Here is a 71,673-nt window from a genome sequence, read left to right on the forward strand (position 1 = left end):
CCATGAACGGGGCGTAGCTTCCTCGTTCACTCCATTTCTAGGGCTTTTCCTGCTCCGTCCTCACACTCCCCAGGTCTGCTTCTCACCTGTTTTTTTCCTCCTCACCCACTCCTTTGCACTTGCCTGTGTGCTGCTTTGTAAGCAGTTCTGTCACTGGGTCACTCCCAATATAGCTTATGAACCAGGCGAGGTTGGGTCTATTCAACACTGCTTGCTTCGGAAGCCCCTTGCAATGCCTGATACAGTGGCCAGCCCACAGCTTGGACTCCATGCACTGCCCCTTGTCCCCAGCAAACCCTGCTGGTCCCTCCTCACTTTGCTGTAGGCCAGCCCCATCTCTCCTGCTCTCCTCCAGGGCTCTTTGAAGGACCTTGGCTCTACTCTTGACAGGTGTGTATCTCACTGTGATTAATAGAGGCTCCTTTCGAGTCCAGAAACCCGACACCTGCGAGGGCCAAACATTTATTGGGCAGAAGGCATTGGAAATTCAGTATCTAGAGATAGCGGACCTTGGGCCAGGTGGAGAAGGAGAGAGAGGACAAAGCGAGGGGGTGGAGAGGGCAAGGCTGGACTGACCATATAGTGAGCTCTGAGAGCAGCATTTGCTAAGGGGATGCTACCGGGAGCTCCCCTGGAGCAGAGCAAGCACAGGTGCTCTCAGAACTAGTCACAAAGACGTGCTTGTGCTCTGCCTCTCTCCAGTGAGTCCCAGGCCAGCAGTCACAGGATCGCGCCTCTCACTTTCCTCCAGTTCTTTCACAGAGTCTCCCTCATCAGAGCCTGGCAGCGCAGGCATTAGCACCCTCCGTGCCCAGACAGAGAAACAGGCTGTTTAGTGCTGCAAAAAGGTAGAAAAGGGCTGGGGCTGGGGCTCAGTGGAGAGCGCTTGCCCAGCATGTGTGAGGCACTGGGTTCGATCTCAGCACCGCAGACAAAAATAAACAAATAAAATAAAGGCATGCTGTCCATCTACAGCTACAAAAAAAGCCCCCCGCCCTTTAATGGTAGTAAAGACCACATGTCCAGTGCCTTTTGCCTCCTCCAGCCACATCAGCTTAGAGCACTGGTCCCCAACCTGGGCAGACGTAGGTAATTTTGACGCCTGGTCTCCCACCCTTGCCCCCAGACGTTCTGCTTTCATTGATTTAGGTGAGACACGGGCACCAGCTCTCTGAGGGTAAAAACCACTCATGCACAGCCGTGGCTAAGAGTGAACTGATTTAGATGCCATCTAGAGGGGTCTCTGTGTGTTTAAAAGCACCTTCCAGGCTGACACCAGCAGAGGCAGAGGAAGGAGGACCTCAGCGGGAGAGGATGGTGCCGGGGACCCCTGTGCTACTGTAGGGAGTTACGCAGAGAAACTGGAAAACCCCACATACACAGCATCATAAGAACATGTGACCTCTCTCGGGTACCCACTGAGTCATAGGGCCACAACCCATGTGGAATCGACATTGAGCGCATTAGGTTGCATCCTTATTAGCATCTCGGCACCCTGCTTCCAGGAGACTCATAGAGAGGGAAAGCACAGAGAGGTCAGAGAGTCTGTCTTGGTCACCCTCCTCCTTGTGAGTCTGGCACGTGGCAGTGGCCCTCAGGCACCACTGGAACACCCAGTGCCAAAGAGCCTGCTTAGCCCATCTTCACAGACAGCGAGACAGATCTGGAGAGCAGTGAATTATTATTTATTAACAATTATTATGATAGTTATCATTTGTAGTTATTTTTTATAAAGCCGTCATTCACATGGACCAGAACTTTCACAAGAAACTATGCCTACATCTGAGGATGCTCCCATTTTGCAGATGAGGAAACCAAGGCTCAGAGAAGTGAAAATGTTGCTAAAGTTTACACAGCAAGGAAGTGATCAGCCTACACCGTGCCATCCTGCCTCAGAGGCACAGCGAGCTGGAAGCCCAGAGTGTTCCTGCTGTCCTCCTCCCATCTGCTCAGGCATGCTGGCTAAGAGATGGTTTTACATCTTCCACTCTCCTCTCCACCGGCTTTTGGATGATTAATAAATTTCAAAGCAAATCATGTAGGGATCGGCATGGACCTCTCATTTCTATAAACAATGTCTTCTCTGAGAAACTGCGGATCGTGGTCTTCAGGGAGTCAGCTGCCTGGACTGGAAGAACAAGAGAAGTCTATTACCGGGAAGAACCTGCATGCGGGCCCTGGGGATGGCTGCCTCTGACCTCAGCATCCTTTTTTATCTCTCATTTCTATGATTCTGGGATTCAAAGTAAACCTCATTCCTCATGTGGTGCCCTGAGTGGTGGTTGAGCTGAACTTTCATTACAGAATGTCAAGGTGTTCAATCACGCCCCCAGGTGATTAGGAAGGAGGTGTGAACAGCTGGTCTCTGAGCCGCTGCTCTCCTGGTGCAGGGCTAAGAGTGACTCCTGGTTGGCTCTTGTCCATGGTCCTGGCCTCTCAAAGCCACAGGCCAGGGCAGCCCTCCCTTGATCCCTCACAGCCCCAGCTGACCTGTCCCAGCTGCCTGAGGAGGTGCTGACCATCAGGCAGCTGGCCCCTGCCCTTGGAAGCCACTGTCTTTCACTCTCCGTGTACTCTCTGGATACCTGCTTTCTCTTAGGCCCTGTCTCATTTCTCATGGGTCAAAGGTGAGCGCATCCAGACTCCAGTGGGATTCAAATGTATTTCAGAAGCCGAAAGGGATGAGAGAAGGGAGTTTAGGTTGGGTTCAAGGGCTGAGTAGAGGGACTCATAAGCCTGGCATTTTCTACCAGTGGGGACCCCCATGGTGCTGACTGTCCAAGCCTCAAAGGTGGGCCCAGGTGGTGGGGGCTGCCCCTGCTGGCTTAGCAGCTTCCTAGACTTGAGCTGAGGCCCTGTGTTCGAGGCTAGTCGTGACTTGTGTTACCTTGGGGAACGGCTTAGCATCTCTGAACCCCGGTTTAATTATCTATAAAGTGGACATAAAATTAATAACTACCTTGTTTAATTAATATGGGAACCACACAGCACTGAGTCTCTGACAGCACTTGGCCAAGTGAAAAATACTGTACAAATGTTAGTTAGACCTCCCTGGTCTAAAATATATCCTTTCTCCTGGTGCCTGGGTCAGGACCCTCTCCCACACATGGCTCCTTACCCCGTTTTGCCATGACCTTTGTCCCTATGAGTGCCCAGGCAGGGACTAGCCACAACAGGGACTGGCCTAGGGTCCTGGATTTTCCAGCTCTCCCTGCAACCTTGAGTCACCACATCCCTGCTGGTGGAGGAGACTCAAGTGCTCCAAGAGGCCCAGGGTTCCAGAGCCGGGGTTGTGGGGTCCCAGCCAGGGCTTAGCACACTGCCTGCCTCGGACCTGGAGAGTAGACCCTCCCCGGCACATGGTGCCTGGACCCTGGGCATCTCTTCTGATTAAATACGTACCACAAGGTTAAACGTGGACCTCTGGCTTTTGGGAGTCCCAGGGCATCTGACAGATGGTGCTGGGCCAGTGACCAAGGACATGTGGTCGGGGGGGGGACTCCTGGAACTTGCTCTTGCCTTTCGTTCCTAGGTGCCAGCCACCAACCAGCAACCAGGCTGGGCCCTGGGGACAGAAGGATATGAGAACCGTAGGCCTATTTCTGGGCCCTTCGGATGGGTTTCCACCTTCGGTGGCCTCCTTCATAGCTGCTGCTGAGGAATGCGGGTAGGCAAGCAGGGATGATGGGAAGCGCCAAGTTATGAATGACTCCAGAGGCTGTAATTAGCTGGATCTCAGCTGCCATATTTTTAGACACAAATATTGTCACCAGACATTTCACAGCCGCCCCAGAAGCCTGCTCCTCTCAGGAGCCCCGCTCTTCCTTGGCAGGCAGGAACTTCCCCTCCTCAGGTAGGGGTGGGATTCCCAGGCCACCTGGGTTGGAGGCTGAGGAGGGGGCATGGGGTTGGGGACCTTGTGACATCTTGTCTGGCCCTCCCGGGGGTTCACAAGGCAATTTGACTCTCTCTCTTCTTTTTTTTTATGTTTTTAGTTATAGATGAATACCTTTATTTATTTTTACGTGGTGCTGAGGATCAAACCTGTCACCTCACACATGCTAGGCAAGTGCTCTACTACTGAGCCACAACCCCAGCCCCTGCGATTGGATTCTTGAAACCCAGAAATAATCTGGATGGGCTACTTTCTCCTGGAGTCTTTATGCACATTCCAAGAACAAGCCAAAAGAGGCCACCTCCATCTGTTAGATTCTGGGTGTTGTCTCTTTTCTCAAGCACACAGTGATGATATTTCACCTGTCAGGGAAGGAGAGCCTATCCTCCTCTACATAACTTGTAGGTGGGTGGAAAAAAATAAGACTTAGAGAGAATATTGACAGGTCTAAGGCTATGCAGCTAGTTGTGGAGGGACCAGGTAACAAGCAAGGGCTTCTTACCAATGGATGCTTCTCATGGCATTGCAGATGGCTTCCAGCGGAGGAAAATAGTGTTGCCATGTGGAGCCTGGAGCTTCTCCAGGTCTATAAAAATATCCCAATTTATGGAGGTTTATGGCAAGCCTTCTGGGGTTCCTATTGCTGCAAATACCATACTCCCCACCCCCCAAAAATCATTTTAGTGTTTTGGGTTTTTTTTATTGGCATCTTTCACAGTTCTAGGCAGATAGAGGCCAGGCTAGAGTCATCGGAAGGCGGTCTGGGCTGTGCATCCCAGATGTTTCTTCATTCACACATGGGGTGTCTCAGGGAGGAGGGCTGGAACAGCTGGGACTGTCTGAACTTCTCTTGCTGAATGCAGCTTCTTCACATAGGTACCTTGGGCTTCCTCACAGCATGGCGGTCTCAGGTTGTCAGACTACTTACATCATGACTGGCTTCTGCCAGAGTGAGCTACCCAAGAAGCTCAGCAGGCAGCTGCAAGACTGTTTGTAACTTAGCTTCAGATGATTCACAGCATCACTTCTGCCACAATCCACCAGTCACAAGCCAACTATGGAGCTACTCAGCTCATGGGAAGGGCATGGATGCTGGGAGGTATCTTTGGAGACTGGTTCCCACTATAAGAAGCACACAGAGGTCAGTGGGCCTTTGTCTCACCATGTCAATATTCTCTATATACCCTAGCTCTCCAGATGAATGCTTTGTTCCCCTTGTTCTTCTCCTTCTTTTGTTTCTCTCTGTAACCACTTTTGGCTTTAGGGAAAGAGAATGGACTTAGAGGTGAGATAGTTAGTATTTGAATCCTGCTGTCATTACTTACTAGCTGTGTGAACTTCAACACTCCAAGCCTCAGTGTATCTATCTTAAAAATGGGAGTAATCATAACACTAACTTCTTCTCTCCTCATGATGCCATTGAGAAAATAGGAGATGCTCACACAGGGCCCCTCATGGCACAGAGAACTCCCCAGTGAGTGCTCTTTGCCCTTCCTTCTATGGTGCACCTCTGGAGGTAGCAAATTCATAGAGGTCTATCCCAGACACACCCACAGTTCTTCCTGATCAGCATCAAGCTGAGCCTGCCTCTTCCTGTCACCCGCCTTCCAGCCACACACAGCAGCCTGGGGAAAAGGGAAGAATCTGTCAACTGGGTGTTTGCTGTACTTGATGTTGAATGTGCAGTTTGACTGATTTCTTCCCCTCTGAAGGGACAGGCGATCTGAGAGCTATGTGAGACCCAGCCTGAGCAAGTGTGTTCATCGTGGAAATGCTACCTGTCTTCCTTAAACTCAGAGGATGTGGACTTGGTTTGAGACCCAGCTCTCCTAATTATAAGCTATGTGACCCTGGCCATTTCTTTGAATTCAGATTCCTCATCTGAAAGATGGGGTGCTAATTCTTCCTTATTTTGATACAATGACATAATGTATTTTTAAAATTTTAAATCTTATTTTTAATTGACAAATAATAATTGCCCCTGTTTATGAGATGATGTATGAGAGAGAGCCTTGTGTACCACAGAATGCTTGGAGGAACAACAGAAGTGATTTTTACTACTAAAACGACTATTTGGGCCCAACATGGAGGGGTAGGGAAAGGGAAAGTGGGGAAATGTAGAAACTTTCATTTTAACTCCACATGATAGGGTTACTAAGATTATTCCCATTTTGCAGATGAGAAAACTGAGCCCCAAAGGCATGAAATAACTTCCCCCAAATTTACACAGCCAGTGGTAGAGTTAAGATTTGAGCCCAGTCAGAAAACCAGATGCATTCTGCAGTCTCTGAATGTCCAGCCTGTCTGTGGCAGACACTGTTCAGGGCCCCTGAGGGAAAGTATGAGGACCCCGGTCCTTGTTCCCAGGCAGCATCTTCCCATCTGGAAAGGAGAGGATTTGGTCTGGAATGGATGTTTTACTGTTGAGACAATCTGGCCTCCAGGTGAGTTTTCTTGGCAGTGACCCACTGAAATGAGAAGTTATCAATAGAGAAACAGTCATTACAGGTTTGACCAGAACACAACATTTTTAAGTGTATCCATCAACAAAATTACATTTTTTTTTGGAAGATATTTTGTGTTCCCTAAACATCTGAGAATCGGGGGCGGGGGGGAGGAGACACCATAGCTTGGAAGAAAAGTGATACAAATATGTTTGCAGTGCTTCATGTTTTTAAAAATGACTTCATCAATTCCCACAGCGTTTCATGGTAAACAGGGAGGCAGCGCGGCCGGCTCTGCAGAACCCCCCTGCGTGCTGAGAGCACGGGGTGGGGGGGCTTCCTCTCTGCCGTCTCTTATGGATGGAAAATAACCACTCTGCTCCAAGGAAAAAAGAAAAAGGTTTAGTCTGAGCCAAATATGAGTGACCAGGACCCAGGAACACATATTCATGTCACCAGAACGACAGGCTTCTTCTATGAAAAGAGGTTACTTGAGCTTTTAAGTCACCGAAGAAAGTGGGTAGTGTCCTTCAGTTGGGGAGCCACAAAGAGGCAGGGGAGTTTTTTCTATAGGAGTCAGAGGTCATCTAACAAGGCAAGAGAATCTTTGCCAAGATTCAGATGTTGTCACATTCTTGGCTTTGGGTTTGGTGGAAGCTAGAGGTCAGCCAAGCTTGGTGCGTAGCCCAAGAGGGTTTTTTTTTTTTTTTTTTTTGGTACCATGAATTGAACCTAGGGATGCTTATCCACTGAGCCACATCCCCAGCCCTTTTTATTTTGTATTTAGAGACAGGGTCTTGCTAACTTCCTTATGGAACTCGCAATCCTCCTGCCTCAGCTTCCCAAGTCACTGGAATTAAAGGGGTGTGCCAATGTGCCCTGATCAGCCCAAGAGCTTTAATCATGAAAGTGCTAGGTCAGGCACAGAGGTTGACAGTAAATGGATGCTAAAGGGACTAAAGATAGCCCAAGATGGCTTTAACCCTGGACCCGTAACATTCCATCTCTCCACAGTTAGATGCTCTAGCCAGGGTGGCTCTGTCAGCTCTTCAATACCAATAAGGCTGCTGCTTCTTCAGTTTACATTCTTGATCCACTGTCCTGGACAGTGCGGGGGTCCCTGCTTCCTAGGGCCCCTCTCTGCACCTGGAGCTCACCTCTCTCTTTCTCTTCAATCCTTAGTGCCCATCACACCCACGGTCTTTGCCAACAGAGAAAAAAATTGCGTTTTGCCCATTTCACTCTTCCTTAGACCATACACGGGAGCAGTGAGAGCAAGGGACGGCCCCCACAGGAAAGATGGCGTGTTGAGCCCTTGCTGTGTTCCAAGTGCTGGGCCAGAGGCTCGTGGCTTCTCCACCCATAATAAGTGCTGTTGTCTTTCTTAGGTTCAGAAGTGGAAAGAGGGAGCAGCACTTCAATAACTTACCCAAACCCACACCACCTGTGAACGGTGGCTTCAGGATTGGAACCCAGGTCTATCTGACTCCAGAGCTTACAACCTAAATAGGCATTATCTTAGCTCTACTTAAAAGGCAGAATAAAACTTTTCTAGAAGACACCAGTATTTTTGTCCTGTGACCTGTCATGTAGAGTCACCACATTCATCCACTCATTTGGTTTTTATGGTTTATTAATTGGTTCATGAGTGCAATGCTGATTCATAGAACATATAGAAACCGCACTTCTAGGGATATCGTTCTGCATGGTGGCTCAAAGTGTGAGTTCTGGGCTCGGACCACAAAAGTTCAAACCCAGCTCTTCCATTTCCCATCTGTGGAATTTTGGGGCAGTTCCTTGATCATTTCACACCTTAGTTTCCTCATTGGTAAAATGTTGCAATAGTAGCTGCCTCCTAAGGTTGAGGAATGGATTAAGTGAGATAATACATAGAAAACACCTAAATCAGCAATTGGCACAAAGTGCTTATATCAGCTATTGTTATTATCACCTGCAGTAAGCACTGGGCTTGATGCCTCCTCCATCAAAATGATGGCACAAGAGTGAGAAGTGACTTTATTCTATGGGTAGAGGAGGTATTGAAAGTACTGGTGGAATTGTTTAAGGATTTTTTTTTTTTTTGCATTTCTGGGAATTGAACCCCAGGCCTCACACATGCCAAGCAAGTGCTCTACCACTGAACTACACCCCCAGGATTCTTATTATTTTGAGACAAGGTCTCACTAAATTGCCAAGACTGGCCTTGAACTTGGAATCTTCCTGCCTCAGCAGCCTCTGGAATCACTAGGATGACAAGTGACACCACCACGCCCAGCTTTATTTTAGAAATTTTAACCTGGCACCAGAATGAGTTGGATCAAAACCAGGAGACTGGTCAAGAGGCTGCAGCAATAGCTCTGGCAAGAAGTGGTTCCAGCCTTGACTCCTACAGCCGCATAACGGTGCTGGATGGGGCCGCAGAGCACTGAACCGGGGGAAGTGCCATAGGAGGGGAAGCAGTGATACCGAAGACTGAGGTTTCTAGCTTGAAAGAAGAGAGGACCTAGGGGCCAACAAAAACAGGGAAGAGAGGAGGAAAGGCCCCCAGGGGGGACAGATGTTCACAAGCCTCTACTTCTGTAGAACTGGAAAAAGGGGAACCCACTCTGCCCTCCAAAGCCTCTGAGCTATTGTCAGGAGCCTGTTGGCCTCTTGGGAATTGGCCAAAAGCATCTCCTTCTCAGAGAGGCTGGATCACGAGGCCGGAGCCCCCAACAACCCCCAGACAGGGCCCGGCTAACCTCGTGCCTCTCTCCATCACCACCTGTCAGTCTTTCCTCCATCCTGCCCTGTCTATCCATCATCTTGGTGAAGAAGCCAAGAAAGGAAAACCACTATTGAGACCCCAACTGCCACCAGAGAAACCCTTTCCGTCCCCAAGGAAGTCCAGGGGCCAGGCTCCTTTAGGTGTGCTTCACATCTACACCTTGACTGCCCCAAACAGGAAGGGCTCTCACCCTGACGGGAGAGGTCCAGGGTGCCACGGACAGTGGGTGGACTGGAGTTGCTTGGCAGACAGGGGTGGGTGATGGCACTGAGGCTGGAGCCACTGGGGGGCCAAGGGCTGAGAGGTTCAGGTACAGTGTGGGGGATGGTAAAGTGAGGATGTGGGAAGGACCCTGTCTACGTTATTGAACCCCCAGGTCTGGGGAGCAGCAACTGAGCTGCTCGTGTTAGGACCCCCCCCACACACCTTCTTTGTACCCCCAGTGCCCGTCATACCACCTGACCCTTAGTAAGTGCTCAATAAAGCTACTCATCAGCTGAATAAACACATGCCAGATTCCCAAGCCCTCTTTACTTAGAGTGTGACAGAGGGTGGGAGAGGACTAACTGTCCACCCTGCCCCAGGTAGGGAGAAGTAGCTTCTGTCACCTGGCTGCTATACATGAGTAAGGATAGAGCTTTCGTTCAAGGGGCCATCAAAGGGTGGGTTGCAGCTGCAGTGTTTGCCATGGCAAGGACAGCCAGGGGTGGGGATTGCCGGCTGCCTGCCAAGGAAAACCAGCCTGCTGGCCAGCTTGGCTCCCTGGGCAGAGGTTGCGGACCCTGGGATAGGCAGCAGCATAGAATATGCTGATATATGCAAATGATGGCACAACAGCTTTCAGGGTTCCCAGAAAAGGACATTAATGTGCACCTTATTAATGGACAGCTGGCCTCGGGCAGCAAGGATTCTGGTCATTGCACCACCATCCTGTGGCAAACACCCCCAAATTTCCCTAAAATCATTCTAGATTTGCATGTCTTTTTTGTAGGCTGGAGTCCTAAGGATGAGCAGCAATTGAATTGCAAATGTGCTGTATTGTGTTGATTCATGTCAGCGTTGTCCTGATGAAACTGTGACCCCAGATGGGGTGCGGAGAGCTGGCTGATGGGCAGTGACGCTCTGGGCATTTCCTTGCGTGTAGGTGGAAGCTGGGGCAGGGAGGTCATGGAGCTGCCCAGGGAAAAGGAGGTGGAGCCGGGCAGGCGTCTCCATCAAGTGTCCTCGCTGGCTGGGAAAAGGCCAGGTGCTGCGGTTCCTTAGTCTTAGGATGGATCCTTTCACCCTAGAGCAGAGGGGAGGTGGGCTCAAGGTCAGAGCAAGTAATCTTCAGGGACCAGAAAAGACTAGAGGAGGTGGCTAGAGCTAAGGGGCTCAGCAGAGGACAGAGATCTCTGATGGTGCAGGAAGAAGCAGAGGTTGGAGGTGGCGAAGCGATGCCCTGTGTAGATGATGTGCGGCCTGAGGCTTCCCCTGCATGCTCTCTCCTCATCCTTCATGCAGGGTGGAGGAGAGAGAGCAGCCCCTCCTGCAGCCTCTCTACTCGGTGCTGGGGAAACAGCAGCAAGCAGGACTCGGATCTGTGCCTTATGCATGCAAAGGCTGGTAGGGAGCATCGGTGTGAAGCCAGTGATTTCAAGTTCATTGAGAGACTAAAGGAGCAGGTGGGGAGGACATAGTGTGTCTATCTAGTCTGGAGCAGCAAGTAGACTTCTTCCAGCAAGTCCACATCCAGGACTCGGGACCTGAGTCTGAAGACAATGGGAAGCCATTCAAGCCATTTTAATCAGGGAGGTCATAATCAGGTTTATGATTGAAGATGTCCCTACTGCTGCCGCAGAATGGATGAAGACGGGAAGAGCTATAAAAACTGCCCTTGAGTGGCCTGTGCAATGCTGTCACAGTCACTGTGGGATGAGGTGCTTCTATGTGAGAAACAGGAAAAGAACTTAGATCTGAAGAAGGAAGCCTCTCTTTTTCCTGGTCCCCTGGTGGTGCATTAAAAAAAAATAAATGAGCCTTGGTCCCTAACAGGCTAAGCTAGAATCTGCTGTCCTCTTCTTTCCATTGCCAAGGATGGGAAGGTAGGGGACTTCCCTGCCTGGCTGGCCTCCTGCCCTGGTCCTTGACACTCAAAGAACCTTGTGCCCTCCCCTGGTTCCTGCCAGATCTCACTCCCTATTATGGTTTGGATATGAGGTGTCCCATAAAAGTTCCTGTGTTCATGCAGGAATATTCAGAGGTTAAATGACTATATTGTGAGAGCTGTAACCTAATCAGTCCATCTTGGTTTGAATGGACTGACTGGGTGGTTCTGTGGGCAAAGGGGTGAGGCTAGAAGACCTAGGTCACTGGGTGCATGTCCTGGAAGGGTGCATCTTCCCCGTGGCCCCTTCCCCTCTCTCTTTGATTCCTGCCCACCATAAGAGGAGCAGTGCCTCCCTGTCACACCCTTCTGCCATGATGTTGTTCTGTCTCACCTGGGGCCCAAGAGCAATGGAGTTGGCCAACCATGGACTGAGCCTCTGACACTGTGAGCCAAAATAAACTTTTTCCAAAGTCATCATTGTCAGGTATTTTTGTCACAGGAACACAAAGCTGACCAACACATCAGGGGAACCTCTCTGGAACTGCACCTCGACACATACCTATGGCAAAAACCCAGCACCACCCAGTGCCCAGCCTGGTCACACATATACCTCCTGCCAAGGAAGGCCCTGGGGTAGCAGGACGAACTCAGATCTACGGTCCTAATTTTGTGACCTCAATGTTCATCCTTTTCAGGGTCATCTCTGATGTTCCAGGTTCCCCCACGCTACTGTCAGGGGACCAGTTTTATACTCCAACAAACAGAAACTGCACAGAGACAAGACTGGCTTTCAGAGAAGTAGTCCCCCGCCAGTAATATCTTATTCTGTAGTTACAGACAACACAGACAGAGGTGTATATGGGCCATAAAGGAAAGAGGCAACATGTGACATTTAATTCAAGATTAAAAGAAATCATCAATTGGAGCTGATTGTGCTCATCCAGATGACACCGGAAACAGCTGTATGCCATCTGTCAGGGGGGTACCACCAGCTGGAACAACCGTCCTGAAGAACCAGCTTTGCCTTGCTCCACAGCAGGAAGGAGGGCTGAGGTTGGAGGCCAACCCACAGGACCGAGGAATGATGGGGCAGGGCTGGGGGGAGGAACAGGAAGCCTCACCCCCAGCCCACTTCCTTGGTCTTGTTTATGCTAACAAAAGCGAGTAATGAATTACTGATAAGTGGCCTCTTTTAGAAGGAAATTATTCAAGGGAGCAGGTGAGAGCCTGCAGACATTCATCTTCTCAGCTCTACAAAGCTGGCCGGGAGATGGGGAAAGGTAAGGGAGATGATTCATGGCCCGGGCGCTTCATCCGTCACTCGGGGTGTCCTCGGCAATGGGGAAGCAGGATTGATGGTCCCTGGTCTCAGGTTGGCAGTGTGGTGGGGATCCACAGCCTCCATCTCATTAGCCAGACCAACGAGGCTGAGAATCATTGGGACCTGAGTACCAGGCCCCAGCGTGAAGCTAAGAGCCAGTAGGGCAAGGGGTGGGACAGGGGACAGAGTGACTTTGCCAGAAAATGTCCCCTCCACCACTCCCATACTCCAGGGACAGTTAGATCTTGGCAAGGGGCAGTTCCTGCCTCTGGATAGGTGAAGGATCTTGTTAGAAGACACACCTTCTAAAAGTAGGGGAAAGAGCACTGGTCCCAGTACCAGGCCCAACTCTTTCCCTCCCCTCTCCTGGCTCAGGTTCATGAGATGGGTAGATCAGAAGTTGAAAACCAGTGGAACCAGACCTATTGTCTTTGACCAGCACAGTGTCAATTTTTTAATAAAAACACAAGTAACTAGCTTCCTTGAAAAAACGTCAGAAGATCTCACGATCAGATGGAATTGAGAGCAGCTGCTGCCCCGAGGGGGCACACATTCTCCACTGTGGATCACACCCATCCCCTCGTCTCTCTGTTTTAGTCAGCTTTTTTGCTGCTGTGACCAAAAGACCTGACAAGAACAGTTTTAAAGGAGGAAAAGTTTATTTGGGGCCTCATAGTTTCAGAGAGTCTCAGTCCATAGATGGCTGACTCCACTGCTCTGCAGGACATCATGGTGGAAGGACGTGGAAGAGAAAAGCAGTTCAGGACATGGCCACCAGGAAGGGGCAGGGGAGAGAGAGAGACAGAGAGAGAGAGAGAGAGAGAGAGAGAGACAGAGAGAGAGAGAGAGAGAGAGAGAGAGAGAGAGAGAGAGAGAGACTCCCCTCACCCCAGACAAAATACACACCCAAAGGCACCCCCCACCCCCGCAGGGACCCACCTCCTCCAGCCATACCCTTCCTACCTATAGTTTCCACCCAGTGAATCCATTCAAGTGGATTAATGCACTAATTAGGTTAAGACTCTCATAACCCAATCATTTCACCTCTAAACTCTCTCATTGTCTCACACATGAGCATTGTGGCAGGGGGTGGATACCTCACATCTTAACCATAGAACTGCCAACCCCTTCTTTTGTCCCCTGCTTCAGAGCCTCTCAGTTTCCTCTGTCTCCAGTTTCATCAGCTGCTCCCAGCTCCTGGTGGGCTCTGACTGACCTCATGTAGGTAAAAATAGACAGTGCTTCGCTGGCCGCCTGCACTGTGTGCCCCTTGCCTTGAAGCCCTGGGCTTCCCTTTCCAGAGGTGGAAGCTGCAGAGCTCCACTCAGCACCCACCGTGCACAACCTGAAAGTGCTGGGGAGTTAATGCCCAGTGAGCCAAAACTTTGATCAATGGAAAATGGGAGCTAGTGGAAAAGTCTTCCCTCTTCCTCCCTCCCAGCAGATGCTCCTGAGACATACAGCTTTTTGAAATGGTCTTGCAAGATTGAGCAATCAGTCGCACTTGGCAGCAGCCAGCTCCGTAATGCATCCTCAGAATGACTCTCCCCTCCCTGCCTCACTCTCCTGCCTGGGACTGTGCTCCCTAATGAAGAAGTAGCAGACTTTGCCTTGGGCTCTGCTTTCTGGGGAATCCTGGAACAGTTGGTGTTGGGAGCAACCCTCAAGATGAGATTCTGGAGTAGGACTGGGCACTGGGGTTCTGGCAATAAGAACACTATTGCTCGTGATTAGTTGGGTGGTAACAGCCCTGACATGCAATGGCCTCAGAGTTACTAAAGCTCTCACCTGTATACTCTGGGGAAGAGGTGCAGGTAGAAGGCGAGGCATCGGGACAGACCATGATCATGACATTGATGGGAGACAGAGGCTGCGTGGGGGAGGATTTGTGGACATGAAAAGACTCACCCTTGATTTCAGATCGAGTGTTAGGACTGCACTGTGTTCCCCTGCCTCAAAGCCCTGAGCATCCCAGTGAACCTGGCCTTATGGTGTGTGGGATAGCTACTCAGAGCTCGGCCATGGCAATGGGTGAGAGAAAATGAGTAGAAATGCCAGAGCTTTATCAGCATGGTACTGAGGGGGTGTCAGGAGGCTCAGGGAGGTGGGATTCCAGAGTTGATTTTCTGCATAGTACCTGAACTTACCAGTTGACTCTTATCGTGGGAGGCATCGTGTATCCCCAAGAGATTCACACAGCCTACACCAGTACACGTGAATGGGACCTAAGGTGAAGCAGAGCTTTAGGAGATGCATTCAGGTTTAGATGCAGTCAGCAGGGTGAGCCCTAGTCCAACATGACTGGTGTTCTTCTGAAAAAACAGGAGAGGACACACAGAGACCCCGAGGGAGGATGGCGACATGAAGACAGGAGTAGAGACTGGAGTTATGCTGCTGTGAGCCACAGCTGGAAGAGACAGAGAAGATCCATTCTTCCCTGGAGGCTTCCAAAGGTGGCGGGGTCTCTTTTGCCTTGATTTCAGACTGCCGGCCTGCTGAACTCTGAGAAAGTCGATTTCGATTGTTTAAAGCCAAGCATTTGCGGCACTTTGTTGCAGCAGCCCTAGAAAACAAATGCAAGCCCGGCTCCCGCCAAAGCAATAAGGGGTGCCCTGGTTGGAGGTGGGGGGACACCAGTATCTGAGAAATTTCGTGGTTGTTGTTTTCAGTAAACCAGGGCTGATGGTGGTACGAGGCTCACTAAGATCTGGGACAGGGCAGAATTTGGGTGGCATAAAGGCCATGGGGTGGCATTTATGCATCAGAGGCAAAGTGGACAATAAACCACTGCCTTGACCATCTTTTTTTTTTATTGGTTGCTCAAAACATTACAATGATCTTGACGTATCATATTTCATACATTTAGTTCAAGTGGGTTATGAATTCTTATTTTTACCACGTGTACAGATTGCAGGATCACATTGGTTATACGTCCACGTTTATACATACTTGATGGTGGCCAGTCAGCCATGCTGTGAAAGATGGCCAGCTGGCAAGGGAGTTGCTTAACTCATCTAATAAAGAAACAGTAAGGAGAAAGATAACACCAGACCCTCACCTGGTTTCCAGACGGAGGTCAGATCACACAGCCAGCATCCATTGCTACAAGTTCAGAAGAGGGTCCCCTTTAGGCAGGACCATGAAATGCTACCACAAGTGTATATGATAAACATTCCCCTATCCTTTCAAAGGGACCTCAGGGAGATTCTCACCTCTCTTTCTCTCTCTCTCTCTCTCTCTTTTTTTTTTGGTCCTGGGGATTGAATGCAAGATCCCAGCACTTTTTATTTTGAGACAAGGTCTTCCTAAGTTGCTGAGGTTGGCCTTGAACTTGTGATCCTCCTGACTCTACCTCCCAAGTTTCTGGGATGATCGGCAAGTAACATCACATCTAGCTAGAGACACCCACATTTCTAAGGACATTTAAATATAGGATCTGGTCTACCACTGATGGCTAAGGGACCAGATGGCAAGTGGACTTTTGACCCAAACATGTCCAGTGGGTTCAGGAGTCCGTGGCCTACCCTGTGGTTATTTCCCCAGTCCCTGAATGTGTTGAGATAGAAATATGGAGGAGCCAGAAGAACCCTCCCTTTTGGCTCCACAACCTGTGAATGAAGGGTTATTAGTGTTGAATGGGCCAAGTGGAAGGCCCTGAAACTACCCTCCAGCTCAGACAAGATAATAAATGGGAGGAATTATTGGCACATTCTGAAAGAAATTGTAGAGATTAGTGCCACCATTACAAACTTAGAGGATATAAAGTGGGTGTCCCCTCCATGTCCTTGCTCAGCTCACCATTCTAGCCTGCTAACTCCAGGATGGTGATGGCACATGACCAGGGATGAACATCCACTAAACCAGGTGGCATCCCTGGCTGCAGCTTCCCTGCCAGATGTGGTCATTCGAGAAGAGCAGGTCAAACAGCCTCCAGCATCTGTAGGAGGCAACTGATCAAGCAAATGCTCTTTTCCTCCTCCACAGGAAGGATCAAAAGCGGTCATCTTGGCTGCTCCCACATGGTGGGACCCACTTGCTGTCTCACTCCAGGGCTACGCTCATTCTCTTGTCCTCCCTTTGCAGTCCAAAGGGACCTCAACACACCGCATGGCATGGGTTCCCTATATTGACATGCAAATCGCTCCTGGGAGCACAAGATGGAAAACATTGAATTTTCTAGTAAGACTTGGGTGACCAAGTGGGAGGTAATCCCACAGAGACCTGGAGACTGCCATGTTGGTGATGTTTTTAGGGGTCTAGTGATCTGGGACATTGTAGGACACACCTCAAAGGTAAAGGACAAATTGTGGCATTGTGTACTTTCTCCCAGTAAGAGAGAGGCACATGCTCAGTGGGGTTTTTGAGGCAGTATATGGCGCATTTGACCTATCTGTGGTGTGACTAGAAATACTACTTGCTTACAGTGGGACCTAAATCAAAAGAGGGACTCTGCAGGGAGTGTAGTCCCTGGTGGAGGCTGCCCTGGTGCTGGGATTGTGTGTTGCAGCAGATCCGAGTCTGGGAGTTCATGTGGTAGATAAAGATGCTGTGAGAAGTCTTCGAAAAATCACAGACAAGGAAGCCTTGAGCAGAGGTGAGTGGATGGACAAGGAAGTGGGCACAAAAAGCATGCGCATCTCTCGTCTTCCATTAAACTCCAGAAGCATCCACGGCAGAAGAGGTTCGCATCCATCCGGTAGAAATGAAGGTTCACTCTGGGAAGGTCCACCTGCCTTTCTCGCCGACCAGCAGAGTGCAGGGGCAGAGGGGCTGTGGTGGCTGGGCTGGAGGCTGTGCATCTCACCAAGACCCATCTTGCAATGGCCACAGCTGAATACTCAGAGTCAGCAGCAGAGGGTGACATGGAACCTCAATATGACACCATTCTTTAAGGAGACAAGCTAGTCACTGGTGGCATATTGATTGCTTTAGACCCTTAGCTCTGGAAGGGCAGCAATTCATCCTTACTAGGATGGACTGTCCTCTGGACATAGATCTGCCTGCCTTGTCCACAGAGCCTCCACCATACCAGATTCTGAGAGTGGACAAAATACCTGATTTCCTGGCATGATGCACCATATAACATTATCTCAAAGGTGTACCAATAGGCACATGGTCCCGGGACGCACTTGTCTCATCACACACCCCAACACCCAGAATCAGCCAGCCCAAGACAATGGTGTCATCTCCTATTAAGGTGAAGTGCTAACTCAGGGACAGCACCCTGTTCTGAGGGTATGAGCTGAAATAGTGAACCTTATGTGATGCTCTGCCCTCTGTGACTAGGACACACAGAACCCGGAATGAAGGGGTACAAGTGGGATCTGCCGTGTCATCATCATTCCTACTGACCCACTTGAGAAATCTGTGCCTCTTTTCCCAGTAAACACAGGCTCTGCCAGGTTAGAGTGGCTCGATTCCCAGGTGATGAATGCTTCTGCCAGAGGACAAAGTGAAGTTACTACTGAACTAGTCACAACAACTACCTAGACACTGTGGGATCTTCCTTGGGTGGACCATCAGGTAAAGAAGTGTTACCACAATGGCCGACTTAATTGCCTGACCACGGGGTGAGAAACCAGGGCTGTTGCTGCAGCACGATGGGGGTGGGGTGGGGGGTGGGTTTGTGTGGAATCAGAAGATGCTCCAGGGCATCTCTTGGTACCTCTGTGATAATGGTGACCACGACTCCTCAAAAGCAAGGCCATTAAAGTACCTGGACTGCTCAGGGATGAAGGGCCAGGTCCCATAGGCTGGCCTGGTGGGGGAAACCTCTGTGGGAGAGTGGAGAAAGAAGACAATGATGACAAATTGCAGCCTTCCAACTCTTCAAGAATGGAACCTGTTTCACTCTCCTCTGGTCTTAAGTCTCTGAAATTATATATGGCTATTATCTTGAAGGGGACTCTGACTGACTATATCTGTATCTGACCCTTCAGAAAAGAGAAGTTCTCACACAAAGGAGGCCTCACTTTGTATTTTGAATGCTGCAAGTGATGGAGAGTCAGGGTGGGTGCTAGTGCTGGGGTGGGGTGTCCCCGTCTTCTCTCAGCCTTGCTTCCGGCCCCTTGGCCTGCCCCACCTCTCTCAGTGAGCATCTCTGCATGGAGGCCAGGCCTCGAATCCAGATTGTTGTTGCTGCCTACCTCTTGCTTGTTGACACTGTGACAGGGGTGCCGAGGAACATGTTTTGACTCTCATAGCTTAGGATCTGGAAGTAAAATCAAGTTATTGTTTAGTGGGGACAACCTTTGACACATGGTACATGGAACATATTTTTCTCCTTCTCTTCCTAACAGTTTTTGCAACTTTTTTTTGGGTGGGGGGGCTGTTCCACAAGATCAAGCAATAAGTGGACCTTAGTGGTGGCCAGTTTGATTTAAAAAAAAATGAAAAGAAAGGAAAATCCTTTTATTGCCTCTGGTCCTTCCCCACCTCTCTCCCCTCCCCTGCTGCTCTGGCACCCCTGATCATGATGCATAAGCCTCTGCTCACCCTCTGGAGAACAGTTTCCAATGTTCAAGGTGGGTTCAGTTGTCATCAATCATCTGTATCCCATATTGCTCATTGGCATCACCTTCCTGGTCCTTGTGGCATCTGAGATTGGGCCCCTGCATGCGCTGATCTCAGCTCCTCTGATCAATTAATTTTGGGGTGTAAGTTTCCAAGAATCAAGAGTACAGAGTCTTCTGCAAATTCATTGGCCAAATGCTTCTGTTCCCTGGACACTGGTCTCCTGTCTTGAGCACTAGAGGATGAAGTCATGGGATTTCAGTTAGTTCTGAATTGCATTTTTAAGGAGGCTCCTCTAGGTATTCCTAGAATTCATCTACCTCCAAATGGGAAGCTCCTTCCTACCTAGAGATAATCTGAGAAAAGAAGGGGCCAAAAGGAAGCAGATGATAGAGATTTGAGAGGAGCTGGGGGATGGGTGCTGACTTCAAAGAGCTTGTGCCACCAACAACTTGGATGAGCTCTAGGAAATCTGCTCTAAGAAATAAAAGCCAGGCCTCTAGAGCACTTCTGGAATCTCAGCATGGGGTGGGGAATCCAGCTCTGAAAGCCAGCCTATATGTTTGGACAGCCTTCAGAGAGAAAGGGAAGCAGGCCACCAACCTTCCTCAAAGGGAGGCTGTGCCCCCAACACCAGCAGCCTCTGACGGCTCCAGCCCAAATCAAGCATTTGATCAGCACATGCTGTCCCTCAAGACCTTGGGGACAGGGAGGAGAGACTAGAAACACAGATCTAGATGTGATTTATGCTAAGCTTGAACTTTCAGAGTATTTGTAGGCAACAAAACCAAAATGAGGCAAGGTGTGGTCATCAGAAGAGTGGTACCTAAAGTGGGGTGACAGGGACAGGAAGCATTTGCCAGAGGAGGTGGGCTGGGCTATTGGACAGTCAGAGCTTTCATCCAAAATGTGAAAATCAAAAAACATTTGTTGATCATCTATGATGTATGAGGTAGTGCTTTAGGCTCTCGGGGGAAGAGAGAAAATAGACAGATTGACCTGCTCTCCAGGGCCTTCCAGCAGGGGGTCAGAACCAACCATGAAGAGCTACGGCACTGATCAGTGTTTCAATAGCAGGACAAACAACTGATGGACCCAGGCACACGCAGGAGGAAGGGGTCCGGCCCTCTCAGAGAAAGGCATTCCCACTGGGATCTGAGAGAGAAATCTCCTTCCAACAGGTGAAAATGGAGCAGAAAAGGAGCTGGAGAGGTACGTAGTCCGGACAGAGGCTGGAAAGCACAGCGTGGGTTTGAAAAGCGTCGAGTGACCTATCCAGTTTTTGGTCACACCACCAAGCAAGGGAGGGGGAAGGAGGGCTGCCAGGAGTCCTTGGGAGGGGACGATACTGCATGAAGGCCTGAGGTGAGGAGCCTGTTTATAGAATCAGATGTCACAAAAGGCACATGGCAGTGCCCAGCAGTTATGGAAAATAATGGGATGGGCCAGAGAATACAGGAACTTTTATGTCCCATTCAGGTTTGGGGACTTTATCCTTCAGGCAGAGGAGTCACTGAAGAGCTTTGGCAGGGGAGTTACATGTCGAGAATAGAAAGTTTCGAAGAGGTATAAATTTGGATTTGTCGCCATATAGATTGCATATGAAGCCAGTTTAAGGCCACAGTATTACCAAGGGGCTGTGGGGTGGGGGGGGGGAGTAGGAGATGCTCACAGGCCAAGCCCTGGGAGCTCTGATGTCAGGTGTTGAGATGAAGAGAACCCAGCACAGGAGACAGCAGAAGGAAGCGGTGGGTGAAGAAGCCAGGAGCCTCAGGGCCCTGGTATCCTGTGAGCAGAGAGCCATCAGTACCGCCCAGTGCTGCTGCTGGGACAAGCAAGGTGAGAACTGAGGTCCCCGCTGAGTTCCTGCCATGGAAGACGGCGATGGCCTGGACCAGAGCTGTGGGGATGAGACCCTCCCTGCACAGAGTGAGGGTGACAGCTCTTTTAAGGAGGGTTACTGTAAGGAGCTGGAGAAGGAAGTGAGCCTAGAAGGTTCTAGTCTCCTCTTTCCTTTCAAATAGAAGGAATAAACTGGATGCAGTGACACACGCCTCTGATCTCAGCTACTGGGGTGGTTGAGGCAGGAGGATCCGTGTTCAAGGCCAGCCTAAACAATTCAGTGACACCCTGTCTCAAAAAGTTTTTAAAAGTCTGGAGAGAGAGCTCACTGATAGAGCGCTTGCCAAGGCGTGCCACGCCCTGGGCTCAATCCCCAGCTCCAAGAACAAACCAAGGAAAGATAGACACAATAACAGCAAGTGTGCGTGCTGGGGCGGGGGTGAGGGACTGGAGGAGTGGGGGAGGTGGAGGCAGGGGATTGGGGGGTGGGGTGTGATGGTGACAGTAAGGGCAGGGATAGAGCAGGAGGAGGACCTGCTGCAGGAGGCCTGGTTCAGGGCTGACCTTGGCCTGGAGCGCTGACAGTCCATCCACAGAGTAAGGGAAAGATAGAGGAGTGGAAAACAGATGTGGGGGTGGGGGTGGGGGCAGACCTGGGAGTTTATGGAAGTTTGTCCTTGATTGTTCCCATTTTTTCAGTGACTACAAAGCAAGGTTATCAGTGGAGACGGGGGGAAGGGGAGGTATTGGAGTTTAAGGAGAGAGGGGAAAAGGATGACCACTGGTCTGGGAGAGCAGGAGAATGAATGGACCAGGGAGATGGTGGATGATTCCAGCCAGCAGCCAGCACCCACCCGAGTCTGGGACGTATGCATTTAAAATTAGACAGTCCACATACTTTGAGTATCCTTCTCCAGCGTCACTCTGCTCACCAATGTGCAGCCATGATCGAAGGGAATGGGATGGAGATTTTTCTAGGTGACCAGGAAGTGAGAGAGGCATAAGAAATTTGAGGACATTTACCATGGATTGATCATGACCATGGATCAGGGAATGGCATCTGGGGTAGATGTGCTGGGATATGAGGAAAGATATGTGACAAAGTGATCGGATCAACAAATCGTAGATCCAGTGGGGCCAGGAGGTGACACCCGAGGGATGGAATTAAAGGGACTGGATGTCTGGTCTTGAGACAGGGATTACCGAATGATGAAAACTGCTGATGACAACACGGTCTGGGCCAAGACCACAGATGTGTGGCAGGGGGAGGGTAAAGACAGCTCATCAGAGGAGAGGAAAAGACGCAGAGAGGCCAGGCCCCGGGAGAATCCCACTAATTATGCTGCAGAGGATGGAGACCAACAGCCTAAATGTGCCAGGAAGAACAGGGAGGGCCCAGGTTGTAGAGGGCTGCAGCAGCAGGAGGGGCAGGGGGCCTTGAACTTGAGATGCAAATCTGGGTGTCTGTCAGGGGGAGGGATGGATACTGCAGGAAACTGAGCAGTGAGAAGCCAGAAGGATGCCCAGTCCACCTCCAGGCCCAGAAATGATGGAGTGTAGCCCCCATGTGAGAGGCTGCGGGGGCACAGAGTAGATGGATCTCCAAGCGGGAGGTGCAGGGAGAGGCTGAGGGAGGCTGCTGAGGCTGAGGCCAGGGCACGGGCTGCCTCCAAGCCTGCGAGCAGCCCCTCAAAGCCTCTCTTTGGCCAGTGCTGGAGGAACCTCAGAGATAGTCATCTCGAGGCACTGAGGTGTTCAGACTGCGGCAGATCAGAGTTTGCTAATATCGCAGTAACACAGCCCTGGGGATGAGTCTTTCATCTGCAGAGCCACCGAGGCAGCTTATCTGTGCAATACATCGCCCCTGTACAAGGGACACTTGGACGCCAAGTGCCTCCAGGATGGAAATTAAAGAGGAAAAGAGTTGGGGGTGGGGGGGCAGAGACGTTAAAAAAAAAGTCAGTATCAGGGTTTATTTTTAGGTCTACTGAAGTAGAAAATAAGTACTTGGACTGTGAAAATTTGATCGTAAGGCAAACCCCTGCCCTCGGGGAAAGGCCGGGGTCCTGGGCTGCCGAAGTCTGCCATTCGTTACTTTTGATTTACTGCAGCACAGACAAGAGGCCCTCACATGATACATTGCTTGTATATTCTTCTATCGATTCCCAAGACTTCGTTTTCTAAACTTCCCATCCATCAGCCGCATCTGTGTCTGCTCTCCCCCAGAGATGAAATAGGGCATGGGTCACCCCATCTTGCAAAATGTGGCAAGTTTTATGAGGCCGGAAGATTTGAAACAGGAACTTGATTTATGCTTGCTTCTGCCAACAGGTGAGGTCAGATGTCTTACAGTGCAGTTGAAAGGTAGGGCACAGGGGTGAGTGTGACTACTGAGAAAGGACATCAGTTCCCCCCTATAGCCTAAACAAACACAGCCCAGGAAGATCGAGGTAGTATTGTTAGGGAGGAGGCATGTACTCAGTGGTTGTTGTCCCCTGTGGAGACCTTCCTGGATCTTGCTACTATAAACACTTTGGGAGCTGAATAACCGGCACGAACACTGCCCACATTCACCATCCGCTTCCACCCCACAACAGAAGGGCCCGGATGGCTACGCTGCGGCTGGCCCGTGGGCCTGGAGAAAAGAGAACTTGCTCCCCACTGGCTGCCGCAAGAGGTTATGGTGCCCCCACCGGAAGACATGTTGTTCTATGCATATAAGGAAACTCGGGTACCCACGTAGCACCTTAATTCCTCTTCTCCTGCCAATATTCTCAGAATGGAAAAAGCAAGCATCTGTGATGCTACATCCACCCCCATCCAGCCCCCAACCCTCCATTTATAAAAAAATATTCTTTCAGTTTTCACAAAGCAGATTTCCATATCTGGGGGGCTGGGATGGAGGAAAAGCTATTCATTGTCTCCTCTGAGACTAGACTGCAAAGGGAGGAGGACAGGGCTGAAGGCTGCCTGGGCCTGGGGAGAGTGGAAGGCCTACCTTCCAGGATCTGCAACTGATCTGAGGATCCCAACCAAGCTCAGTATCTCTTAGTGGCACAGGAACTGAGCAAGGCATCAGGATCCAGAGTCTATGTCTGCATGCCTCAGTTTCCCTCAGAGAAGAATGTCTCCACCTCTCTTAGGTATTGTTAGACATTCTGAGAGTCTCAGATGGAACAACATTACAAATAAAGGAATTATCAATGTGATTGATGGTTTAAATTGAGCCTTGGGACCTCTGCTGTTTGGAGGATGGATCAATAGCAATAACAACAATAAGTAGAGAATAACTCAGGAGAGAATTTATAAAGGACCCCTTGGCAGCGGGACCAGATCATTCAAAGGCAGGAAGAACGTTCCTGCACTGCCAACAAGGGCTCAGCCACCAGGCTTGCTCTGGGGAATGGCCCCCATACTGCTTGGCCAGACTGTACAGGGGCCATTGCTGCTCCAGATGGCATTCCAAAGGGAAACGGTCTATGTAGGAGGTAGGATGGGAAATGAGGAAATATGGTGAGCGAAAGAAGTTCCCCAGAGGTTGTGCATGGTGCCAACAAGCATGCCATCCAGGCTCCCTCAAGCTCTTCACCCATGGGCAGCACACCAGAGGTGAGGGGAGAAGCTGGCCCCAGCAGGAGATGGACCAGCTCCGGCCAGAGACCAGCCCTGGCAGCTTCCAAGAGAGAGCAGCTGTGCAGGTGAGGGCACAGGATCTGGAATTCCAGGACCTGGTCTGAAGTTTTGGCTCTGGCATGTTGTATCTGGTGATAACCCACCTGACCTCCCAGAGCCTTGGGCTTTTTGTCTGCAAAGCGGAGACAGGGACAGCTCTTTAACTAGTTGCGTTGGGATGCCGGCCGAGAAATGAGAGGAGCATTCTACAGAATGTTCAGAGCGTTTATTAGAGAGTCACCCACATGGGATGACGGCAGGATCCCAGGAATGCCTCCCTAAGATATTTTTTGCCACCCTCCAGCTACCATAGGACCAGCATGGCCACACTCCCTGAGGAGGAGCTGGAGCTAGCGGCTGGCCGGTGGAGAGGTGGATCGAACTCTCACCTGCCACTGCCCTGCAGATTCACGGGACTGGAGCAGCTTTTATCCTGGGGGTTGTTTGCCTCTGGTTTTCCTGCTGAGCTGTAAACCCTGTCTGCTGGGGATGCGCCCAGTCCCTGGTACGTGTCTAGTACTCTCAGGGACTCATCACTCAGTACTGATCTGTTGGTCAAACGCTTGTCTTCCAGGAGAGGGGTATTGTTAAATAGCTTGGTACAAGGTGCCTCAAGGAGGATGAGAAAAAGCTTTTTAAAAGGGCACAAAAAAGCCCCCAAAAGGAATCCAGTGGGGCTGAGGCCTAATTCTAGATACTTAAAGTTTTTTTTTTTTTTTTTAAGCAGGATGCTAACCGCAAGTTCTCAAATCCCAAGCCACAGACCTGACCCTCATCTGATGAAACAATCAGCAGTGCTAAAGGCCTTATTGATAAACTTTTCCTCCAAGTCCAAGAATCACAGAGATCAACTGAGGGAAGTGCCCCTGGCAGAGGAGCCGGGATGAATGTGGACTTGGGTCACATCAGAATCTGCCTTTTATTATGCTGCTAACTGGAGTGGCTTCACACGCGATCATTGGATGTCTTGCCAAGTGGGACACTGTTGCATGCAAACACGCTTGCACACACACGCTCCCATGTGCACACACACACGCAGATACGTAAGGAGGCCCAGAGATACACATGCAGCAGATGCAACAGTATTTCACACAGAGAGACTTCTGGATCTCCAGGCCAGCTGGGAATTTCAGTCCCAATAATAGATGACTGTCCCTGCCCTAACCAGAAATCAGTTATTTCAACCTCCAACCCAGAATATAAAAACGTTTTCTAATTTCCTGAGTTGACACACAGCCTCTTGTGCCTCTCCAAAGTTGGGAAACCTAGTGCGTCACTGGGAACCCCATGTGATCATTGTTATTAATGACAATAATAGCTATAGATTTTTGAGTCTAGCTCTGTGCCTCGTACTATGCTAGTAGTAGACTATCTCAAATAATCCAGCAAGGGGGAAACTCTTATCTCCATTTTACAGAAGCTTATCCTGTGTTTTAGAGAAACTAACCTGCTCCTGCATTTAGCACGAGGCGGAACTGGGATTTGAGCCTGGAACTCTTACTCCACCACCCTGGCTCTTGCTAAGTCCTATTAGCTTGTATAGGACACGCTTCCTTCTCTGTTCTTCTGTAAGTTCTGCTGATTGATCCCTGACTGTAGGTCTGGAGTCTTGCAGAGGTCTCTTCCTGTCCTCTTGTCCCTATCCTTTGATGCCCCCTGGAAGTCCTTTTTCAAATACAGGTCCCCAAGGAATTCCCCAGAGATAGTTCCTTCCTCGGTTCAACGCTGTACTTCAAGTGTGCCATTGGGTTTTTGAGAAGCCACATCCCATCACTGCCTGTTTTAAAAAACTACAGTTTTTTTTATTTGATTTTAGTTAGCCCATTTTTTAACATAAACTGCTGTAAGCTACTTCTGTAGCTGAGATTTAAAAATATGTTTTCAGCTTATTATGCCAGCTACTTATAAGATTGTTTTGAAGTTCTAGTTTGTCAGCCAGTACATGAGCTAGGCTTGCAGCTTCCAGACAAACTGGCTGAGCAGGTTTTCTGTGCCCAGCCAATGATCAAAACCAGGCCAAGGGTCAAGGTTGACTCTGTTCCATCTGCTAGAGACCACCTATCGGTGACACTGATCTGTGAAGCATGACTCTGGTTCCAATGTCAAATACTGGGTTTCACTGTGAATTTGGACTAAAACTAGATTGATGCCAGGGGTCCCTTCTGAAGAATTAGAGGGCAAAGTTCAATTGCAAGCCAGGAAAAAAGGGTAAGGTCAGGGGAGAAATACTGAAGCTGGGAACCTTGTGCCTTGCCAGAAGGCGAGAGAGGCCGAAGACAAACCCAGGTGTTGGCATTCAGTCTGCAAACACCAGCAGCTTAAGGAGAATATACCAACGAGGGAGTTCAAGACAAGCACCCAGCTTAGGAATAGGCAGCTTAAAGAGGCATTTCAGGCAATGTCCAAACAAATTCCAGAAGGCTGAATCCTGATGGTGTGGGGCTTCTTTTAAAGGTGCAGACTCCCACCCTTTCTGAGCATGTACTCAGCTATCTTAAAGGTACCATGGGCTCATTCCAAATGGCTTCTGATCAACTTTAGATCTGCCGGTATGATTCTATCAGATGACATTATTTATCTCTGGTTTCTTCATTTTGTTCACAAGGATATCTTGAAAATTGTAGTCAATTAACTTTCTGAAATTGAAATACATCATATCTAGGGCATTCCCTTTGAATTGGTTAGGGTTTTTTTTTTTTTTTCCTTGCAGGTCATAAAAATCCAAATTAAACTTGGTTAAACAACAAGGAAATTGATGGTCTCACAAAATGAGAGGCCCAGAAATAGATGCACCTTCGAGGTTGGTCAATTCAGTAGATGAACAATGTTTTCAGAGACTCAGTTTCTGTCCTCTCATTAGGATCCATGGTAGGAGCTTAATTTTAAATCTGGCTCCCTCAGGCTCATCAGGTGACTGCCAGAGTAATTGGGATAACATACTTCTTTGTTCCCATGCACAGTGCGGGAGACTGGATTCTCTTTCTCCAAAGCCTCAAGCAAGGTTTTCCTCTTGTTGCATTGGTTCAATTCTCTCAGACCTGCCCCCAAACTGAACCAATCTTCAGGGGGACCAGAGTGAAATGTACTGGGAAATATTCACTGCACTCCTGATTCTTTGGTCCAGCTTTGCTCTCAGTAAAATAAATGAGCTCATTTGGACTTGACTCATGCTTAGTGAACCCATGCTGATTCCTGGTGCTCACTATTCCTCTCAGTAACCACAGCCATCTATTTGATAACCCTGCCGTGGCTTTACGGAGGATGACAGCTGGGGTATTATTTTTCCTCATTTTTGAAGTTGGGCACAACCTTGACCTCTCCAATTTCCAGATTCTTTAGAGCAGTGGTTTGCAAATGTCAGTGTGAGGAGGAAGCCTGTGGAACTCGCTAGGAATAGACAAATGGCAGGAGAGCCTAATGGTTACAAACATGGGGTCTAGAGCCAGATTGGATCCTCATGTTCAAGTCCCATCTCTTGCTTTTGCTGTAACTTGGCTCAATCAACCTCTCCGGACCTCAGCTTTATTATCACTAAAACAGCAGCAACTGAGCATCCCTAATCTAAAATCTGAAACTTTTTGACCATGATGGTTCACTTCAGATTTTGAATTTGAGGCTTAGAGATGCCATACTGGTAAAGTTTGTGCCAATATTGCCAAATCCCAAAAAACCAGACGTTGGAAACCAGACATTTCAGATAAGGAATAATCCACCTGTGTAGTCTCCCACGTAGGATTGTTCTGAAGATGTCTGTGTTGCTTAGAACATTGCCTGGCAGTGGTGGGCACGTAGTTGCTAAGTACATAGAAGACTCCTGCTCCCCACCCACAGAATCTGACATTATAAATTGGCTGGGAAGTTGGGAAGTCTGTGGGCAGGAATCTGTGCTCTTGCCAAGCAACTCTAGGTGGGTTGACACCCCCGAGCACCCACCAAGCAGTGACTAATGGTGCACCCACTGCGTCCACCTTCCTGTGCAAAGCTCTTCTCAAGCTCGACATGCACTTTGGCCAGGGCATAAAAATCTCCAAAAGTCCAAGTACAATCTGGCTCCTGCCTCATCTTATTTGGACTTTGTTTTTCTCAGCTGTTTTTCTCCTTCCTCCAGATTTGGAAGTGGTTTCCCTGATAGAACTTAGCAGAGGGGAGCACTGTCAACATGACAAGGTCCAGTGAAGAGTGGGCTCTCCTCATCCCTATTCCTCTTGCTTTGAAAGTCTCAGGTGTGTCCACTCCATTGTCCCTGGTACTCCAGCCCACTGTGGTACCCTTCCTGCAGGCCTGTGTCAGACTCGTGCTCATCTGGATGAGGACCTCCCTGCCCTGCCCCTTCCGTCTGAGCCCCCACAGAGCTCCTAGGGCACCACGGTGTGTTCCTTTGACACTGTCCTCATGGTCCTTGGCAGTTTCAGTGGTGATGACAACATCAGCATTTCCTGTCTGAGAGCCCCTTGGCCCTCCTGAGTGTCATCTGTTTTAGAGCACCTGCCCCGGGGTTGCCACAGCCTTTTCTCTGCACCTGGGCAATTCTGTTTTCTGACACTCCGTGGTTCGCTCTGGCCATGCACAACTTTCCCTCCTTTGTCTCTTAGGAACATCAAGATGACTTTTTCCAAACTTCCTGTCTCATTTATCTATTGCTGCTGAAAAACCTCACCAAGACTTGGCTTAAAATAGCAACCATCTATTTGCTCGTGATTGTACAATGTGGAGGAAGCCTCTGCTGGTGTCACCAGGGTCACCTTTGTGGCTGCCATCGGCAGGTCTACTGGAAGCCAAGATTCCTCCATGTGTCTCACTTATATCTGGAGACTTTTAGTGGGAGAGGAGGCGGGTTGGCATGGAGGCCAGTTTGTATATACTCTCCCCTTCCAGGAGGCCATCCTGGACTTCCTCTCATGGTGGCCATGGGCAGAAATAGGCTGAGAACAGAAACTAAAAGGTCTTTGAGGCCTGGGCTTGGAGGTCACTCAGCATCTCTTCCATGGACTTCTATTGGTCAACACATTCCTATGGTCATCCCAGGAACCAACAGAGAGGAAACAGACGTCACAGCTTCATGGGAGAAGTTGCAAAGCCTTATGGTCTGGATCTGAAATGTCCCCAAAGTCTCATGTTGAAAGCATGGGGCCCATATGCAGCAAGGTTCAGAGGTGGGGCTTTCAGACAATGATTGGATCTTGAGGGCTCTGACCTCAATGGTGAATTTATCCTTGAAGAATTAACCCACTGATGCTTGAATGGACTACAGGAAGTGGGACCTAGTTGGAGGGAGTAGGACACTGGGATCATGCCCTGGAAGGGTTTATCTTCTGGCCCTGTTCTCTCTCTCTCTCTCTCTCTCTCTCTCTCTCTCTCTCTCTCTCTCCCCTTGCAGCTTACCATGAACTGAGCAGCTTCCCTCCACTATGCTCTCCTGCCATGATGTTCCACCTCACCTCGGGCCCAGAAGAATGAAACTGGACCACCAGGGACTGAATCCTCTGACCGATGAGCCAAAATCAATCTTTCCCCTCCAAGTTGTTCTTGTCAGGCATTTTGCTCACAGTGACAAAAAACTGAGTAACACAAAGTGTGGCCATTTTCATCTATTCCCCTTTCTCTCATTCAGTCTCGTCTGAGAACCTGACCTGAGAATGCAACGGAGAACATGGTTCTGATCTCCAGAACAACTCACAACCTGGTAGAAGAGCAAAGAGACCACTGCAACGCAGTGTGACAGTATTAAAAGTGGCTGCCACCTCTTGAGCATTTGCCACATGCCACTGGGCTTGGTGATGGATTTGCTTCCTTTCAGTGTGTCTTCACCGAAACGCTCTGGGGTGGGGGAGGGGGACGACAAATATTATTATGCCTGTTTTTCAGATGAGTAAATCAAGGCATGGTGTTAGGTATCCAGAGCAAGAGGCAGGATATGCACTCCGTCAACACCCAGCCCCAAAGCCCCTGCCCTCACTAGGAACAGTGACTTCCCTCCGAGCTCTGTAGAAGGAGCTCTGCCAACATGCAAGCAGATGGGGGCAGAGAGAGAGAAGGCCTCTCAGCAGACTCCTCTCCATAAAACACAAACAAACCGCCCTCTGCCTTTCAAGCTGATCTCCCTGGCCCCTCGGCAGGCTGCTTAGATCTTTTATGAGACTTCTGGTTGAGAGTACACACCAGCCACAGCCCAAGGTGGCCTGAAGCTATGCAAAGGACTTGAGAACAAAGGAGTCACCTGCTGCCCAGCGGTCCCAAAAACACGTGATCAGGGGAGAGACTGTTCCCCAAGCCACACAGGAAACCCACGTCTCTGAAAACTCACCCATGACGTCAGCACTGCATCCAGAGGGCCCTCGTGCTTCCTCCCACTCATCCCTGCATTTACCAATTACTGAAAACAGCTCAAAATAGCACCTGTCCCTCAGCTGGGGCTGCTGTAGAAATATTGTTTGTGATCATTTTCGGGAGGGAGTGAGTCTGTTGGAAATCAGCTCAGTGAGAGCATTATTATCACTCCAACACTGGGCTCTCATTTTAACCTGCCTGGATCAGGCCAGGACACAGTTTGTGACATGCAAGGTGGAACATGGCTGCTTGTGCCAGCAGCAGGCCGTGAGGTCACCAAGGATCCACCAGAATGCAGGGGGCCTGAGCTCCAGGTGGGAGGCTCCGGGCACAGTAGTCATTTGGAGACTCTTCAGGGGCCTGACTTCAATCCCAGCTCCTTTTCTTCACACTTCAGGCCCTCCGAGATCACAAGGGACTCCTGTCCCCACCCGTCACTCATGAACCTATTTTAAAATCTGCCAAAGCCATGTGAAAGGGTGCTCACCATTACACAACAGGAAAACAACACAATCAATATCCATCAGTAGGGTTATAGTTGAACTATGGCACCTCTTATCAATGGAACACCATGATGAATGAATGAATGAAGCACTATCCTCTCTGATGGCATGACAAGAGTGTGGAGGAATATTTTTAACTGAATGTAATCACATAAATATCATCTATCCATACCTATCCATCCATCATCCATCATCTATCTATAGCTATCCATCATCTATTGATCATCTCTATGTACCCATCTATCATCTGTTTGTCATTTATCTATATCTTTTCCTCTGTCGTCTATTAACTATCTTTATCTATCTATATCATCTATCCATCTATCTTTATCATCCATCTTTATTATCCATCTATCGATTGATTGATCATCTATCCATCTGTCTCTATGGCCTATCTCTCGGCCTAACTACTCATCTGAAGCTAAACTGAACATTGTGAGTTCCTTTAAGGTGGACAGTGGCACTGGGAGGGGATTGGGTAGAGATCATGAAGATTTTGCCTCACTGGCAATATTTCAATGTTCACAATAATGCGTTGCTTATATAATTAACACTGTACTGTGTGCCCAAGCAAAGCAAAGCTGGCGAGGACAAGCCACCAACAACGTGTAAAGCAGTTCATTCCTAAATCCAGCCTTGGTTTATTTGGGTTTTTTGTCTTCCTGGGCATCAGTCCTGCTCTGAAATAGCCTGGCTGGCACCCTGCCTCTCCCCGGCTCCCCTCCTCTTGCCTTAGCTGAAAGTTCTTATTTCACCTGCAGCCTCAGCTTCATCTCTGCAGCCTTGTCCCAGCCTGCTGAAGCCAGCAGGGAAAGGACAGAGTCCTGAGGTTCTGTCCTGGAGCCTCAGCCATGTGGCCAGTGTCCCTTGGTACCCATTGCCTATGTAGACCTGAAGTCTCTGTGCCTGGATGTCCCCCAAGTGCCTCTCCTGAGGTCCTTTCCTGCCTTCTGCACCAGGATGAAGCAGTCTGCACAGTCCAGGCAGCCTGATTGGCTTGGCTCTCACATTCTGCCTCTGGAAAACCCACCAGTAGGGGGAGGCACATGAGGTGTCTGGCCTGGCCTGCCCTCCCTTGGCCCCACTGGTTCAAGAGCCCTCAGATGGCCGCCTTGCAGTGACAGGTACAAGGGAGCCTGGGTCCTGCTGTCCAGCTGGCCTAAGCTGGGTCCACAAAACCTGCACTTGACCTCCTTACTTTGAACCAAAGTCTGAATGAACCTTTCAAAGACATGAATGGACTCAGGAGCCCTGAACTGACAAGTGGCTGGGTGTTGGCTTTAGTCTCTACTGAGGGACATCCTGGAGCCGAGCTGGCAACAGCACAGGTGGGAGAGAGTAAGGGGGAGGCAGTGTGAGGCCCCTCACTGGCCCCTACCTGTCTGCTCAGACCGCCCTGGCCATCTGGTTCCTCTGGCTAACTGCAGTATGAGACTCTGGGGAGGGTGTCAGGAACGGGGCTGCCAGCAGTTGTGCACGACTGTAGGGAGCTATGTCATGTTCTTCATCAGAACACTCTAGAAGGAAGAGAGCTCACTTCCTGCAGCTAGCTCTTCAAAGTATTTTCTCTGTAGTTGGGCCCTGAGGCAGGGGAATGAACCAAATGACCCCTGATGGTGACCCCATGCCAGGACCCAACCCGAGCCTGGGAACAAGTGCTAAGCTTGTAACCACCCCACTGTTTCCTGGAACCTGTCCTCCCTTACCTAGTTAGGAACATCCGACTTATCAGAATGCACCTCCAAGGCAGCCCTATCTTCCAAGTCTCCCCAGTGACAAGAACTGAGGGAGACCTGCTCTTCAGTGGCTTGGGCAGCCCCATCACACTGCCTGTGAGCTCTCCTGTTGACGGAGAAGGCCTCTCTCCAGGAACAATGATGGATGCTCTTCCCTACCATGAACAAGGCAAGGTGTGCCTTGAATTCAAACAGACCCCTCCCTCACACTCGGCAATGCCCATCTGTTCCTTGGTTCTCTTAAATCTTCTGGTTATCATGATAAACGTATCCAGGCCTCCGAATATCTATTAATAAATAACCAACCCTGGGATGACACAGTCCAATTAACAGAGACATGCCTTAAACAGCATGGTAGGGGTGGGGGAGAAGCACGGACCTTTACATCCTCTTTCTGGCTGAGGAGGCAGGGCGCAGGGCTACAACAGCTGAGGGTCCTGCTCAGGGCACTGGGACCCTCATTAGACGTAGAAAAAGCTCCAGCAACACAAAGAACTGAGAGATGTTGGGAACAAAGCCACTCTGAGAGCCCAGACACTTTTTGGGTTAGTAGCAGCTGCCAATATCTTTTGCATAAGTACTGGTAGGTGGGTGTCTGGTCGAAGCTGATGTGTGGGTGGTGAAAGAAACAGTCAAATTGACGTGATTTAAGAACTGAGGGTTATTTTGAACTCTTTCATTTTAATTTGAATGTCCTCCTTTTTCTTGGGGGGAAACTTGTTTTTCTATGGATGAGCCAGGGAAGTAGACAAGGAGAGTTGGTGGAGGTGGTTTCAATTGGTTCCTGACCTGGTTCTTTCCCTGCCCTGCCTGGAGGCAGGGGCATGCCCTGGATGACCTCTGGTATTCGTTCCTGGAGCTGAAGGCTTCTAAGGGGCAAAGATGATGCCCCTAAGTCTGGAGGGAAACTTGTCATCATGGTAACCAGGCAACTCAGAGTTTCCCCATGTGAGTGGTCAGTCTCGGTTAATGAGAAGCAAAAGTTGAGGTTCAGAGAGACATTCAAAGCTGGGCCCAGAAACGACCAGAAGAACACCAACATGGCAGCTCACATTCTTGGTGCAAGGCATTTCCCCTTGCCAAGCCTTCCCTGGCCCTCCTCTGGAGAAGGAAGGAGCGACCGGCAAAAGAGCCACTTAGCCACCTGAGCTGCCGAGAATGGGAAAACCATGAGGGTGGAGGAGAGGAAACACGGTCAGAGCAAACCCAGCAAGCATTTCCACAGAGAGGGGGTGACAACAGCATATGACGGAGAAAATAAATCCAACTAATGACCGCATAGATGTCAGCAGGGTTGGGGCATCTTAGAAGGTGGAACAACCTTAGAAAATATTTTTAGATATTTTATGAGAACCTGATTCTTTTACATTTGGTCATAGACATGGATTGGCTGGTCCTTATTCCTCACCATTCCAGTTGGGGCTTCAAGGAATGCACCCCGCCCCCTCTATCTTGTGCTCTCTGGCTCAACTGAGGATAAACACACTCACCATCCCTCAAATGTGGGGCTCCTTCTCCTATCCCAGAACCTCACCCACATCTCTGCATTCCTGGGCTCAACTGTGTGCAGGAGCCCAGGGAGCCTCCTCCTTACCTGAGCCTGGGTACCCAGCAGAAATGCCACCTCGGCACAGAGCAAAGTCTTCCAATCCAGTACTGGGCAGGGAAGCCAGATCTTAACTCACACAATGTTTAAGACGCCCTGGAGCAGATACAAGCTACTGTTTGCATAAATGTCCTCCCACTGAACTTCCTCCCTGTCCATCTGTCCCCTGGCTCTCACATTGCTCAGACCGCTGTGTGGGTAAACAGGGGAGTATCCAGAGCAGAGCGACAGGGAGTCCTCGGTACTGGCCCACCCCCTGCCCCCCGGGCCCTGGCCCATCTTGCCCCCACCCGGTTCCCTGTCCTCCTGCTTCCCGCCCCCTTCTCATTCCCTTTATCTCCTTCTTCCCCAGTCCCATTTCTGGCCCTGGTTTAGCCCTCTATAATGACTTAATCTTGCCGACAGGGTGACAAGCGGATGAATCGAACTCTGAGGCTTTTTTCTCCACTCCAGATTCATTGGAAGATTTCTCCCAGATGCGGCACTAAAACCCCAGATTCAATTTCCCTTTGACATAATAACCGAATTAGTCTCATATTGTCATACATAAATTACTAGCCAGTCAGGGTGCCACCAGAGGGAGAGAGAGCTGGAGAGAAAGCAAGGCGTGAGCATCCAGAGGGGTGTGACTGTGACGAGTGGGGACCTGAATAACAATGGGAGACCAGAAGGGTAACAGCTAATCATATCTGACAAACGAGGAAAATTCCCGGGCTGCAGCAAAGGTAAAGGGTATTTACCTTCCTCCCCGTGCCCCTGGCCATTAAGATGTCACCACAGGGAGCCTTGCACCTTTCACAGGAGGTACACAGATCTAAATATCTACTCGATTAAGAACGCTCTGTTTGCAAAGGCTGCCTTCAAAGAGGAAAATGTGATTTTTGTGGAACTCTGCTGCAGTTGGTGGGCCTGGAGATTGATCCGAGCTGAGTGGGGGAACTCGCAGGACACCCCGTGTACATAGATGGGCACAGGGGGCTCAACCTGGTACATTCTGAGCACAGAGGCAGCATCCTGGCCTTGCCCACCAAGGCCTGCTGGGGGTCGATTGCTGGCCAGGAGTAGCTAGGAGTGTGACCAGATCCGAGCCAGCTGGAATGAGGCTCCCCACCTACTCACAGCTAGTAAATAGGGGGGGGGAGCTGGGCCAGGGTCCTGGGGGCTGTCCTTATGTCCTCTCCGTTTTCCCAGCCTGTCTGTTAGTTCTGGTCAATTCTTCCTTCTGAAGGCTCTGGCTTCTGGCCTCTGGTCCAACCTCTGCATCCGGATACCCACATCACATCTTGCTGGGATTATTTCCACAGCCTCCTGACGGGTTTTTCTATTTCCAATCCTACCCGACAGTCCATGCTTCACCTACCACTTAGAGTTTATCTTGCCAAAATGAACATTTGATGGCCGGCAGCACTTCCCCCAACTACAACCTATTGGCAGCTCCAGAAAGAGTAAAGTCCAGTGGGTGAGACTGTCCATTACCTATTGCTCCACACAAATCCTTTGGCCCAATCCCTCCTGCCCACTATTTTTCAAACAAGCCTCTGTGGTTTCCCTGAGTGGCTTCTTAACATGGAGGCACATCTCCTTCTTCACTCCCTGGCCTCCCTAGCCTTGGATCAGCTACCACTTTTCACTAACCTCCCTGCACCCGATTTTTCCCCAGTGTGACACCTAAAATGTGGTATTGCTCCTAATGGTCCACTGATCCATCTCTATTGCTAGCTGTCAAGTTCAATGAAGGCAAGGATTGGATCTTACTCATTGTTACATTCCTATTACATATATTGCTACCTACTTAGCAGAGAGCAGGAGTTTGATAGATGTTTAGAAAATAAATATCCAGAAAGAAGAATGAAGTTAGCCCAGGGTCCACTAAGGACTCACATTGACCCGCTCCCACCATTGAGGACATTTCTTGGGTTCATCATACCTACACTGTAACATTTTAGTTTTTATTGAATGTCTGACATGCACCTGATGCAAGCTGGCAGCTATATGACTTAGGAAATTTGGTCCCCCCAGTGACCAATATAGAGTGTGGCTTGTAGATATTCAGGAAATGCATACGAGATTATTCTGATGCCAGCAGTTGACCACTTGGGGAGATTATAAAGAACAGAATATAATCAAATATCCCACTGGGCTGTGAACTCCTAGAAGCAAGTGGCTATGTCCTCTTCACGCCTGCAGTTCTGTCCAAGGCACACACATCCCCCAACAGTGCTTAGCACAGCCCCTGCTCTGGGAAGGTTGGAAGAGCTGTGGAAATGAATGTGTATCTCATCTACAGTTTGTCCTTAGATATAACCTCGTAGATGAACTGTGACCTGATGGTTTGCCTTCAACATTTAATTAAATTAATTAATTAATTTAGTGATGCTGGGGATTGAACCCAGGGCCTTGTGCATTTGAAGCAAGCACCCTACCAGCTGAGTTATATCACGAGCCCTACATTTCCTTTTTTTATTAATATCACTACCTTCTCGATTCATTTCAATCCTCTTGGGGTACAGGATTGATCTTATATTTTGTATCTAGTCCATAGTCTTGCAGAACCCAAAGACTTACATGCCTTTAAAAACATCAATTTTAATATCAAGTTTTTAAATAGCTGGACTTGATGGGGAAATGTTCCCTCTCCCTCATATTGCCATCCACACCCGTTCTCTGACATGCATCCTTACCCCCACCCTCCCCACATCCACAGGACTCAGATCTTCTAACCTTTCCAATCATTCTTCAGTATGAAGTCTCCCTCTGCCCCCACTTCAAGTTATTAAAAAGCTCAGTTAAAGACATAGACAACATGGTCTCACTTATACGTGGAAGATACAAAAATTGATCTCACAGAAGTAGAGAGTAGAATAGTGGGTATTGGAGGCTAGGAGGGGGTGGTGGAGAGAGAGGATGGCTAACTGGTACGGCCTGTGGTTGGATAGGAGGAAAGACTTCCATCACATGTAGGATAACTATGGTAGACAATTAGATATTTAAAAAATAGCAAGTAGGGAGGATTTTGAAAGTTCACATCACAAAGAAACAATAAATGTTTGAGGTGCTACAAGTGCCAGTTACCAGGATTAGTTACCAGGACTGGTTACCAGGATCATGACACATCGTATACCTGAATTGAAACATCATATTATACCTCATAAATATGTTGTTATTCTGTGTCAATTTTTTTAAAGGACAGTTTAACCTAAATCAAAGCTTCAGTTGCTCATCCAATGAAAAGCTTCTGCCAGCCCCAGTCCTAGCATGACCTGGACTTGAACCCTGCAGTTACTTGCTCTTCACGGTCCTCCTGGTCTTCCCTTTCCTCCTGCCTCAACTCAGAGCTATTCCTGTCTATCCAGGGTCAGGACAGGGAGAAAGAGGATCTTTTTACTTGGCTCATGCTGTCAGTGGTTCTCTGTGGCTAAGTGACCTGGGAGATGTCCAAATGCAGCTTCCTCCCTTGTGGGGGATTTTGCAAGTTCTTGCTGATACCAGGCAGTTTCTTGACAAAGTGACATGCTCCCCATCATCTCTCATGACTCCCCACATTGCTAACTCAAGGGTGCTCCCCATAGCCTCCTTAATCTCCTCTCTGGCCATTTCTCATGGCAGCATCTTTTGAGACAGCTCCAGTTTAGCCAATCTCTCATGGCCCATTTGGCCTTCAGGATGTGCCCTGGTATCTCCAGGCTCTACCCAACAGCTTCCAGAAGCTTTTCTGAGTTGTTCTCCAGTAGAACCAGAGGAAGGTTTCCAGGTTCCATTGCTTAAGTATCCTACCCTATTGGGCAGGGTTCTGGTAGAAAAGAGAAGGCACTCAAAAAAGGGGAAACTGGAGAGAGCTTAGAGGCCATACAAAGGTATAGCAGTGTTCAGGGAGCCACCCTAAAAAGCAGGCACCTGAGTCTAAGGGGCAAGATGACAGAGATGTTTACAGAACCTTGGGAGATCTAAGACTGTTTGATGGGTGTTGTGACATTGAATAGAGGGACTGTGCCACTGAAACCATGCCCCTTGATGTTGTCAGTAGCAATCAGCTTGGCAGGACCAAGGTAGAGAATGGTGCTAGAAGGATATGCTGGTGAATATCCACCACATGCTTCTCTCTTCACAGTGTGAGGGACTTATCATGTTGTCCCTAGCCCAGAGCTGTGCAAACCACCAGTGAAAGTCCATTTGACAACTAATAACCCAAAAAACCCTTGTCTTTCACAGTTCCCCTCCCCTCCCCTCCCCTCCCCTCTCCTCCCCTCTCCTCCTCTCCTTTCCTCTCCTCCTGGAGGTGTAGGATTGCAGCCCCAGGGCAGACAACAAAGCAATGCAGGTCTGAAGCAGGGCTGGTAGCCTCTCACCTTTGCAAAGGGTGACATCCTATGAGCTTGGTCAACACCAAGGAGGCTTGTGTTCAGAAAGAAGCTGAAAAACCACACAACCGCAGTACGAAGGAAAGTTAGACTGAGTGAGTGGTTATCTGCCATGTTAGATTCTCCAGACCACAGCACCCGCCCCATTATTAGCATGCATAATTAAGAGCTGGCTCAGGCCTGCTGGCTAAAGATCCCTCCAAGAGGCTGTGGGCAGAAAGGAAACAGTCCGGGTAGTGGTCCCCAAAGTGGAGGCAGCATTCTACGTTGACCTTGAGGGCCCAGGGTCTACACTGCAGTGTCCCCTCCCTCATTTGCTTCTCCCAGGACTGCCCCAGGCAGTGTCCAGCCCAGGTGGCACAGCCATGTGGGCAGCTCTGTGGATTGCTGCCGGCAGCCAGACTTCTCGGGAGAGCTGGCTTCTCCTGCAAGTGTGGACTGACTTTAAAATCCTCATTCATCAATGTCAGGGCTCCTGCAGACAGGATGAGGCCCAGCGATGCTCAGGCTGGGAGGAAGAGGCTCACTGACATGTCAGCTCCTTGTCACACAGACAAGCTATTCTAGATCATACGTGTTATTGTTCTTCTTTCCCCCTCCCACAGTCAGCTGAGGTGAGGGTGGGCACTTGTGGGGACATGAACTAGAAAAGGGAAGAGGGGGGTCTCTGGGCAAATTAATCATGGCTGAGGTCCTCAGGAAAGATGCTTGTGGGCTGGATCAGAGCCTTGGGGGGCCCAGGCTTTGCCTGGATGGCTGGTTGAGTGAGTGAGTCAGGCTAAGACTGCAGACTGCAGTAGAGGAAAGCCAGGGCACCTGCCTAAGGCTGAGCTCTAGCTAGTATAAGACATCAATGAAGAGCACAGACCTCTCCAATAGATCTCCATTCACATCTCTGATCAGCCACCGTCCCCTTTTCTTGATGCATTGGGCAGACTGAGGCTTAGTTTCCTGACCTGTAAAATGGAAATGACAGTACTGCTCTGAGGATTAATTCAGCTAATATATGTCAACTGCCCATCACCATGCCTGGCACACCATTTGCAATCAATACAAGGCAGCGGTTATTGTTATTGTTGGCGGGATCTCATTATTCTTGCTTGGCCAAGTTCTATGTGGTAGCAAGTCTTGGGCATTTATTTATCCCAAACTGACTGACTTAGTATCTCCCATTTAGCACTGGAGAAGAAGAGGCCTCAAGGGCTCCAAGTCCAGTGACAGGGCAGAGGAGGAGTGCTAACAGCTGTGAGGCCAGGCGAACACAGAAGGCTGGAGATGTGCAGACTAGTGCAGATGATCAGGAGGGATCCCGAGAGACGGTGGCACTGGTGCTGAACTCTCACTGGATAAGCAGGGCTTAGCTTGGTGACCACAACAGGAAGATGGTCTGGGCAGAAGTAAAAGCCATGGATGAAGGGACAAGAGAAAGAAGAAGCTTTGGGGTGGCCAAGGGTCAGCGACAGGAGGAGGAATGGGAGATGAGCTGGAGAGGAAGTCAGCATGCTGGACAGAGGCATCTGAACTGCCTCCCCTAGGAGCACGGTGGTCCATCAGGGATGTCCAGGAGCTTGTTATGAAAGCCCCCTCCTGAACATCATCAGGACTTTGGCCACAGTGACTGAAGCCTGCCCAGGCATGGAGCCCAGGCCCCACCTGTGTGGCTCATTGCTGACCAATGTCAGGTCAGCCTGGCCACTCAGGTGTTGCTGCCTGGAGGTCAACGTAGGGGACCAGACCACTGCCTACTTCATCCTCACAGTGGCTGTCACCTAGGCCAGTGCCTATCACTTTGAAGAAGGAGCACCCCAGCCCCTCAACTCACTTCTACCCCTTGTAGAAGTAGGTGGTCAGGCAGGGCTTTGCTTTGGTCCAGGTTGCTAGGATCTAGAACATTCTCCAGGGCTTCCAAACAGCCCATCTCCACTCTGGACACCGAACTTGCCCAACCCCAACTCTGACAATTGTCCCTCTCAGAGGCAGCAGCCAAATTCATAATCCAATTATACGTATGGGGAGAAACAGAGGCCTGGCCCCCTGAACTCCTCACTGCAGTTCTTCAGCTACAGGGAGGCTGTGTGCAATCCCGATGGCCGCTGCTGTGGGAACATAGGACATAGGAAGCAGGACAGAGGGATCATCCTCTACACTCTCTGAAAGCTGAGACAGTTCCAGGTGGCTTCTGCAAGTGACAGGGCTGCAGGCCAACCTGAAAGGTAAAGGACCTCAGTTGAATGGAAGGGGCAAGCATAGAGATTTGGGTCTGATTTTTTAATCAAAACCCAGGTTAACTCAGAAAAGTCATTTAAATTTTGAGCCTCAGCTTTCTGCCCTATGTTATGGGGCTAACTGCATTCCTGGCAAGAATTACTTTTGATTAAATGTCTATTTTTATCAAACAGGGAAATTTGACCCTGGACCAATGTGGTAATATGGTGAGAGGTTCATATTTTCTGCATGATTTAGAGAAAAGGATTATGTTAAAACGTATAAGTATATATTCTGGAGAAGCATAAAACACTTCAATGAATTACAAAGATAAAATAGGGAAGATCACTGATGTAGAACTTCAGGTTAAAGCCAGACTTCTGGTCCTGCTTTTTGCTTTGCTGTCATTGGGGGCCTAGAGCAGGACCATCAGGGATGCACAGTGCAAGGAATCCCTCCTTGACGAAAGGCCAGGAGAGTGTCACTGTCCACTGTCTACAAATGGATCACTCCAGGTACAGCATCTTTGGGGCAAACTTTGCCCATGAACTTCAACTTGTAACCACCTCTATCTGGTCCATCTGTATATACAACCACAGAAAAATTCTGAAAGTAACTCAGAGAGCAGGGCTTCAGGAAACCAGCCCAGCTGGGCGAGATGGGCAAGAGGAGATGGTCAACTGCTAGTCTAGGAGGCAGAAGCCTCAAAGACAATGGGAAGATCCCCCGAGGAATTAACAGATTCAGATCCTCGACATGCTGAGAATCACACAGAAGGGGCTCAAGACCAAGGGCAGCTACAGACCAGGTAAGGAGCAGGAGAAAGACGGAGGAAAATGATGGCCCCTCACTGAATCCGAAATACCTCTGCGTGTCCAGATGCTGATTGATCCCTGTTGCTTTATTGCAGACCCAGTTTAACAGCCAGTCCTCCGAGGCCCGTTGGTCATGTTGGGCCAGGTTACGAGGGAGCCATCTCTGCTTAGGCTTAGGCCCATTCTCCCTCCTCCAGCTCACACTGCTTGGTGTGGGGGACATAGACCTTTTCTTGTTCAAGGTGCATTAGCCCAGGGACACCCCACTTTCTTCAGTTGTGGTCTATGTGATCAAAGCCAGATAAGCACATATGCAGCTTTAATGAATGACAGTGGTGAAGTATGTTTAAAAGTATAGATTTTTAGCAGCAATACAAATATTGAAGGGGGGACAAAAGCCCACACCCCATGCCTCATTTAATTAATTTTATTTCTGCTGAAGTGCACAGTTATGGGCCTAGTGCTTGTCATCGATCAGTTTTGATCAAGTGTCTGAGAATATTATTTTTTACTGCCTGAAATTCTTAAAGAGAACTTTGCAATGTGTTTAGCTGGTGCACACGTTATTTCTGCCCATAGGTATAAGAAGATACTTTACTGAAACTTGGTCTGGCCTGTAGGTGGGCCCCACAGCTATGCATTTAGGTCCATAAATTCTGGCGATGCTCTGGGAGCCGCAGTGATAAGCTTTGGCATTTCAGAAAGTCCCCTGCCACAGGACCCCAGACAATGACCCCAAAACTTAAAGCTCCATATTAACCCAAATCTGTGAATCATTTCTGAAATTGTTCCTTTATTTCTACCAAATAGCTCTGCAATTCTCTGAAATGTGGGGTACTACTGAACTGGCCTTTTCATCGATAGGAAATGAGCACAGTCTTCAGTTGTCATCTGCTCAGTCCTCCTGTCCTGGTTGATTCCGAATGTCTACATGTCCTAGAACAAATCAGAACTGCTTTCCCCCCTGCAGCTTCTAGTTCTCTGTGTTCAGATTTCTTCAGGAAAAAAAAAAAATCATGTAATGAGTCACAGGGTATCCGACACATTGGGCTTCTCAGTGGTGCAAAAGCTTTGGAATGAGTCTTTTGGGCAAGTGCCCACCACCCAGCAACGAAGACACAAGAATGGAGAAAACACACAGGCCTGGGAGCGCCTCCCCCATCGCACTGCGCAGTACACCTGCTTCACAGTTTGCAGAGTCAGATGGCGGAGGCTTTTTTGACTTGAGTGAACTATTGAGACCTCCTCGCCTCCTCTTTTCCTGCAAATGCACCATCAGGGAAAGAACACAGCTTTTCACATTTTATCAAAGCTTCTCACACTCTACCGGTAGGGAATAGGCCTTACCAGACTAAGCACACGAGATCATTAAGTAAAACAAAATGTTTAATTAAAAATGTCAAGTGGGCTGCTTGGGGTTGAGTGGGACAGATCTGGCCTAAAGGCTCGGTGTTGTTGTATAGGTTTATAGAAAAGAATCCATAAATAAGCCCATCTGGGAAATTGGAAACATATGTAATATACATTACAAATTTCGTGGGGCCATGACATAAATTTTCTTGAGTGCATTTGATTTCTTTCAGGCCCTGCAACACAGCCACTGGGACTAGCACTTCTTTTCATGCCTGATCCAGACTCAACTAAATTAGGGGACTCTTGAGTAGCAGTCACTCTGCCCGGAAGTCCCTCCCATCTGTACTCAGCCCTCTGAGATGCAGATTATTAATCCTATTTTATTGACGAGCAAATAGAGTCTCAGCAAGGTCAAGAGGGGTCCAGACTTGAACCTCAGTGACCTCCTACTACCACCTGTTTCAATGCAGCTTTGGGGACATAGTTTCCTCGCAGCATAGTTCTCAAACGTCAGTGTGTCTACTTGAGAAATACTACAAATCAGCTGATTTGGGGTTTCTACAACTTGGCAGCTCTGCAGATGAGGGCCAGGGTCTGCATCTTGTAGAAGTGCACAAGGTGTCTATGTCATAGGGCTAAGGGCACACTGAACTCCTCAGGCAGGACATGTCCTTCCAGCCATTGCCCTGCCTCTGCACAGACACACCCTGAACACCAGCCCACCTTCAGAGAGAAAACCAGAGTTCGGAAGCCCCACCTGGAATCTCTTGATCCAGGCCTGGAACCCAGGGGCACTCCTCCCAGGAAGGCAGAAAATAAGAGTGAGCAGCGCTTGCTCCTTCCACCCCAGCCCTCCTCAGGAGTGACCTTCACAAGCCTGTCCCCTGGAACAGCTGACTCCCACCCTCGCCGCAGCTAACAGGGGCCGGCTCAGCTCTCCTCCCTGAGCGGAGTTCTGGCCGTGATCCTCCGAGAAGGAGAGTTTATGATTCTGTGTCAGGCATTTAAAATTAATATACTTATTAAGAGAGCAGAGAGTCCTTTCAGGGTAAATGTCTTATTTTTTCCCCTGGGTGAAGGCCACTTAGCTCAGACTCAAAGTCAGCTGGTTCCGTAGGGCCTTAAAGCATCTGGGGCTTAACTCTACAGGATGAGAGGGTTGAGACACAGCCCTGCTGCTTCTGCTCACAACAGGCCCAGCCCTTCCCCTTGGGTGCCTCAGGGAAGAACTCTGGAGCCCTTGGGGTCCAGGAGCCTGGCCTCTCCCAGCCTCGCTCCTCCTGAATGAGTCCACCCACTCAGGCCTCCATCCCATCATCCACCAACTGACCTTCCATTCATTCTTCACTACCCAGCCTGCAGCCCTGTTTCTCATGCTTTTGTTCACCATACATTTATTGAGCACCTCTGGTGTACAGGCATTGTGGACATGCAATGAGTCATCCTCCCTACTGCTCAGCAGCTCCTGTTTGAGAAACTATGTTTCTGAGGCAGAGGGAAGGCACGTGCTGAAGAGAGGGCCGGGATCCTATTCTCCAGTCCAACTGCCAGACTCCTGCTGATTAGTCAAAACCCACCTTAAATATTCTCAGCCTCCCAAGTGCCTCCCCGCTCACCCTGGGAGACTAGATGTCTTCCCTGTGTTCTTGCAGGGTGGGGTCACGGTGCCCTTCAGGCCCTGCCTTGCCCTCCACCAGTCTCCTCCTCCACTAGTTCTTCCTAAGTGCTTTTCCTGTGCTGAGCTGGTTGCCTGCAGCATGGCAGTTGAGTGGCTTTCAAAGTTTTGTGAAGAGGTCGTTCAAAAACACAAACTCCTGTGGTTTGATTCAGAATCTCTGTGATGGGGCTCAGGAATTTGCATTTTTAAAACATTTTTTATATTTTTTATTTGTTCTTTTTAGTTGTACATGACTGTAGACTGCATTTTGACATATCCTACATACATGGGGTATAACTTCCCATTCTTGTGGTTGTAGACGATGTGGAATTACACAGGTGGTGACATAGGAAAGTGATATCTGAGTCATTCAACTGTCTTTTCTGTTCCCACCCTCTCTCCCTTCCCTTCATTTCCCTTTGTCTAATCTAATGAACTTCTATTCTTCCTCCACACCTTATTGTGTGTTAGCATCCTCATATCAGAAAGAACATTCAGCTTTTGGTTTTTTGGGGATTGGCTTATTTCTCTTAACATGATAGTCTTCAGTACCATCCATTTACCTGCAAATGCTGTAATTTCATCCTTTATGGCTGAGTGATATTCCACTGTGTACATATACCACATTTCTTTAACTATTCATCTGCTGAAGGGCACTTAGTTTGGTTCCATAGCTTAGCTATTGTGAATTGAGCTGCTATAAACATTGAGGTGGCTGAGTTACTGTAGTATGCTGATTTTAAGTCCTTTGGTTATAAACCAAGAAGTGGGATAACTGGGTCAAATGGTGGTTCTATTCCAAGTTTTCTGAGGAATCTCCATACTACTTTCCAGAATGATCGCACTGATTTGCAGTCCTACCAGCAATGTATGAGTGTACCTTTTCCCCCTGCATCCTCACCAACATTTATTGTTACTTGTATTCTTCATCATTACCATTCAGTTTTTCAGTTGCTTCCAATGCAGGTGATCTGTAGACCACTCTGTGATAAATACTAAGCTGGTACCTCGTTACAAGTTTTTTTTAATGAATGAATGAAAACCAAGAAACTAAAAGTTGACCAAAAAAATCTGTCATTTCCCTAAGATAACATTATATCAATGTTAACTTTCTAGTTTTAATATTGTATGTAGTTATATAAAATGTTGCCATTGGGGGAACTGGGTATATGAGACTTTCTTTCTGTGAATCTGTAATTGTTATTATTCAAAGTAAAGGAAAAATAAAGTCTGTGGTTTTATTTGCTTCAGACCCCATTGATCCATTAACCTTTAACCTCACAGACATCACCAACCCATAGATGTCATCTTTTCTGTTGAATACAATTAACTATAAACTCAATTACTCTGCAATTAATTTTCTATTGTATCGTCCATTCTTTGCTTAATTTTTCAATGTCTGCCAAAATAATCTTATAATACTTACTTTTGGAAGTAAAACATGTTAAAACTGTTTGGGGAAGTTAAGGACAACTTTGTGGCGATAGAGACAATCTGGCTGGTGACAAAGCCAGAATCCAGAACCAGTGGTCCTCAAACTTGGCTGTATGCAAATGTCATCGGGAAGTTTTAAGAATCTCTGCATCTGGGTCACGTGCCTCTCCAGCTAAAATGAGAATTTCTGAGTGGGGACCCAAGCATCTGTATCCTTTAAAGGGCCCAGGTGAGTCCCAGAAGTGGCTTCAGCAGGAGAGCATGGCACGCTTGTGGGCCGGCTCAGCTGGAAGAGACTGCCACTCTGTCTGAACTGCTGGTCTAAGTTCAGCTCAGCAAGGCCCACATCCTATCCACGCTCTGTTGATCTCGTCTCTATTTCTCCTGCCTCAGAGCTAAGACCAGGAGGCACGAGGGGCTCCAGCTGCCTTCTAATGGAGACTTTGTCTTGTCTAGAGCAGAGCTGTTGGCTCTGGTACCTTTGTATCTGCAGTAGCTGAAAACACACCTTTCAAAGCTACATTTCAAAACACTTACATTTACCTGTTTTGATTGACACTCAGTGTCCCCTGGACACTCCCCAGGACTGATTCGTTCATTTAAGGACAGGTCCACAGTTCCTGCCCTGGTCAGGGCACCCTTTCAGGATAGCATACCCTGCTGGCCTGCTGCTGAGGAAAGGCCTCACACCGAGGACCCTAAAAGAGAAGGAAAGGGGTGAATGGGATCCCACATGGTCACAGAGGGGTGCAGAATTCCTTTGGGGAGCATCTGTTACCCACTGATGACTTGGTCAGCTGTCTTCTGTGGAGGGGAAGCTTTTCCAGGTCAGATTCTGGAGTCTGGTCCATGTTGCCCAGGGGCTGGTGAACAGCCTGGGTTCCTTCCCCAGTCCCAAGGGCTCTCACTTCACTCAGCCTGGGTGGGTATGGCTGGGGCTAGAAGGGGCCAGAGCCAACACTCTGAAAAGTGTCATTGAGGACAAGAGCAGTGGACCCATGTGCAGAGGATGCCATTGCTGACTAGGTGGAGCAGCCCTCTGGAAGCCCGTCAGATAGTTGTCTAACCAGGCCAGGTGTCCTGCCAGGTGAGCAAGGGCTTCTAAGCAGGTCTGTCTCAGGCCGCTCACCTGCAGACAGCTGGGCATCTCGACTCCAGGGACAGCTTGGCCCTTGGCAGGCAGCCTTCTCACTGACCCCAGGTCCCTCCTCTCTTCTACCGTCCTCTTGTTTGGCGTGGAGAAGTAGCTCAATCAGGGTGACAATGGCCTCACATTGATTTTGATTCTCTGAACAGGATGACTGCTTTGAACACAAAGTGGACTTTCCAGTGGGCAAATTGGTGACCCAGACAGTGAAGCAAAGGCGGTTTTTCATCTGGAGTCTGGTCCCTCTAAGAGCAGAGGTTTATTAAAAGTGTTTCAGTCTCTGCGTTTTACACATTCACTCAACTCCAGGACAAGTGAGGAATTTGAGGTCTTGGCATGTGCAGACCTCGACTTGAATCAAGAGCCCACATTTCACGTCTGTGTTCCTCTAATCCTTGGCACTAAGTCCTGGTGGCCAATCTCATGGCCCCTGACCCCAGAGGATGCAGGAATACCTTTGGTGTTGCCTGGGTGAGCACCTTTCATCCCTCTGGGGGCAGATTGGGAACAAGGAGCCTTCGTGGTGGGCTTCTCAATGAAATTGGTTCTGTGGACAGAAGCTCAGTGTGGCATAGGGAGGGTGATTGGTAGGCCCTGGCTGGCCCCCATCTTGGAGGCCTTCTCCAGTCCATCTGGACATTTCAGAAAGGGGCTAATGTCAAAATGGAGAGGGCTGATTTCTGTTTGAATCTGGCCCAGGACAGGAAGGTGTGAGATGGTGGGTCCACTCCTCAGGGAAACATCGTGAGGTGGAGTAAGGTGACTCCCTCCCCACTGTGCCCCAGAAAGAAGAAACAGCTCAGGAATCCATTTACTGAATTTGGGATAAAGTCTTAGAGCAACTCCCTGTTACCTTTTTTCCCTATCTTCTTACCCATTTCCACTTACCAGTTGTACAACTCCGGGCAAGTTCTGTTCCTCAATTTCTTCATGTATAAAAGGAATAATAACTGTGCCCGGCACATAGGATCACAGTGAGGTGTCAATTGTTCGCTGTGTGTGAAATACTTAGTGTTGGGCACATAGTCATCCCTCTCTCAATGTTGGCTACTAATAGTAGGTCTCTTTGAGACCAGAATAATTAATAAGTTCTTTTTCAGCAAGAGACACTGTAGCTAGATAGAAGTTCATGATTGTTACATATGTAAGACACATTAGAATATTCTACAAAGAAACCATCGCATCTCCTTCCCTGGATCCTAATAACTACAGTGGTTGAGGTGAAAAATAATAAACATTGTCTGGAGTACCTCCTGGGTGCTGGGCACTTTGGTATATAGTATCTAATTTAGTCCACATCAGCTCTGAAGTGTTTTTTCCTTTTACAGAGAAGGAAGCCAAGGCTCAGAGAGGTCAAGTGCCTTGCCCCAATTACATATGCCATTCAAGCCTCGGTGCCATTGTCTGCACCCAGTGACAGAAGATGGACAGAGAATATGACCTTCAGAAAACCCTCACAGCCCAAAGAGCCTCACTTGGGCTTGCTCACGCCATCAGCAAAATGGAAATCTGAAAATAATCATGTTCAATTCCAAGTGCTTCTCTTCTCTCACAATAACAAATTCTCCCGACATTCACCAAAGCAAGGGGCTGATCAGCCCTAGGTGCTGAGTGACAGCTCGGAGCAGAGCTGCTCCCGAGGACGGAGGGCGGAGTGGCGTTCAGTCTGCAGGGACCCAGGGGCAGGGTGATGGCGGGGCTCCTGGGAGAGCAGGCGGCTCCGAGGCGTTTGACTCACACTTTGTAAATTGGTTTCATGCATGGGCTATCAATGGGGGCCTGGCTAGATAATAGGATTTTCCAACACAGTTCCTCCCCCTCCCGTCTGCAGTCGCCTGGAGGGAATGTGACGAGCTTGGCAGGGCGCACCCTGGTCAGGAACCACAGCTTCGCCTGGGACGGAGCAGCTCTGAGAGGCCATGGTTCAGAGCAGCTTCAAAGAGTGGAGCAGGCGCTCCAGGACCACGGGGCAGGGGCCCCGCAGGGCAGGCGCCCCCAGCTGAGGCTGTCAATGGTGTGGGGGCTCAGGACGTGCCTGAGCTTCCGACTGCTGCTCAAGGGCGACCACAGGATGCCACCAGCCTTGTCCACATGCAAAACTGAGTGCAGAGGAGAGGCAGGTGGGAGCCCAGGGCCCAGCCAGCCCAGGCGCAGCAGTGGCCTAAACAGAGCCTTGTAAAGGCACAGGGGACATGCTCTCAGGGTGAACCCCCAAAACAAGGACGTGGTCAAGCCAGAGTGCCATTTTAGCCTGTCCACCTGGGAGTTGGGGATGGGGAGGAATAGCATCCCAAAGCCAGCCCCACCTTGAGGTAAGGGGACTGTCCATCAATTATACATAAGCCTTTGGCTTAGAGCGAGGGGACTGGGGCAGAGGGTGGCTAGCCTCTGGGGTCAGATGGCTCTCTTGGACTGAGACAGGTTCTCCAGAGGGGGTGGGTATGCGGGCAGCAGGCAATGCTCACTGCAACTGGGGTCGGGTTGATGTACACGTACCACCCTATACTGTGAGCATGCGGTCAGGCACAGCGCAGCCGGAGCCCATCAAGAGCAGCCTGGTGATCTGACTCCTAGAAAGCCAGAGGCCAAGAAGCCAGACAATGCTCAAGGGGCAGTGTCTGTGACAGGTTGGCTTTCACCTAAGACTCTTCCATGGCTCTTGGACGCCTGGGCTTCCTGCATTGCCCTCTTATCTCTTCCCAGCAGGGCTGCGGGCTGCAGTTCCATGAAGGGCTTTATGGGGGGCTGGGGGGTGCTCCTGGCCAGACTCCCTGCAATCAGGGCCAGCGCCGTCTGCACACAGGCACACGGGACACCTCAGAGCGCCCCTGTGACGACACAAAGCCTCCTTCCCCAGAGCCTTCCCCACAAGTTTGCTGCTAAAACACAAATATCCGCCTCCGACGCGGAAGAGAGATTAAATTAGGAACAATCTTAATTCTTTCTGGCAGAGGGAAGCGAGCGAGAGCTGTCAGCTCCCCAATGATACATTGTTAAGGAAATCCAGGTTTAAAGGTATTTCATAAGTTTGCCTTCGCCTGCTAATAAAGAGAGTCAGCTAACGGAATCCGATCACCAGGCGAGATCGTAATGAGATAATGTGATGTACTCCACAGAGACCCAGCGGCTCCTTGAAACTCCTTCGAGAGAGTTTCTGAAGCACCGCATTGTGACAAGGAAGGGAGAGGGAGAGGCAGAGAGCCAAGGGGGAATGGGCATCATTGGGCAATTAGATGAGGTGATCCCACAAAGACCACCCAGCTGCCAGGGAACAGCGGGCATTTACCAGGCAACCTCACAGGTGCTCTCGGTCTCCAGGCCTGTGTGTTTGCTCAGTGAGACAGGCAAGCCCAGAGCCATCTGCAATATCCAGAGATGGGGGACTCATCACAGGCAAGGGAGCAGACATGCCCGGAGTCCCCTCCCAGGCAGTTGGGGACCTGGAGAGGGTCTAAGTTCTCCGCCCAGCCCTCAGGAATTGGAGGCTCTGCTTTGGCAGTGGATGGCCCCTGCCCTGTGGGTTGTTTCCTGACTGGACTGCACCCCACGCTTGGGCTATGGTCTGCGGGGGTGGGGTGGGGGCTAAATCTGCATGTGCTTTCGTGAGAAATTTGTCTGAGTGCAATGGTCAGCCTGCTCAGCAAATCAGAAAATAGAACCAGTCCGCAGGCTGAGAAAATGTGAGTCGGGGTGTAATGTGGTAAGATAAATGGCAAAACTCCAACTTGCCCTTTAAACAAACTCAGCCTCTTCTGCCCATTTTGTCCTCATTCCTAGCCTTGTAGGTATGGGCAACTTCTTTTGTTCTGATGGACTTTGAGAAACTGACAAAGGCTATGAAAACTCTTTTCAAAAGAAATGCAAACAGCTGGGCAAGGTGGTGTATACCTGTGATCCCAGCCACTTGGGAGGCTAAGACAGGAGGATCCCAAGTTAGAGGCCAGCCTCCACAACTTAGCAAGCCCCTGTCTCAAAACTAAAAAAAAAGGGGGGGGGAGGGGCTTTGGATACAACTCAGTGGCAAAGCACCCCTGGGTTCCATCCCCAATACCAAGAAAAAAAAATACACACACACCCAAGTTGTAATGTAATTTCAGGGAGTTGCTGATGCCCAGCATGAATTCCAAATTTCAAAATTCTAGAAAGGAGGGAACATTGAGCAGATGACCTTTGTAAGCACGGTCCTTGGTGAACCCCATGGAGACCAATGTCACTGAAGCAGAAGGCCATCTGGAAGCTGGCCAGAACCTGGGGACAGACGGGCTCCAGTTTCATTTCCCACACTGCCTGGATTGTTTTCAGGTCTTGGGTGAAAGAAGAACCAATGGCAGTAGGGCAGGCAGGTGACCACATGGGAGAGAGGCAGGCCTGAAGGCCACAAAGCTGACGCTGCCAGGTGCATCATTATCTCTTGTTTCATGAGATCTTTGTCACCCCCAGGGTGTTCCTTGAATGGCCCACTAGAGGACTCCTTGGAAGGAAAAGAGTTTTGTGCAAGCCTTGGAAGGTACCCAAGGGGTAGCTGGGGGGATGGGTCCCTGGCTAGGAGCAGCTCAGTGGGGACAGAGACCTGCAATGGACACAGTGGCGGCAGCTACGGCAGGGAGGAGGAGAGGGCGCTGCAGATCTGGGGGCTGGAGGGAGGCTGGGAGGAGTGTGGCCCGGGTGTGGCTGGGAGGAGAGAGAAGGGTGCGGGTGGTCACTCACTGGTGTCTGGATGGGGCTGAACCAACTGTGGTCATCGGTTTCGGTGCTGGCCTGGTGGCTTCGCTGTCCAAACGGGGCTTCTTTCCCTGGGTGATCACTGATGTATCGTGTCCCGGTAATTGTGTATTGTATTTTGGCGGCGGCGGTGCATCCAGAGGAGATTGGAAATCCAGATCGAACCCTCCCTGCCTCCCTGGCAGGACATCCATCACGCTGAGGGGACGGGGAAGCAGGGAGGGAGGGGCAGTCGGGGTGCACAGATGCAACCGGAAAAGTGGGGAGCCATGCAGAGAAGAACTTCCTGTCTCTTGGAGTCAGGTATTGGTGGCATTGCTCAGGGAGACCCTGCAGGAGGAGTCAGGGCATGGTAAGCAAACCCTGAAGTCCCAGGGGCCAAGACCCTTGTTTACTCTCATGCATTCAGTGACAAGCATTATTGGAGTGGCCCCAACTTGCCTCTATTTCAGGATGAGGGCTCCAGCAGCAGACAAAATAGACAACCCTGGTGGAGCAGACACACGAACCGGGAGCCTCTGGTACCGACGCCTGGTCTGCACACTTAGGGACCAGATGCTGTCCTGTCTGTCCCCGGGGCGCCTTCCCAGCAGTACCCTCAATTCCCAGCAGAGCCCTCCTGGGGGTTAACCAGTGGAACAGCCACAGGACACCCAGGCCTCACACCCTGCCTCCCACCTGGCTTGGGGTAAGAAGGCAGATATCTGTGTCCATCTCCGTTCTCCTTCCCACTCGCCTGGGTCTAGGACTGGCTCTGGCCAGACTCTGATTGATCTGTGATAAATCACTTCTCTGCTCCTTAAATCATAACTATAAAATGAGACTAAGGACCTGGGATCCAGGTTTCACCACATCACCGTTGTTTTGTTAGGATAATGACACCCACAGAAGGTCCTTATGGAGAAGAGACCTCAGAAATAATTAAGCCCACTTGCCTCATTTCATAGAAGAAGAAACTGAGGTCCAGAGTAGCACCTACAGAAACGGGGTCTTAGAAAGCTCCCGGTACATGGGAAACTGTACATATGAGGGATTGTTACGTTGCGCCATCTGTCATTGTTGTCATTTTTCCGTTGAGGCCCACTGGCTGGTCTCCCATGGTGGCCCAAGCAGAGAAAAGAGGAAGGAGTCAAGACTCTTCCTGCAGGTCCCTGTGTCCTTCATTTGTCCTCGAAGACCTCGCTGGCCTCCGGCCTCATATGGCTCTCCCCACTGTGACTGCCCAGCCCCGCTCAGAGGATGGGAGCTGTTTATTGCTTTCTTCCATGGGGGGGGGGGGGCTGGAGTTATAGGCTAATTAAACCACAGACAGATTCCTCAGCAGTTGGCTGGGACCACAGTGCTGCTACAACAGTGAAAGGCCAGAGATGACAGATGGAGCCTTTTCAAGATTATGTCACCATCACCCCCGAACATGGCTTCCACTCCACCCCCTAGCTTCAGGGCCATGCTCCACGGGGCGATGGCCCTGCATCAGGGATGCCTACAGAGAACAGGGGGGAGCAAAAACAAAGACAGAAGGAGAAGAACTGGCTCAACCCAGATACAATGGCAGGAAAGAGCCACCTGATCCAACTGGGGTCTTCTTGGAGGACTAGAAAACTGTCCAAGGTGCTTCTCAAAGAGGCAGTAGGGAAGTTCTTCCTAAAATCTATGCCAGGGCACCCAAAGGATGAGGAAAAGGTAAATGATAACTTTGCAAGAGCTGAGAAAGGACCCTTTCAGGCTGGTGCCAGGCCTTGCTGGTGCAGGGCCTCAGCCTTCCCAGTGCCAGTACCCCATGAGACTCCAGTCTGCTGCAAGCCTTCCTTCCTCCTCTTCCAGGAAGTTGACCTAGATGAGACTGCAATGAAATCTTGACTTAACTTTGTTTTCCACGCTCCCCATAGTCAATGGGAAAAAAGAAAAAGGCAGAGGGTTGATCTCACCATTTGCAAACCCTCCTGGGGCTGCAGGGTAGCTCAGTGGTCGAGCACTTGCTTAGCACAGGGGAGGCTCTGGACTCCACCCCGCAGCACCCCTAAAACAAAACAGACACCAAAAGGTAAAATGTGGTGTCAAAAGTTTGCATCCAGCTATGGCATCAGGCAGGTTGGCTTAGAGTCCCTTCTTTGCCAGTGCCTGGTGGCATTGCCCCAGATGGTCCATTTAAGCTCCTCGGGGCTCCTGGCTCCTGCACTGTAGGAAACATGGCTGTTATGGTTGGGTGTGAGGCGTCCCCCAGAAGATCATGTGTGAGACAATGCAAGAAAGTTCAGAGGAGAAATGATTGGGTTATGGGATTGATTGAATGGTAACTGAAGGCAGGTGGGGTGTGGCTGGCGGAGGTGGGCATTGAGGGCTTGGCTTTGGGTATATATCTTGTATCTGCTGAGCCCTCTCTCTCTCTCTCTCTCTCTCTCTCTCTCTCTGCTTTCTGATCATCATGTGAGCTGCTTCCCTCTGCCACACTCTTCTGCCATGTTGTTCAGCCTCACCTCGAGCCCCAAGGAATGGAGCCGGCTGTCTATGGACTGAGACCTCTAAAACCGTGAGCCCCCAAATACACTTTTCCTCCTCTACAATTGTCCCGACTGAAGCAGCAGCTGCATCCTCCTGGCCTACGGGCCCTGTGAAGCTGGGAGAGTCCGGCTCGCCCACCATCGTGTTGGTAGCGGTGACCTGTGGCTGTTCAGCCTCCCGTCAGCGTGGGCCCGGAGAGGAGAGGAAGAATCCTATCTTCCTTCACAACACATTTTCCACGGCCTGTGCAATCAGAGGGTCACCCTGAAGTCTAGCTTGGCTCCCAGCTGCTTTGGGGTTGCCAAGGGGACAGACTCGAGTGGCAGCTGAGGTGGAGGCCCGGTGCTCAGGATGGGTCTGGCTCCTACCTCCCTCCGGCAGAGAAGATGGTGCTCGTCCCTTCAGCCTGCTTATCTCTTGCTGGGCCACCCCTGCTCCTCAGGACCCACAAGGTCACTTGGCCCGGCCGGAGTTCCAGCTTGACTGCTGACACGATGTGCTCTGACAGGCCCGCCTCCTGCTGCCAGCCCAGGGCAGGGAGGGAGGGAGGCTGCCAGGCTGCGGGATGGCGGGTGCGGTGGGGAGGGGCCCCTATGTCCAGGCCTGGCCGTGGCCCCCAGAGGCTGGTGGGGCCTGCGGTGCTAAGAGACATACGAGCAGAAGAGGAGGTTTGGAGAAGTTTCCCCTCCACCCATCCTCGCCACTTGCCTTGTGCCTGAGACCAGCCACAGATCTCAGGAGCCAAGGCCCTGGGGTTCTCTGACTAGGTCATGCCGTGGGATAGTGGTCCTGCAGGAAATGGGTGGAGAGGAAAAGGGGATATCTGATCCCTCTCAGGGGCCCTCAGTAATGTCATCTCTCTGCCATAGATGATCACAACCTGCCACCAAGGGCACCTGCGATGCGATGTCCTTTTAGCTCCTTTCAGTTCTCCAAGGGGGGAAGTAGGGGGTTTGGAAAGTACCTGCCTTGTGCCAAGGACTATGCCAAGCACTTAGTTAGTTCTTAGGGTCTTAGTGGCAGTCGGGGATCCCAGCAGGCAATGACGCACCTTACAAAGAGTTTCAAACCGTTCACAACAGTGTGGGCTGGTTTAAGGAAACTAGTCAGGAATAGCCCAGTGACTTTGGACAGTGAGAACAGGGGACCTCCTCCTCCCCTTGGGCCTGAAGGGGCAAGAGAAGGGGCACTTCCTGGCACTGGGAGACATTAGCAGTTTGGGAAGATCTGTCTGAGGGGAGCGGTCACCCTTGATCGAAGAGACACAGCCAGTTTATGGGGACCCTGTAGGGAAAGAGTTGGGGAAATAAATCCCAATCTCCCCATTCTCCAGTCACCCAATATTCTGCTGGTCCCAACCCAACAGGAGCCAGAGAGCAAGGAAGCCCCCTGACACCATCCAGCTGCGGAAGCCTGGGGTGTGGGGCTGGAGGCAGAGCAGGTGCAGAGGGAACAGCAGGTGGCCAGCACATGCACCGGGAAGGAGCCCCTTTACAAGTGCCCAAAGTCAACAGCTGATGATAAAGCCAGGTCCTCCACCCAGGTTCTGCCTAATGTGTCATCTCTAGCAAAGTGACAGGGGGTGGTAAGGAAGGACAGGTCGTGGGGTCTTTTCAGCCCGTCTGATCGGTTTCTAGTTTCAGGCAGCTTCCCAGGTCCCAATACTCTGATAGTCCCTCAGGTCCACATAGGGGTCTGGCTCAACCATCAGCCGGCTCTGACCTTGGGAAAACCCTTAGTCTCTCTGAGTGTCAGTTTTGGGGTCTGTGAGGGGGAAAAAGCACAGTTCTGTTCCCATTTCCATTACAAATATTTTTTAAAGATAAAACTTACACACACACAGACACACACACAGTTCTTTAGTATCCAGGTCAACCCATAAATGCAAGAAAAAAAATTCTTTAATTCAACACATGTTTATGGAACAACCCACGATGTGCAGTCGTGGTTCCTGGGGCTGGGGATATAACAGCAGCAAAACAGGCACATCTCTGCCTTCGTGGAGGTCCCATCTGATTGGGGACACAGATGACCTGCCAACAAATGGATACACAGTATGTCCAATGGAACTAAGTGCTCCTTGGAAACGTGCAGAGAAACGCGTGCGGAGAGTGCTGGAAGTGCAGCTTATGGCTCTGTGAAGGGTGGAGAAGAAAGACCTTAGGATAAGACGTCTTTTGAGGGAAGCCCTGAGGGAAATAAGAAAGATGTACGGAGATCTAAGGAGAGGAAACAGCATGTGCAGAGACCCGGGGGGCTGAACACTGGATGCGTTTGAGAGGAAACGTGGGGGTCGGCGTGACCACAGGTCGGGGCTGGGTTAATAAACAGAAGGAGAGCTTCCAGGGATGGGGAAGCTATCGCAGGAACTGAGATAGGGCTGGACAGCTCGGACTAGCCAGAGGTCAAGAGGAGTGGCCAGATATTGACCATATAATAAAAAGGAAATCAAGGATTTGTCAGTGGATTGGATGTGAGATGGGGAAGACAAAAAGAAGTTGAGACTGATTCCAAAGCAACCAAAGAATGATGTTGCCATTTGCAAAGTTGGGAAAGATCCGGGTGGGACCGCTTTGAGAGAGGAAGTTGGGAATCCTGTTTTGCCCATGGTAAGTAGATACAATCGGTCACTGGCACTGGGATGAGGACCCAGCGGCCGTGATGCATCCAGCTGCTGTCAGCATGTAGATGGTATTAAAGCCCCGGGCCTGGAGAACAGCACCTGGGAGCAGACACAGGGGTAGAAGACAGGATGGTGAGGCCAGAGCCCTACAGTGTTCCAGGATGAGGGCCAGAAAGTAGAAGACCAGAGAGGAGAGAGCAAAGAAACCAACGAACAAAAACTAAACATGCATTTCACTTTTGAAAACAATTGCCCAAATCCAAAATAAAATAGTAGTAAATCAAATTGAGCAATGCAATAAAAGAATGGGATCTCAGGACAAACTTGAGTTTATCCAAGTCATACAAGCTGATTCAACATCATAAAGTAAATTAATAGAGTTCTCTGGATACAAAGGAAAACTCTATGTGGTTATCTCACTACATACCAAAAATAGCATTTGACGAAAGTCTATATATTATCTTCACTTTTTTAAAAGTCTGAACAAAGTGGAAGGAAAATTAAACTTTGTTAATTACAGCCATCCCAAGTTGGTGTGATGGCACATCTGTAATCCCAGCAACTCAGGAGGCTGAGGCAGAAGGATCACAAATTTGAGGCCAGCCTGGGCAATTTAGAGAGACTTTACCTCAAAATAAAAATATAAAGTACTGGGGATGTAGCTCTGTGGTAGACTGCCCCTGGGTTTAGTCCCGAGTACTGTAAAACATAAAATTAGAAAAATTTAGGTCACCCCTTGGTATCTGTAGAGGACTGGTTCCAGGATCCCCTGCAGTTACAAACTCCACAGATGCCAAGTCCCTTATATAAAATGCTATAGTATTTGCATATAACCTACACACATCTTCTTGCATAGTTTTAAAACATCTCTAGATTTCTTATAACACCTGATATAATGTAAATGCTATGAAAATAGTTTTTATGCTCTATCATTTAGGGAACAATGGAAAGAAAAATGTCTGTATATGTCCAGTACAGATGTAATTATTTTCCTAAATATTTTTGATCTGCAGTTGGTTGAATCCATGGTTGCAAACCCCACAGATATGGAACCCATGGGTGTGGAGGGATGACTAGGTATAATTTTCAGAAAACTCTAGAAACAAGCTCCCATTCTGTCTGGAAACAATAGAGAGATGCCCCACTTGTCCTGCATGATTGGAAGGAAGAAAAAGAAGGATGGAAGAGAGAAATATTACTTCCAAATGATGTGGCCATCTACCCAGGAAATGCAGAAATGAAAGAACAGTTAGATGAGAAGACCCCAGACGGTGGTGGAACACCAGAGCCACACCCCAAATCACAGCCCCCACCACAGAACCAGACAATAACAGTAACAAATAGCTCTAAGATCCCAAAGGATAAACCCAGTGAACAAGACGCTCATGGAAAAACTACACCAGAGTATCATAAAAGAGGATTTAAATAGAGAGCGAGACGTCTAATGTTCCCGGGTGGGGAATCTCCACTTTATAAAGATGTCAATTCTCCCCCAAATTCAAAGCAACCCCTGTCAAAATCTCGACAGAATTTTATGGAACTTGATAAACATAATTTAAATTCATCCGGAAGAGAAAGGAACAAGAATAGCCAGGCAATCATTGAAACAGAAATATGATAAAGAGGGGTTTACCCAACCGGCAAAAATATATTATAATTAAATAAGCCATAGTCATTAGAACAGTAGGGTGTTCGCCTGAGGACAGACAAGCAGGTAAGAAACAGATCATGTGCGTCCAGGAGTGTGTGATAGCGTTTCCAATAAATGATCAGGGGAGGGGCCGTCCATAGACAGACCTGGTCAGTGGCTTTTGTATCCGTTTGTCTATACTGTTGCCTGAAACAGAGCTTGACTCCAGCGGGCTTCCATAATAAGAAAACGTATTGCTTGTGTAAGGCGGTCCAGAGGAGGGTGAGGTTCAAGGTCGCCCTGACCCCCAGTCCTGGTCCTCTCGTCATGGCCTACACTTTGTGTGGGTGCCCCACAGCCCCACGCTGCGTTCCCTCAAGGTGACAAACCATCGTAACTCCTGAGTCCACACCCACAACGCATGATGTCCCAAAACAAAGGGGTCCCCACGCCCCAGGACAGTCTTTGAGAAGCAAGCAAAGTGGTTTTCCCAGCTGCACTCAGTAAGCTGACCCCTGCACTGGGGTCATGGCTTATTCTGAACTAATCACAATGACCAACGTGCTCTGATGCCAGGCTGGACCAAGAAAGCCCAGCCCTGAAGCCTGGAGGGGACAGGGGGAACAAGGAGGAAGCTAAAGTGAAAGTATATGGGAAGGGAAGTAAATGAGAGCTGAATCATCAGAAATAGCCCCCGAAGCTATTTGGAAAGAAAAACAAAAACCTAGAGCGCACCTTCCACCATGCACAAAATTATAAATTTCAAGAGGACCAAAGAGCTACATGGGAGAGGGAATCGCTATAAAAATGTTAGAAGAAAATATAACCTTGGGGTAGGGCAGACCTTCTTAGGGAAGACTCACAGAAATAAAAATCTATAGAAGAAAAAATTTGATAAATCGACTGTCAAAATTAATTGTTTCTGTCTGACAAAAAAAAAAGACCTATAAGCAAAGTTAAAAGGTAATTTATAGACTGGGAAAAGCAGATAAACCATGAATAACAGATATGAAAGAATACCCAGGATATATAAAGAATTGCATAAAATGATAAGAATGGGAAAAAAATATGAACAAGTAATTCATAGAAGAGGAAATATAAATAAGCAGTGTGTACCTATCAAAAATGCTCCTGAGAAACAGGGAGAGTCAAATGAAATGTTTTATTTTGGTGAAAGATTATAATATTGATAATATCCAGTGTTCAAGGGAATACGTGGAAATGAGAGCCTGCTACACCATGGAGAGCGCACATTGCCGGAGAATATTTGTTTAGTTAAATATGTCCTTACACTTCCACCAAGAATTGCACTACAGATATCTACCCAATAAAAATACCCCTTCATGTTTACAGAACAGCCTGAAGAAACATGTTTTTTGTTATATTGTTTCTAGTACTAAAAACATGTAAGTGGTCCAAGAGAGGAAAATAATTAAACACATGCATGTATGTAAATGCACATGGATGCCTGTGTCATGGGATATTATTTAAAGTTACAGTGAGACAGCTCTATGGGGAACGATATTGAAATAGCTTCATATTTTTAAGAGCAAATTATAAGCCACACAGACCATATTTTACCATCTATGTGAAAACCAAACGGAAAGCCCCACAGTTCTATTTGTACACATAGTCAACGCACCCATCCCTCCTCACCACCAGGAAAATGGTGGGAAAAGTGGTAAGAAGGGGCACCTGGGCTTTTTCTGGGCTGCATGGAGTTTCACTGTAACTATACATCTCTTGTATAATTAGAGATCATGTAAACCTTTAGCGTGTCCCTCTTGCCACACGCACACCTGGCTCACCCTCCTTTATTCCACCACCTGGAATGAAGGAAGTGCAAGTTTCTAGTTCCTCTGCTAGAGCTTCTGGGCGAAGGTGGGGAATACTGTGTGTCCCAGAACCCCCAAAGGGCTGGACATGGTTTTGTTGTAAAGCACATGGGCTCTGGAAGCAGAGGACTCCGAAGTCTGAATTGTACCTCCACTTTTGCAGAACGATGAGAAGACTTGGGTGAAATGAATTTGTCTGAGCCTCAGTGTTCCCATCTGTAAAGAGGGTACCCAATGAGAACACCTCCCTTGCTGGGCTCTTGGGGAACTAAATGGACATTGAAAGTACTGGAATTTTAAAAAATGCCTAAGTGTGCAAGTCTACTGTAACACAGGTTTAAGGGTTGGTCATCTCTTCTTTCCAAACACCCCTGGGGTTCCCCGTCAGGAAAAGGAGGGACAGGCTAGTGTTAGTCCCCTCCCCTTCCTCTCCTCTCTGCCTTCTTGCCCTCTGTGTACCCTCACCTGAGCCATGCTTGAAGGAGAACAATGACCTCTGGTTAGTCTCTGATTAAGTCCCTGTGGCTCCCGGGCCCCATCTGCTCACCTGTTAGCAAACAGCAGAGGCTGCCCCGCCTTGGAGCAGCTGCAGTTCCCCTGGGTTCCAGCCTGTAAGGGCTGGGCCGGCCCTTCCCCTCTCGTCTTCTGTTATCAGGGCCTTGGCAGCTCCCTGGAAGCCAGCCGTGAAATGTCTCCTGAACAAGAACCAAAAGGAGTGGATGTTTAGCTGTGGCTCTCCTCTCCTCCTGGTTGGGCCCAGGCCTCCACTCACAATTGCTTCTGGGGGAAGAAACAAACTCCCCAGGTCTGTCCTCCTCCTTCCCCAGGAGGGCAGGGGGCAAGGAGGGAGAGGAGAACCTCTTCTATACTCTCCTAGTCTGCTAGGCTGTCCAGGGTGTGATAGTGGGTGGGAGATGCAGTTCTCCTCCAAAGAACACGCCCATCCCACGAGCCCCATGCTTCTCACCTTCTCTCCTGGGGACCAAGGGAAACAGGAAGCACAAAACCACTGAGCATGAGTTCCCAGGTTCTTCTCCATTTCTCCTTCCCTCCCTGATCCCCAGGAGATCAAACCAAACACGCACACCAGCAGTGGGCCCTCAGGCCTGCAGCCCACAGCTCTGCTTTGCAGCCCCTCCTTACTTTGTGGCAGGAGGGCATCCGACTCTCCTTCACCTTCATTTTTAAAGCTGTCCAAGGAGGGGGAAAAAGATTCAACCAATAAAGAAAATGTGATACACACACACACACACACACACACACACACACACACTGGAATATTACTCTGCCACAAAGAAGAATAAAATTATGGCATTTGCCATTAAACAGATGGAACTGGAGACTATCATGCTGAGTGAAATGAGCCAATCCCAGAAAACCAAGGGCTGAGTGTTCTCTCTGATATGTGGATGCTAACCCACAACAAGGGAGGGTGGGGAAGGGAAGAGCAGAAGTTCATTGGATTAGACAAAGGGGAAGGAAGGGAAGGGAGGGGGAGGGGAACAGGAAAGACTGTGGAATGAATGGGACATAACTTTCCTATGTTCATATATGAATATACACCAGTAGCTCCACATCATGTACAACCACAAAAATGGGAAGGCATGCTCCATGTATGTATGATATGCCAAAATATACTCTATTGTCATGTGTATCTAAAAAGAACAAATATAAAAATTTTTTTTAAAGATCCCATCACCTTTGTCATGCGTTAAGACCTGGCTCAGCATCAGCGCCTCTCTGGAGTGCCCTGGAGCCCACGTCCCTCTCCGTGGTGCCTCTTCTCCTGTGCCTCCACTTGTATCATGACTGCCTGTTGTAAAACTGACTGCACTATAGCATTTTATGTCACTAGGCATGTGACATAAAATGCTCTACACTCTATTTATATCTAAAATCTCTGCACTTAACACAGCGTGGGCACACATTAGACACACATCGATGGAAAAATGGACAGACTGACAGACAGAAAGCCAAGGATTGAATGTTCACTTTTTCCCAAAATCATATATTGAAATTTTAATCCCCAGGGGTATGCTGGTTGGAGCAGGGGCCTGGAGAGGTGACTAGGTCATGAGAGCAGTGGCCTCATCAAGGTATTAGCATCCTTAATAAAATAGGCACTGGAGGGACCCTCTCCCCTCCCGCCATGTGAGGGCGTGGTGACAAGAGAGCTGTGTGTAAGCGGGAAGCGGCCCCCACTGGGCACTGACCCTGCTGTCACCCTGATCTTGAACTTTCTAGCCTCCAGCAGTACATTTTAGTTCTTTATAAGCCACCCAGTCTATGGTATTCTGTTACAACAGCCTGAACGGACGAAGACGCCTTCCTTGCTCATCCTCTCGGTTTCTAAGGTCTAATATGCCACAGACACCCCCATTCATTCAGTAATCCTTGCTCTCATGGTCTGAGTTAGTTATAATGGAGTAACTTCATAACCATTATTGTTTGTTGGGGGCGTACTGGGGATTGAACTCAGGGGCATTCTACCACTGAGCCACATCCCCAGCCCTATTTTATATTTTATTTAGAGACAGGGTCTCACTGAGTTGCTTAGCACCTCACTTTTGCTGAGGCTGGTTTTGAACTCACAATCCTCCAGCCTCAGCCTCCCAAGCCTTTGTGATTACAGGCCCAGCCCATTGTTGTTCTTGATGGACCAGAGATTGTTCTCCTTTTAGAGAAGCCCAAACCTCTTAGAGAGAACAAAGAAGATAGTGAACCTCCGAAGAATATGCAAATGCACGTACAGGGCCTGGGCTCATTAAGATGGTAGCAAAGGGGTGGACGCCTGCCCTTTCTGGACTGTCTCTCATGAGCTAACAGTCATTCCCGAGAATCTCTCCAAAGCATAGACTCATTGCTCACAAAGCCAGTCAACATTGCTATTGGTAATAAACGGGTCCCTTTGTTGGGTGGGTGTTACTGAATAGAAGACAGAGTGCCCAGTGGAAGTGCTGCAGGTCCTCTGGATAGTAACCCATAGGTGGCCCTGGGCTCACGCCACTTGCTGCAGCACCATCTTGTACCCAGCTGGCAAGAACAGCAGGAACGCTGCCTCCGCCCCGTTCACCTCAGAGGTCTGGGAGTGAATTTGGTGCCTGGAGTCTGGGTCCCTGATCCTCTGAATCCGTGGCAGAGCCTGCAGCCTGAGGTCCTGGGGAGGAGGGGCTCGGCTCTTCTCAGCAGCAAAAAGCAATGAGCTTGAACTTTATATTTATTGATCACGGCTTCTCCAGACCTTTACTATCATTTAACTCTCGCTTCTAACCAAATCCCCTTTATCTCTTTTTGCCAACTTCACGACCTGGATCCATTTTTTCTTCCCCTCACACCATCCACACATTTCCATTTCATCCAACGGCCTGCTGCAGGGGCGCTCCCTGGGTTAATTTTTCTCTCCTATTCAAGAGGCTCCTCATTGTGGAGAAGAATTGAAGGAAGGGGTAAACTGGAAGGAGTTAAGCCAACCCATTCAATAAATATTGCAAATTCTCAATTTCTGGAGTAAACTCAAGGGTAGAAGCTGTGATTAATTCAAAGATAATTTCTTTTGGCTTTTGAATGAGTTGGAGGTCTTTCCATATGCAAATGGAAGGTGATCACGTGTCTGGAATTATGAACCTTTAAAATACAATTTTAAATGAACATTTCAACTAAAATAAATAATAAAAGAAAAAAGTCACTGCTCAAAGGCTACTCTTCCCAGGGTCCTCCGCTCCCCCTTATTCAGACTCACCTCATGCTGGGAGGGGACCTCAGGCAAAGAGTCACAGAAAGAAACAGTCTAAATGGATCTGTCCCCCTCCTCTAGACTCTCTGGGTGTGTGACTTATCTTCTAATGAGGTTAAAAATGTGCGAGTCTCGATTAGGAAGAATCTGAAGGCCTCCTTCTCTCTCCTTTTGAACTCCGAGTTGGGCCACATGAGGGAATGTGGCACAAAGGCCACATCCTCTGGAGTTGCTGTGACACTCTCCCTTACTTCCGGGGCACACAGGTGGGACACAAATATGACCAGTCCTGTGGGGGGCAAGCAGATCACAGCTCATTCCTTGCTTATTTTTTATTTTATTTTTTTGGCGGCAGCCCTTCTAGCATATTCTGTCCTCTGAGTCTTTTGAGGACCTCTTAGGAATGTCTTCTAGCTTTGGGAGATACTGAGTCCCCTATCAATGCCTCCGATTCTTGTCCCATGTGAAGTCCCCACAGCTCAGGCCTGCTAGGCTGGATCCTTGAGGACAGGGAGGAAGCATGGTCACTTCTCATACTCTCTCATGCCCCCTCCTCCTTGATGCTCCTCTTTGGATCCCCCACAAGGTCAGACACGGTGGAGACTGCGGGCAGCAGTGGCCTGGGAAGGTGTTCCTTGACCCTTGTCATGGGTTTAGGTGGATCATTTCACCTCTAACCTCCTTGATGGGCTCGAGGCTGCTTTGGGCCTCTACCCTCCATGCCTCTGGCCTGGCACAGAGCCATCAGTGTCCCTGGCCTCCCTCTGTGAGGCCCACACCAGCCCAGAGGAAATAAGCTCCGTCCTGGCCCTACGGGATCCCAGCAGAGAGGACATCTGAGGCTATGCCCTCCCCCTGGCCAGTTTAATCATGGCAGCTCTGGCCTCAGTCAAGCTCCGAGCAGTTCTCCTGAAGTCCTCTCTGGGATGGGAGCAGCCCCTACAGTCTCTGCAGGCAGCTCCCTCTGAGGACTCTCCCTGTGGCGTCTTCCACCTCTCTGTGTCCTGCGTTTATGACCTTGAGGTGGATGAGGACCCTTTGACTACACGACCAGTTCACACACTTTAAGAATCGACTTCACAGGAACCAGGTCCCTACTTCCAGGCTTGTTGGGAGCTCTTGGAGAAATGCCTGGCCTAGACCCCCCTCGTGGAAAGTGCTGGAGGGTTAGAGGCCCATCATCAGTGAGCCTGGGTGACAGAGGGCCATAGCTCTATTCTGGATTTGGGAGCCTGCTTTCCGGCTCAGCCCAAGCATGCAAGGCTGAGCTTCTCAGGGCCATACATTCATTCACCCTCAGACATCCTTGGAGCACCTGCTGTATACCAGACACAGCCCGGTACACTGAGGATTGTAATATTCGCAAAGTGTAAGACTTGCCCTCGGTGATTTTTCCCTGCCAGCTTTTGAAGAAAGACCAGTGTGTTGATAAGCAACCGCATGGCAATGTGCAAGATGCAAAGTGACTTCCCGGAAGATGCTTCCAGGAAGTCCGTGTCCTGGGGAGGGGATGCAAGGCACAGTGGGAAGCCCAATGGCCAGACAGCATAGGCATGATTCCTGCAGGCTGCGGAGACCATTCATCCAGGCTTCAATGAGGAGGGGACCCTGAAATAGCTGCTTCTTAGTAGGAACATGTGCCCAGAGTTGTGGGCATTCTGCTACATGACCAGGATGGGCATTAACTGATGTTTCTTGGGCACCTTCTAGATAGCTGGACCAGGCCTGGTGTTTTCCCAACCGATCTAGAAATAGGAACTCTCACTTCCTTGTTATCAGATGAAGAAGCTGAGGTGGAAATACAGAAGTAGGTCTTTACCCACAGGAAGCAAACCCACTTCCAGCCCCAGAAAAGGCAGCATGCGTGCCCATTTGGAGGGAACAAATCCCAGCCTTTAGTTCCCGACACCTGTGGGGTTTATTACCGAGAGACTTCCACCGGGCCCAGCCTTTTCCTCGAAAATACTAAGGAAAGTTTGTGTAACTCCAGGCTCTTTTCATTTTGTTTAGAGACAGAGATAAAAATGCACTCATTATCCCATCTGTGGCTGCTCAAATGAGAGAAAAGTGGTTCTGTATCAGGGAAGGCAATCCACCCAACCCTTTTTACTTCTATTTAAAAAGCATGAAGGTAATTTACCGGGCTGTGCCTGTCACCATTTGAAAAGCAGAGAGGCTTCTTTTATCTGCCGCTTTATTTACAGTTGCAACCCCGTAAGGAGGCAAGTATCTTCCAGTAGGCGATGTAGAGGGGCCCTGGGGAAACAAAGCAGCCAGTCAGATGTTCCCTTGCTCACTGAATATGAGCAGGGTATGGTCACCACCACTGCAGATGGTCCTGTATCCAGTCCACCCACAGAGCTCACTGGGAGACAGCTCCCACGCTGCCCAAGGCACAGTCTAGGTTTCTGCCTGCTTCCTCTGAGTCCAGGGAGGGAGGGAGAGCAATTTGCAGGTCCTCCTCAGAAATGGGCCATAGAGGGGGAGAGAGCAAGGACTCTCTGTTTCCAGGAAACAGGCCCTAAAGACAGCTCTGACATCATCTCCTTTTCTGGAAGTGAGAGGACATTAACTTCCCTGGGGTCGCTTCCGTGTTGTCTCTTCACTGAAGATAGCTTTTGATGATTTCATGAAAAAGTCTCTCTCTAAAGGAGTCCTCTGGGCACCATTCCAGTCTTTGTCACCTTTATCACTGTTCACACTGAGAGGACACAAAGGCGAGAAGGGGGCACTTTGGTTCACACAAATTAAAACCAGGCCAGGATGAAATCGGGCATCAGATTTGGCTATCGAAGCCACCCCCTCCCTCGGTCAAGGACAGGCCTTGGCCCCCACTGTAGCGGTCCCTGAGCTTAGGGACTGGAGACACCATTCTGATGAGAGGTGACCTACCCAGCCTGGCAGGGGAGATAGGCAAGAAAGGAGATCACCATGAGGCACATGAGGCCCAACAAAATAAGCAGAGAGCAGAGACATCCACAGGGCTGTGGGAGCACGGAGAATGAACTGATTCCAACATGGTGCCAGGGAGGGTGGACTTCTCCCAGAGGACAGCCTTTTCACTTGGCCTTGAAGATGTAGGGTGTTCAGGAGCAGTCTGGGTGGAGGGGGGTTGCTGAAGCGGCAACACTGAGGTAGTACCTAGTTAAGGTCTAGATCGAGAAATGTCCCCAAAAAGCTCATGCGTTAGTTGATGCAGCAAATTTCAGAGGCGAAAAGACTGGATTATGAGAGCTATGACCTCATTAATCCATTTGGTGGATTGTAATTTGAATGGACTACAGGATGGTAAACGTAGGCAGATGGGGCAGGACTGGAGAAGGTAAGTTACTGGGGGTGCCCTTGGGGACTATATTTTGTCCCTGGCTTCTCAGCTGCCAGGAGCTGAACAGCGCTCCTCTGCCACACTCTTCCACCATGATGATCTGCCTCACTTTGCGCCCAGAACAATGGAGTTGGCCTACTATGAACTGAACCTCTGAAATCATGAGCCCTATGTGTGTGGGACCTGTGTGTGGAGCCTGTAGATCCCCAGCTGAAGGTCAGATTGAAAGAGGTGAGTAGGGGGTGGATTCTGAGTTCAAAACAGTCGTTGCGGGGAGCATTGGGATCTACATCTTCCAATCTCTCCCACCATCATAATTCAACACCAATAGCCATTTGGGCTGACTGGAGACAGAAAGGGCAGCACAGTCCACGTTGCTTAGCAGAGCCTGCATGTCCACTGCCTGCTTGGCTCCCCCCAAATTCCCACCCTACCCCTCTCTGTACCCCAGACTGCAACCCCAGGGAATAGCTTCCTGTTTCTCCAAAACATTACCTCTTTCCACCTCTGCCTCTGCTCTCCTTGGGGACCTCCCAGGCAGGATGGAAACCTGCTCCTTACCAGGCACTTGGTCCTTGTGGAGATACTTTTGCCTGCACTTGATCCTCAGGGCAGATACGGTTCTCCCGCTTTTCAAACAGGGGGAAGCAGCCCAGAGCACCAGGTGGCTTGTTGGGCTGCACCCACCCTGGCTCTCATGGCTCCTAATGGTGAGCCCAGAGCTCCATCCCCCACCACAGATCTCCCAACCTTTTCACTTCCCAAGACCCCTTTTATTGTTTTTTCTTCCACAGGCCCCAGGGACTCCTGTGATTTCATCCCCGGCCAATCTTAGCTCCTGAATAGCATGAGATAACCACAGTTAGCATGCCTCCGCGAGTTGACACAATCCTAGCTAAAAGCAGAGAAACCCAGTGTTGCAGCCAGGCAATGCAGTCCGAGTCCAGATAACAGTGCGATTTCCGAGGGGCTATTTGCGACATTGTCAAAGCTCTCAGAGCCTTATTACTGCTTTCCCTGGGAGTCCAAAGACCTCAGCCTGAAACGACTGCACTATTTCTACAGTGACCACAATTTTCAGGAGAAAAGCCAGGAACCATGGTGTGACAACTATGAGTACATGTAGGGGGTGACGAGACAGGCTGTGTGACATCCATAGTATTTCAAAAAATCTGGTGTATAGACGGCTGCTGTAGTTTGGATCTGGAATGTACCCCGAAAGCCCAGGTGTTAAAGACTCAGTCCCAAAGGTGGTGCTATTGGAAGGTGGTGGAAACTTGAACAGATTGGACCTGGTGGGAGGTTTTAGGTTATGGGGGACAGGCTCTTGAAGGGGATTGTGGGATGCAGGGCTCCTCCTCTCTCTTTCAATTTTCAGCCATGAGGTAAACAGGGGTTCACAGCCATGTACCCCTGCCTTGGTATACTGTGCAGCCACAGGCCCAAAGCGACGGGGCTAATAATAGGTCATGGACTGAAGCCTCCATAACAGAGCCAGATGAACCTTTTCTCTTTTTAAGTATATTTATCTCAGGTATTTGTCACAGTAATGGACAGGTGACTTAACACAAGGCCGTTTATTCACTCGTTCATTCACCCTTTTATTAAGTGCCTACTGTGATGGTTTAGCTATGAAGTGTCTCCCAAAAGCTCATGTGTGAGACAATGCAAAAAAGCTTAGAGATGAAATGATTGGGTTGTGAGAATCTTAACCTAATCAATGCATTAATCCCCTGATAGGGATTAACTGGGTGGTAACTATGGGCAGGTAGCGTGTGGCTGGAGGAGGTGGATCATTGGGGGCATGCTTTTGGGATTTACATTTTGCCCATGAAGAGGGGAGCCTCTCCCTCTCTCTCTGCTTCATGGTGTGGTGTCCTGAGCCACTGTTCTCTGCCACACTCTTCTGCCATGATGTCTGCCTCACCTCGAGCCCCTAAGAATGGAGCTGTCCATCTATGGGCTGAGATCTATGAAACTATGAGCCACAAAACAAACGTTTCCTCCTCAGGTCTTTTGGTCATAGCACGAGAAAGTCTGAATGAACACCTACTGTGTGCTGGGCACTGTGATAGGTGGCAGAGCATAGTGAAGATCAGAGCACAGCTCTGCCTCCACGGAACAACTAGTTAGTTTATATAGACTGACCCTGTCGTGGGACAGAGGAGGATATGAAAGGTCACCGGGAGAAGGGTACATCTGAGTCTAGTTTTGGAAGGTAAGCAATTTTGCCATTGATAAGGACAGAAGGGTAAGAGGAGAGAGCAGGAACAAAGGCTCAGGGTATGAAATAACAAATAGGGGAGCTACAAGATGTCACCGGGAAGAGAGAGACAGAGACAGAGATGGGCAAGGAATCTGGGAGAGATGAGGCCAGAGGGCAGGAAGGAGCCAGGCTCCTTTCCTTTTCAAGAAAAATCATGGATACCAAGCCTGGAGCTTGAATCTGTCCCTTTCTGTCCCCACCCACACACCCCATCTTGGCTGACCATAAAACTCACGTCTTAGCAGCATGGGTTCCATGCAATTGCCCCGACCACTCTAATCACCCCCACCACACACACACACACACACACACACACACACACACACACACCTGCAAGATTCCAGACCCAGATACTCACGAATTTCTTCATTCTCTCCTCACAGCAAAAAACAAGACAGAAGTAGTTCCTGCCCTCTGTAGTTTTCAGTCTAACAGGAGGAAAGCATTCATATAATAATCAAATATATTCATGTAACTTACAAATATCAAATGTAAATTATAAGCACTTTGAAGGTGAACTACAGAGCTGGTGCTTATAACAGAGAGACTTAACCTATTTGGAGAATCGGGGAAGTAAAAACACAGCTGAGAACTATTAGACACAAGGCAATGACTATCATGTGTGCTTTGGGCCCCTTTGAGGCTGATGACCTATTTGAATTCCCGTCTTCACTTCTGTACCTGGCTCAAAGCTTTGCTTGATCCCCAGGCATTTCCAACTTCTCCAGTCTAGAAGAAGAGGACTCTTCTCCTACCCCACCTTGCTCTCTGCTTCTCCAAACAGATTCTGATCTGGATAAAGGGGTGCACTGGAGGACTTTTCAGCAGGAGGTGACATCTTCAGTTCTGAGTCACCCCCCATTCCACAGCTGGTGTCCATATGTATCTTCATCTGGGTTTAAGGCCCCCCAAACCTAACCTGCCATGACAATTCTTAAAGGCTCCTCCTGGCCCAAAGGCCGCAGCTCCTTCCTCTTCTGCACATAAGAGTGGTGTAGGTGGCAGCTCTGCATTTCTAGATGATCACCTGGGGATTCTTGGAATCAGCCTCTCTCTGCCCCTCCACATCCAATTTGCCATAAATTTCTCATTGCCTCTCCTTGAAAATATATCTCCCAAACCTAGCCATCTCCCTCTCCATTCTGTGGCCCAGGACCACGCTGCCATCGGGACCTGAATCACTGTTCTTGACTTCTAATTGTTCTTGCATTCTTTTCTTCTGCAGCCATCTGAGTGACTCTTCCATGGTAAATGTTGGGTTCTGTCCTTCCTCTGCCCCCTCCCTCTGATGGCTTCCAACTCACGCACAGCTAAAGCCAAAGTTCTTGCAATGGCCCATAAGACCCTGTGTCA

The 71,673-nt window shown here is 49.4% G+C and overlaps 1 long non-coding RNA gene across 3 annotated transcripts; it reads left to right on the forward strand.

Moving 5' to 3' along the window:
- The first annotated feature begins 12,356 nt into the window (after window positions 1–12,356).
- LOC124088795 (uncharacterized) lies at window positions 12,357–27,140 on the forward strand. Of its 3 annotated transcripts, XR_009226189.1 has the most exons (6): window positions 12,357–12,475; window positions 14,841–17,110; window positions 17,900–18,039; window positions 20,107–20,241; window positions 24,848–25,048; window positions 25,271–27,140. It is a non-coding gene; the product is annotated as an uncharacterized LOC124088795 (long non-coding RNA). The 3 variants fall into 3 exon arrangements; XR_009226187.1 differs by having other exon boundaries at window positions 14,841–18,039; XR_009226188.1 differs by lacking the exon at window positions 24,848–25,048 and having other exon boundaries at window positions 14,841–18,039.
- The last annotated feature ends 44,533 nt before the right edge of the window (window positions 27,141–71,673 follow it).

The sequence above is a fragment of the Marmota monax genome, unplaced genomic scaffold (genome assembly GCF_021218885.2).
Source record: "Marmota monax isolate L192 unplaced genomic scaffold, Marmota_monax_Labrador192_F-V1.1 WCK01_AAM20220418_F8-fsc00081, whole genome shotgun sequence".
Classification (NCBI taxonomy): Eukaryota; Metazoa; Chordata; class Mammalia; order Rodentia; family Sciuridae; genus Marmota; species Marmota monax.